Consider the following 70000-nt stretch of genomic DNA (forward strand, 5'->3'; position numbering starts at 1 on the left):
GAGGGAGAGAGAGAGAGAGAGAGAGAGGGAGAGAGAGAGCGAGACAGAGAGACAGAGCGAGAGAGAGAGAGAGAGAGAGGGAGAGAGAGAGACAGAGACAGAGCGAGAGAGAGAGAGGGAGACAGAGAGACAGAGAGACAGAGCGAGAGAGAGAGAGAGAGCGAGACAGAGAGACAGAGCGAGAGAAAGAGAGTGAAAAAAAGGAGCTCCACAGACAGAAGGACCAGTTCTCACATAGTAAACAAGTACACAAATACATGTGTTTTTCAGCAGACATTGACAACAACAGCACTATCTAGACATTAGCACCCCCCACGGCCGACCCGCCCCGCCTGGAGCCACACCCTTCACTGCAACCAACCACTGCTCACGTAGAGCCTGGAAGGCAGGGGAGACACGGCCGGGATTTCATGGCAACAGCACCCTAGGGCTGCCATGGCAGCTGCTGCCGCGGATGCCCCACGCCATATTACCGCACTGACGCCGGAGGACGAGGAAGGAAGAGCCGCTGCCAAGCTGTACGGAGGCACTACCCTGCCACGGACAGAGAGAGAGAGAGAACGAGAGAGGGAAGAGCGAGCCAGTGGGAACGAGTGTTTGGTGTGTGGGACTTGGTTTGGTTCCCAGGATAAACTTCGGCTTCACTCTTTCTGTCACACGGGAGAGAAACCATTCCACTGCTCCCAGCCACACTGCCCTAAGGCCTTCAGCTCCAAATATAAACTGTTCAGGTAAAACATCACTCCACCAAGAGTTTTTAAACTCTTAACATTTCCTCTAAAACACTTTCACAGACTAACTTCTATCATAATGTTACTCTCTCTCTCTCTCTTTCTCTCTCTCTCCTTCCTTCTCTCTCTCTCTTTGTTATCCAGGCATATGGCCACACACTCTCCGCAGAAAACTCACCAGTGCTCGTTCTGCGAGAAAATGTTTCACCGCAAAGATCACCTGAAGAACCACCTGCAGACCCATGACCCCAACAAAGAGGCCTTCAAGTGTGAGGAATGTGGCAAGCACTACAACACCAAGCTGGGCTACAAGCGTCATGTGGCCATGCATTCAGCCACAGCTGGGGACCTCACCTGTAAGGTGTGCCTGCAGAGCTACGAGAGTACCCCTGCCCTGATGGAGCATCTCAAGAGCCACTCGGGCAAGTCCTCCGGAGGTGCCAAGGAGAAGAAGCATCCGTGTGACCACTGTGACCGCCGCTTCTACACACGGAAGGACGTGCGTCGCCACATGGTGGTCCACACCGGCAGAAAGGACTTCCTGTGTCAGTACTGCGCCCAGCGCTTCGGCAGGAAGGACCACCTGACGCGGCATGTGAAGAAGAGCCACTCTCAGGAGCTGCTGAAGATAAAGACTGAGCCTCCGGACATGCTAGGCCTGCTGGGCTCTGGCTCCTCCCCTGCACTGTCAAAGAGGAGCTCAGCCCCATGATGTGCAGTATGGGTTCCAGCAAAGACCCTATGCTGGCCAAGCCGTTCCCCAGTGGCACCTCCTTCCCCATGGGCATGTACAACCCCCACCACCTCCAGGCCATGTCCAACCCTGGGGTGGGCCACCACCACTCTCTGATGCCTGGCTCCTTGTCCACTGCCATGGGGATGGGCTGCCACATGGAGCCCCCCCTCCATCACCCCCATCACCCGCATCACCACCACCACCACCACTACCATCACCACCACATCCAACACTCCCCCCCGCTGCCCCACCTGCAGCAGCCCCAACAGCACCAGCAGCAACAGCACGCCCAGCCTCCACCCAAGTACCAGCTGGGATCTACCTCATACCTGCTGGACAAGCCCCTCAAAGTGGAGATGGAGAGCTTTCTCATGGATCTGCAGAGTGGGCTGCCGGGCCACCACTCAGGTGATCATCATCACGCTGCTGCCTCGCCCCCCAAGGAGGGACTAGAGCACCCCTCAGGCCTGACAGACGAGCTGTGTGGTGACCCCCTCCTGTCCAAGAGCCCTGCTGTCATCGCTGAGGCTCTGTGCGCTGCTAACATGGACATCTCTCACCTACTGGGCTTCCTGCCCCTCAACCTGCCCCCCAACCTACCCCCCTACAACACCTCCATGAGCACAGCAGGGCTTGTCATGAGCTACACCTCGTCTACCCCTGGCTCCTCCTCTTCCTCCTCTTCGTCATCCTCATCCTTGCATGCTGCCGAGCCCCACGCCGTTGCCACGGCTGCAGCCGCACCTCTTACCTCTTTGCAACCTCAACCTCAGGAGCAGCATGGCTCCAGCGAGGGCCTGGGTCTAGGGCCCCTGCACCCTCTCCCGCCAGTGTTTAGCTCCAGCCTCAGCACGACCACCCTGCCTCGCTTTCACCAGGCCTTCCAATGAGGGGCCACCAGGTCACCATGAGGGGCCACCAGGTCCCTACGCCTTCATCCTCAGCTCACTGCCTGGGCGCCCAAGGTCCATGTGGCCTGCTGGCCGCAAGGGCAGTGATAAAAACACATGAACACTTAGAAGCCTTAATCGAATCACACAAAAGCTTTTGATTGAGCCCTAGAGAAAACTGAACCCTTTATTGAAACAAAAGGGAAAAGATGAGACGTTTTAAAACAAACTTTCTTTCTATCCTTTAGTTATAACCTCTCCCACCAACCTATCTCCCTGATCCATGATCCCCTCTCCCACCAACCTATCTCCCTGATCCATGATCCCCTCTCCCTTTATTATGTAGGTAGTAGGCAGTAGGCCTTCAGTAGGCCTTCAGTGGGTCTTCAGTAGCCTTCAGTAGGCCTTCAGTAGGCCTTCAGTAGGCCTTCAGTAGGCCTTCATTAGGCCTTCAGTAGGCCTTCAGTAGGCCTGAAGGTACCGCTACTTTATAAAGTAATAATATTAGGAAAAGAATCAAAGATGAATTTTAGAGAAGATGTTTTGAAGTGGATGAAATATAATTTTCTTGCTTTTCCAAATGTGACTGAACATGCTAGATTATCACTCCTATGAGTGTAAAGGTCTGAACCACCTTCCCAGAAACACACCCTGTCTGTCATCATCACTGTCAGGGGGAAAACACACCCTGTCTGTCATCATCACCGTCAGGGGGAAACACACCCTGTCTGTCATCATCACCATCAGGGGGAAAACACACCCTGTCTGTCATCATCACCATCAGGGGGAAAACACACCCTGTCTGTCATCATCACCGTCAGGGGGAAAACACACCCTGTCTGTCATCATCACCATCAGGGGGAAAACACACATTGTCTGTCATCATCACCATCAGGGGGAAAACACACCCTGTCTGTCATCATCACCATCAGGGAGAAAATACACCCTGTCTGTCATCATCACCGTCAGGGGGAAAACACACATTGTCTGTCATCATCACCATCAGGGGGAAAACACACCCTGTCTGTCATCACCACCATCAGGGGGAAACACACCCTGTCTGTCATCATCACCGTCAGGGGGAAAACACACCCTGTCTGTCATCATCACCATCAGGGGGAAAACACACCCTGTCTGTCATCATCACCGTCAGGGGGAAAACACACCCTGTCTGTCATCATCACCATCAGGGGGAAAACACACCCTGTCTGTCATCATCACCGTCAGGGGGAAAACACACCCTGTCTGTCATCACCACCATCAGGGGGAAAATACACCCTGTCTGTCATCATCACTGTCAGGGGGAAAACACACCCTGTCTGTCATCACCATCAGGAAGATTAATGAAGGAATGAAGTGATAATGCCCCGCAAACATTGCCCTCATCCAATAGGCCAACATTGCCCTCCTCCAATAGGCCAACATTGCCCTCATCCAATAGGCCAACATTGCCCTGCTCCAATAGGCCAACATTGCCCTCCTCCAATAGGCCAACATTGCCCTCTTCCAAAAGGCAAACATTGCCCTCCTCCAATAGGCCAACATTGCCCTCCTCCAATAGGCAAACATTGCCCTCATCCAATAGGCCAACATTGCCCTCCTCCAATAGGCCAACATTGCCCTCATCCAATAGGCCAACATTGCCCTCCTCCAATAGGCCAACATTGCCCTCCTCCAATAGGCCAACATTGCCCTCATCCAATAGGCCAACATTGCCCTCCTACAATAGGCCAACATTGCCCTCATCCAATAGGCCAACATTGCCCTCCTCCAATAGGCCAACATTGCCCTCCTCCAATAGGCCAACATTGCCCTCATCCAATAGGCCAACATTGCCTTCCTCCAATAGGCCAACATTGCCCTCATCCAATAGGCAAACATTGCCCTCCTCCAATAGGCCAACATTGCCCTCATCCAATAGGCCAACATTGCCCTCCTCCAATAGGCCAACATTGCCCTCATCCAATAGGCAAACATTGCCCTCATCCAATAGGCCAACATTGCCCTCCTCCAATAGGCCAACATTGCCCTCCTCCAATAGGCAAACATTGCCCTCATCCAATAGGCCAACATTGCCCTCCTCCAATAGGCCAACATTGCCCTCATCCAATAGGCCAACATTTCCCTCATCCAATAGGCCAACATTGCCCTCCTCCAATAGGCCAACATTGCCCTCATCCAATAGGCCAACATTGCCCTCCTCCAATAGGCCAACATTGCCCTCATCCAATAGGCCAACATTGCCCTCCTCCAATAGGCCAACATTGCCCTCATCCAATAGGCCAACATTGCCCTCCTCCAATAGGCCAACATTGCCCTCATCCAATAGGCCAACATTGCCCTCCTCCAATAGGCCAACATTGCCCTCATCCAATAGGCAAACATTGCCCTCATCCAATAGGCCAACATTGCCCTCCTCCAATAGGCCAACATTGCCCTCCTCCAATAGGCAAACATTGCCCTCATCCAATAAGCCAACATTGCCCTCCTCCAATAGGCCAACATTGCCCTCATCCAATAGGCCAACATTTCCCTCATCCAATAGGCCAACATTGCCCTCCTCCAATAGGCCAACATTGCCCTCATCCAATAGGCCAACATTGCCCTCCTCCAATAGGCCAACATTGCCCTCATCCAATAGGCCAACATTGCCCTCCTCCAATAGGCAAACATTGCCCTCCTCCAATAGGCAAACATTTCCCTCCTCCAATAGGCAAACATTGCCCCCATCCAATAGGCCAACATTGCCCTCCTCCAATAGGCTACAACCACACTAAAAATATCTCAGAGAAAGACTCGAACAACTGATTAATGTTATGACTCATAGAGGCAGATCATTTGTCCAGAAAGTATGATAACGAACGCTGCCAAACACAGCAACCAGTGGCGCCCACATATTTAATGACAAAGATATGTGAAAACATCTGAGTCGGTAGAAAACATGCCAAGTCATGCCGTTTTTATCTTGTTTTTCTAGAGAAGCATTTATTTTATTTTGGGGGGGCAGAAGGCTCTTCCCCTTTAAGATTCTCTTTGGCTAGCTCTCAGTGATGATGACCCTATATGGGGAAGGCTCTTCACCTTTAAGAATCCCTTTGGCTAGCTCTCAGTGATGATGACCCTATATGGGGAAGACTCTTCACCTTTAAGATTATCTTTGGCTAGCCCTCAGTGATGATGACCCTATATGGGGAAGGCTCTTCCCCTTTAAGAATCCCTTTGGCTAGCTCTCAGTGATGATGACCCTATATGGGGAAGGCTCTTCACCTTTAAGAATCCCTTTGGCTAGCTGTCAGTGATGATGACCCTATATGGGGAAGGCTCTTCCCCTTTAAGAAACCCTTTGGCTAGCTCTCAGTGATGATGACCCTATATGGGGAAGGCTCTTCCCCTTTAAGAAACCCTTTGGCTAGCTCTCAGTGATGATGACCCTATATGGGGAAGGTTCTTCACCTTTAAGAATCCCTTTGGCTAGCTCTCAGTGATGATGACCCTATATGGGGAAGACTCTTCACCTTTAAGATTCTCTTTGGCTAGCCCTCAGTGATGATGACCCTATATGGGGAAGGCTCTTTACCTTTAAGATTCTCTTTGGCTAGCCCTCAGTGATGATGACCCTATATGGGGAAGGCTCTTCCCCTTTAAGAAACCCTTTGGCTAGCTCTCAGTGATGATGACCCTATATGGGGAAGGCTCTTCACCTTTAAGATTCTCTTTGGCTAGCCCTCAGTGATGATGACCCTATATGGGGAAGGCTCTTCCCCTTTAAGAATCCCTTTGGCTAGCTCTCAGTGATGATGACCCTATATGGGGAAGGCTCTTCACCTTTAAGATTCTCTTTGGCTAGCCCTCAGTGATGAGGACCCTATATGGGGAAGGCTCTTCCCCTTTAAGAAACCCTTTGGCTAGCTCTCAGTGATGATGACCCTATATGGGGAAGGCTCTTCCCCTTTAAGAATCCCTTTGGCTAGCTCTCAGTGATGATGACCCTATATGGGGAAGGCTCTTCCCCTTTAAGAATCCCTTTGGCTAGCCCTCAGTGATGATGACCCTATATGGGGAAGGCTCTTCCCCTTTAAGAATCCCTTTGGCTAGCCCTCAGTGATGATGACCCTATATGGGGAAGGCTCTTCCCCTTTAAGAATCCCTTTGGCTAGCTCTCAGTGACGATGACCCTATATGGGGGAAAAACCCAACTTTAAAAGCTGCTCTTGAAAACAGGTCTTTGCCAGTATTTGACTCATGATGATTTTCCTTCCTTCAACTGTCTTCCTTCCAGTATTTGTTTTAAGAAGTCTCCATGGTAACAATATGCCACACATTACTGATATGTATTTTTGTTGTTGTTGTTGAAGAAAACAAATATATTTTCTCTCTGTTAGAGATGCATGGTAATAACCACCCTGACATATGTGAATAGCAAACAAAAATGACAACGACGACATTGAGGAAAACGTGTAAGAGAATGTTATTGCAGTGTACAAAATATCTCATCAAAAAATGAATATTATTATTGCTTTTATCTCAGTAAGGTGTACAAAGTGATGATGTTTAATGTCTGGCAGGTTTACATTTGTGTGTATCTGAAATTTTATTGCTCAAAAAAGGATGAATTATTAGCTTTGCCCTTTAGCTTTTCTCCTCTGTATTCATTATTGATCTTGAACTTTACCTTGATCTTGAACTTTACCTTTACCTACTTGAGTTAGTAGCAGAAACTTGGATTGTGGATTTTGACAAATGTTTTAGTAGGCTGTTAGTGGAATAATAATGAAATAGCAGTCAACATAGATAACATTGATAGACTCTCCAGTTTCAATTCATTCTCTACTTTCTCAGTATGAAACCCAACCTGACCCTAAGTAAACGAAGCGATCTGATTTTAGATGCCTTTTTTTTCTTCATATTCACTAGCCTTTTGAAAACTTAAGCCCAAAGTTATAAAACTATAACAGGTGCTCTTATTTGTGTCCCGTTGAGTTATGTTTGTAGGATGGACAACGTTAAAAGATAGATTCTGCCTGGAGAGTACAAGGACTAAACTTTACGGTATGAATATCATCCTCTTGGTTTGCAACTTGTCTCAAAACCCCTTGACTTTTGTCTGTTTGAGTACTGAGCCCAGTCCACAGGCATCTATTAGTGAATACGTAGTTTCAAGTATAAGTCAAGTAGAAATGTAAAAATAAAGAAATAAAACATACGGCTGCTTTTAGCTACGGTTGCCCAGCAACTGTAGAGCACTAGAACATTTTAGTAGTAGCGATTTGAAGTGTTTCCTTTCCTCTCCTGTACCTCACTCAGCTGCTTCCTAGATTCAAGACAAAAGGGTCTATCTAAAAAGGACAATATCCAGAACAGACAAGTCACCAGCCTGCTCTTTGACATTCAAAGCATGGGACGCCTGACTGGGATATTTCTTAGTCGTTTATTTTGTTGTTGTCATATGCTATATTTTTTTCTGTTTGCTAAAAACAGGACCTCGAAACAACACAACACATCACCTCATTTTATTTTTTATTTTTTCAATTTTTCTTACCAAAACCCAGAGAGAGGAAACTAAATCTTGCACAATTGCTCATTAAAATCCATGTTGTATCATTTGGATTTAAGTTAATGTTTGTTTGGTTGTTACAAATAGTGCCACTGCCAACTAATGCTTGTGAGGTAATAAGTGCAGGTGTGTTCAAGTTGACACTAACCAGTCTGTCTATTCCTGGAAAATCATCCTCTAGGCTGATACATTGTCTAAACTATGAACATGTACTGATTGATCATGATACATGCGATTCTTACATTTGAAAGAGTTTGACTGTTTCTTACAGAGGAAGTTGGATATAAATATTGGTATAAATGTAAAAAGAAAAGAAAAAGAAGAAGGTTATGTCTTAAACAATAACCTTTTTATATCAAGTATACATTTTAAAAGACCATGGCTTTATGTTCAATTCCAGACACAATTGTAGGATTCAAATGTAGCATTTATCTTTTTATTCATTTATTGATAAAACAAATGAAAAGTTATTAGTATTGAGTTTTATCCTCTCTGGGTTTCTGTGAGCTAATCTGAATTCTAGCACTTTCAACCTTTTAAAAAAGTTTTTTTTTTCTTTTAACATTTCAGCTTATATGTTGATATGTTTCTTTTCATTTGTATTTGATCCTGTATATGTATGTGCCATTAGTTTGATGTGTAGATTTGATCAACCTTTGTGTATTTTTCTCCAAAAGAATAACAGTATTTTTGCTAAGACTTTTCACTAATATCTTCTTTCATGTGTCCCCACTCCCCACTCCCCTCTCAGCCCGTTGGGTAACCAGCATTCATATGCCCCCACTCCCCTCTCAGCCCGTTGGGTAACCAGCGTTCATATGCCCCCACTCCCCTCTCAGCCCGTTGGGTAACCAGCGTTCATGTGCCCCCACTCCCCTCTCAGCCCGTTGGGTAACCAGCGTTCATATGCCCCCACTCCCCTCTCAGCCCGTTGGGTAACCAGCATTCATATGCCCCCACTCCCCTCTCAGCCCGTTGGGTAACCAGCGTTCATATGCCCCCACTCCCCTCTCAGCCCGTTGGGTAACCAGCGTTCATGTGCCCCCACTCCCCTCTCAGCCCTTTGGGTAACCAGCGTTCATGTGCCCCCACTCCCCTCTCAGCCCGTTGGGTAACCAGCGTTCATGTGCCCCCACTCCCCTCTCAGCCCGTTGGGTAACCAGCGTTCATATGCCCCCACTCCCCTCTCAGCCCGTTGGGTAACCAGCGTTCATATGCCCCCACTCCCCTCTCAGCCCGTTGGGTAACCAGCGTTCATATGCCCCCACTCCCCTCTCAGCCCGTTGGGTAACCAGCGTTCATGTGCCCCCACTCCCCCTCTCAGCCCTTTGGGTAACCAGCGTTCATGTGCCCCCACTCCCCTCTCAGCCCGTTGGGTAACCAGCGTTCATATGCCCCCACTCCCCTCTCAGCCCGTTGGGTAACCAGCGTTCATGTGCCCCCACTCCCCTCTCAGCCCGTTGGGTAACCAGCGTTCATATGCCCCCACTCCCCTCTCAGCCCGTTGGGTAACCAGCGTTCATGTGCCCCCACTCCCCTCTCAGCCCGTTGGGTAACCAGCGTTCATATGCCCCCACTCCCTCTCAGCCCGTTGGGTAACCAGCGTTCATGTGCCCCCACTCCCCTCTCAGCCCGTTGGGTAACCAGCGTTCATATGCCCCCACTCCCCTCTCAGCCCGTTGGGTAACCAGCGTTCATGTGCCCCCACTCCCCTCTCAGCCCGTTGGGTAACCAGCGTTGCCTTCTCTATCTAACCCAACAACAAATATATTCTACAACCAAGTATCTGTAACAGAGAGCATGGTGAACATTACACGTCGTCGTCCCTAGGACATTCACAATCTGGAATAGAAGGACTACCAGATCGACCTCTTCTTCAAGGTAAAAAAGAAAGAAAGAAAAGAGCAGGTCCTGTTCTCCGACAGATGTGACACAGTTCCATCCAACAGCACATTATCTGGGGAACCCAGTTCTAAAGCACTTTTATTCAGCCCCCATGTTCATAACAACTGACTGATGCATGACTGTAAAGGGTTGTACTACTGCCTAGTAGCTGGAAAACACATGTTGCTTCTAGACAGATTCAGGCAGTCTTGAAATGAATATTGTACAACACTCTATATTAACATGATGTGCCAAGACAGGGCAGGTCCTGTTCTAACAGAGAAGGACACAGTTCCTCCAACAGCACATTATCTGCCCCAGTTTACAGTAGACTTCAGCCCTCATGTTCACAACAGTTTACAGTAGACTTCACCTGTACACATAACAGTTTACAGAAAACACTTCACCTCACAGATTAACAGTTTAAAGAATAGACAACACTCTATATTCACACCAAGACAGGGCTTTACAGAGACTTCACCCCATCTGCCCCAGTTTACAGTAGACTTCACCTCACACAACAGTTTACAGTAGACTTCACCTCACACCTAACAGTTTACAGTAGACTTCACCTCACACATAACAGTTTACAGTAGACTTCACCTCACACCTAACAGTTTACAGTAGACTTCACCTCACACCTAACAGTTTACAGTAGACTTCACCTCACACCTAACAGTTTACAGTAGACTTCACCTCACACATAACAGTTTACAGTAGACTTCACCTCACACATAACAGTTTACAGTACACTTCACCTCACACATAACAGTTTACAGTAGACTTCACCTCACACCTAACAGTTTACAGTAGACTTCACCTCACACATAACAGTTTACAGTAGACTTCACCTCACACATAACAGTTTACAGTAGACTTCACCTCACACATAACAGTTTACAGTAGACTTCACCTCACACATAACAGTTTACAGTAGACTTCACCTCACACATAACAGTTTACAGTAGACTTCACCTCCCACATAACAGTTTACAGTAGACTTCACCTCACACATAACAATTTACAGTAGACTTCACCTCACACATAACAGTTTACAGTAGACTTCACCTCACACCTAACAGTTTACAGTAGACTTCACCTCACACATAACAGTTTACAGTAGACTTCACACTTCACACATAACAGTTTACAGTAGACTTCACCTCACACATAACAGTTTACAGTACACTTCACCTCACACATAACAGTTTACAGTAGACTTCACCTCACACATAACAGTTTACAGTACACTTCACCTCGCACCTAACAGTTTACAGTAGACTTCACCTCACACATAACAGTTTACAGTAGACTTCACCCCACACATAACATTTTACAGTAGACTTCACCCCACACATAACAGTTTACAGTAGACTTCACCCCGCACATAACAGTTTACAGTAGACTTCACCTCACACATAACAGTTTACAGTAGACTTCACCTCACACATAACAGTTTACAGTAGACTTCACCCCACACATAACAGTTTACAGTAGACTTCACCCCACACATAACAGTTTACAGTAGACTTCACCTCACACCTAACAGTTTACAGTAGACTTCACCCCACACATAACAGTTTACAGTAGACTTCACCTCACACATAACAGTTTACAGTAGACTTCACCCCACACATAACAGTTTACAGTAGACTTCACCTCACACCTAACAGTTTACAGTAGACTTCACCTCACACATAACAGTTTACAGTAGACATCACCCTCCACCTAACAGTTTACAGTAGACTTCACCCCACACATAACAGTTTACAGTAGACTTCACCTCACACCTAACAGTTTACAGTAGACTTCACCCCACACATAACAGTTTACAGTAGACTTCACCTCACACATAACAGTTTACAGTAGACTTCACCCCCACACATAACAGTTTACAGTAGACTTCACCTCACACCTAACAGTTTACAGTAGACTTCACCTCACACATAACAGTTTACAGTAGACATCACCCTCCACCTAACAGTTTACAGTAGACTTCACCCCACACATAACAGTTTACAGTAGACTTCACCTCACACATAACAGTTTACAGTAGACATCACCCTCCACCTAACAGTTTACAGTAGACTTCACCTCACACATAACAGTTTACAGTAGACTACACATAACCGTTTACAGTAGACTTCACCTCACACATAACCGTTTACAGTAGAGGTGATAGAAATGCTAATAATTCATTGGCAAAAGAAAACTAAAACTAAAGTACTTGTTGGAGGCAGCTTTAAATGCTACGTTTTGCAGAGCTAACCTTGGGAAGTGGCCTTTTCAGGAGTATTTTTAGCAGTACTTCAGTATCATCAGGATGACCTAATCATGAGTCCATCCCACTCGTTTTTGGAGCGATACCCCTGAGAAGGCCTACCTCTGACAGTGGTGTTGTGATTCAAAGCATCAGATAGGTCTTTGGCATTGTTAATGAAAGGTTGTGGAAGTAATATCTCGTCTTCAGTACTGACTGAGTGCGGAGCGGATGTTTTCGCTACAATGCCCTGTTGGCTCATTACCTCGCCTGCACCTACTAGAGATGCACTTGTCCTCACCGTTCCTCTGTTAGTAGGTGAACAACACAGAATTTAAGGGAATTATTTGATAAATTTTAAGTCAGAAAACCGATTGGATTTCATGAATGCTTTTTTTTTCTTTCTTCCTAGTGAGAAACGGGGTACTGTCTGGTGAAAAGACAGAATCCACATGTAGTTTTATATATATTTCTAGCTTAATGTAAGTCTTGCATTCTAAGCTTTTTGTGTATCTTGTTTAGTGACATAGACATTTATTTTTAGTACTTGCTTATTACAGCCAACTCTGGAAAAGAAAGGTGAACAAAACAAAAATGGAATATTTACTTTCATCCTCATCTTTTTCACACTATTTTACATTTTATCAACTATATTCTTCAGAGAAAAAAAAAACATAGTTTTTTTTTTGTTTGTTTGTTACATATCTCACATGCGATCAGTTGCTGCAATGTAAAGTGACAGATTTGTATATTGGTTGATCCAAAGAGATGACATAAACAGCAAACCTCTTTTACTTATTGTACAGTACATTGTATCTTTGACTTGTCATGTGTTATGTTGAAATTATTAAAAGACAAATTCACGGTTTCATACTTTGGCTGCGTTTTTGATTTGATTTGACTCCTTTTGAAAGGTTAGAACACAGAAAAGTAGGAAATGGACTTAAACAGACTGGAAAAGGAAGTGTACATGGCACCTTCAGAAAGTATTCACACCCCTTGACTTTTTTTTTTTACACATTTTGTTGTGTTACAGCCTGAATTTAAAATAGATTTTTGTGCCTACACAATTCAAATCAAATGTATTTATACAGCCCTTTGTACATCAGCTGATATCTCAAAGTGCTGTACAGAAACCCAGCCTAAAACCCCAAACAGCAAGCAATGCAGGTGTAGAAGCACGGTGGCTAGGAAAAACTCCCTAGAAAGGCCAAAACCTAGGAAGAAACCTAGAGAGAGGAACCACACATAATACCAATAATGTCAAAGCGGAATTATATCTTTTAGAATGTTTTTTTTTTTACAGATGAATTCAAAAAGGAAAGTCATAATGTGACTTCGTAAAGCACATTTTTACTCCTGAACTAATTTAGGCCATTACACAGGGGTTGAATACTTATGGCACTCAAGACATTTCACAATTCAATTCATTTGTAAAAAAAAAAATGCATATGTGCAATAATAGGATTTAACATTATTTTTTAAATTTGATTTATTATGGATCGTCATTACATTACTCTTCCTGGGGTTTATTATGGATCGCTACTCTTCCTGGGGTTTATTATGGATCGCCATTAGCTGCTGACAAGTCAAGCAGCTACTCTTCCTGGGGTTTATTATGGATCGCCATTAGCTGCTGACAAGTCAAGCAGCTACTCTTCCTGGGGTTTATTATGGATCGCCATTAGCTGCTGACAAGTCAAGCAGCTACTCTTCCTGGGGTTTATTATGGATCGCCATTAGCTGCTGACAAGTCAAGCAGCTACTCTTCCCGGGGTCCAGCAAAATTAAGGCAGTTATACAATTTAAAAACATTACAATACATTCATAACAGATTTCACAACACAAAGGGTGTGCCCTCAGGGCCCTACTCAACTATCACATATCTACAACACAAAATCTGTGTGTGTGTGTGTGTGTGTATAAGGTGTAGTTTTACCTGCTTTGCAAATCTGATTATACTGCTTGTATCAGTTACCTGATGTGGAATAGAGTTCCATGTAGTCATGGCACTATGTAGTACTGTGCACCTTCCATAGTCTGTTCTGGACTTGGGGACTGTGTAGAGACCTCTGGTGGCATGTCTTGTGGGGTATATATGGGTGTCTGAGCCGCTCATAAATACAAGTAGTGATGAAGTCAATCTCTCCTCTACTAGCCGGGAGAGATTTACATGCATATTATTATTGTTAGCTCTCTGTGTACATCCAAGGGCCAGCCGTGCTGCCTTGTTCTGAGCCTATTGCAAAAGTCCCTCTTTGTGACACCTGACCATATGCGACAAAACTAGAGCCTGTAGGACCTGTCTTGTTGCTGTTAAGAAGGTAGAGCAGCGCTTTATTATAGACAGACTTCTAGCTACTGTTGTATCAATATGTGTTGACCATGACAGTTTACAATCCAGGGTTACTCAAAGCAGTTTAGTCACCTCAACTTGCTCAATTTCCACATGATTTATTACAAGATTTAGTTGAGGTTTAGTGAATGATTTGTCCCAAATACAATGTTTTTTGTTTTTGAAATATTTTGGTCTAACTTATTCCTTGCCACCCCCCCCATTATGAAACTAACTGCGGCTCTTTGTTAGGCGTTGCAGTAGTAACTGAATGACTACCTCATCTCTGTACCCCACACATACAATTGTCTGTAAGGTCCCTCAGTCGAGCAGTGAATTTCAAACACAGATTCAACCACAAAGACCAGAGTGGTTTTCCAATGCCTCGCAAAGAAGGGCACCTATTGGTAGATGGGTAAAAATAAAAAAGCAGACATTGAACATCCCTGTGAGCATGGTGAAGTTATTAATTACACTTTGGATGGTGTATCAATACACCCAGTCACTACAAAAATACAGGTGTCCTTCCTAACTCAGTTGCCGGAAAGGAAGGAAACCTCTCAGGGATTTCACCATGAGGCCAATGGTGACTTTAAAACAGTTAAGAGTTTAATGGCTGTGATAGAAAACTGAGGAATACTAACCTAAATGACAGAGTAAAAAGAAGGAAGCCTGTACAGAATACAAATATTCAAACAAATATTGTTTGCAACAAGGCACTAAAGTAAACCTGCAAAAAATGTGGCAAAGAAATGAACAATATTCTGAATACAAAGCGTTATGTTTGTGGCAAATCCGAACACAACACGCCACTGAGTACCACTCTTCATATTTTCAAGTATGGTGGTGGCTGCATCATGTTATGAGTTTGCTTGTCACCGTCAAGGACTCTCTCTTTTTAGGGTAAAAAGAAAAGGAATAGAGCTAAGCACAGGCAAAATCCCAGAGGAAAACCTGGTTCAGTCTGCTTTCCAACAGACACTGGGAGACAAATTCAGCTTTCAGCAGGACAATAACATAAAATACATGGCCAAATATACACTGGAGTTGCTTACCAAGATGACATTGAGTGGGGTAGTTTGTTTTTGACTTAAATTGTCTTGAAAATCTATTGCAAGACTTCAAAATGGCTGTCTAGCAATGATCTACAACCAACTCGACAAAACTTTAAAGAATTTTTTCAAGAATAATGTGCAAATATTGTACAATCCATGTGTGCAAAGCTCTTGGAGACTTACCCAGAAAGACTCACAGCTGTAATCACTGGCAAAGGTGCTTCTACAAGCTATTGACTCAGGAGTGTGAATACTTATGTAAATTAGATATTTCTGTATTTACATTTGCAAACATTTCTAAATACATGTTTTCAGTTTGTCATTATGGGGTATATTGAGAAAAAATATATTTGATCAATTTTCAATTCAGGCTGTGACACAGCAAAATGTGGAATAATGGGTGTGAATACTTTCTGAAGGCATTGTACATTCCTAGAGATCACTACACCACACTGCTCTACACAGATGATTTGACAGACTGGACACCGCTAAGGGTCTTGTTACTTGAGTTAAGCCATTGAACACCCTAATTACAGTATGATGTCATACAGGTATGTGCAGCTAACCTACATGTTAACTCAGCAAAAAAAGAAACAGACCTTTTTTCAGGACCCTGTCTTTCAAAGATAATTTGTAAAAATCCAAATAACTTCAAAAGATCTTCATTGTAAAGGGTTTAAACACTGTTTTTCATGCTTGTTCAATGAACCATAAACAATGAATGAACATGCACCTGTGGAACGGTCAATAAGACACTAACAGCTTACAGACGGTAGGCAATTAAAGTCACAGTTATGAAAACTTAGGACACTAAAGAGGCCTTTCTACTGACTCTGAAAAACACCAAAAGAAAGATGCCCAGGGTCCCTGCCTGCTCATCTGTGTGAATGTGCCTTAGGTATGCTGCAAGGAGGCATGAGGACTGCAGATGTGGCTAGGGCAATAAATGCAATGTACATACTGTGAGATGCCTAAGACAGCGCTACAGGGAGACAGGACGGACAGCTGAAAGAATGAGCGTTCCACCGAGGCCTGTACTCTGGAGCGGGATCGATTTGGAGGTGGAGGGTCTGTCATGGTCTGGGCGGTCTGAGGCGGTGTGTCACAGCATCATTGGACTGAGCTTGTTGTCATTGCAGGCAATCTCAACGCTGTGTGTTACAGGGAAGACATACTCCTCCCTCCCTTCCTGCAGGCATGAGCACTGCAGATGTGGTCAGGGCAATAAATTGCAATGCCCATACTGTGAGACGCCTAGGACAGCTCTACAGGGAGACAGGACGGACAGCTGATCGTCCTCGCAGTGGCAGACCACGTTTAACAACACCTGCACAGGATCGGTACATCCGAACATCAGGTACAGGTACAGGATGGCAACAACAACTGCCTGAGTTACACCAGGAACGCACAATCCCTCCATCAGTGCTCAGACTGTCCGCAATAGGCTGAGAGAGGCTGGACTGAGGGCTTGTAGGCCTGTAAGGCAGGTCCTCACCAAACATCACCGGCAACAACGTCGCCTATGGGCACAAACCCACCGTCGCTGGACCAGACAAGACTGGCAAAAAGTGCTCTTCATTGATGAGTTGCGGTTTTGTCTCACCAGGGGTGATGGTCGGATTCACGTTTATTGTCGAAGGGACGAGCGTTACACTGAGGCCTATACTTGGAGTGGGATCGATTTGGAGGTGGGGGGTCTGTCATGGTGTGGGGCAGTGTGTCACAGCATTATGGCACTGAGCTTGTTGTCATTGCAGGCAATCTCAACGGTGTGCGTCACAGGGAAGACATCCTCCTCCCTCATGTGGTACCCTTCCTGCAGGCTCATCCTGACATGAACCTCCAGCATGACAATGCCACCAGTCATACTGCTCGTTCTGTGTGTGATTTCCTGCTAGACAGGAATGTCAGTGTTCTGCCATGGCCAGCGAAGACTCCGGATCTCAATCCCATTGAGCACGTCTGGGACCTGTTGGATTGGAGGGTGTGGGCTAGGGCCATTCCCCCCCCCAGAAATGTCCGGAAACTTGCAGGTGCCTTGGTGGAAGTGTGGGGTAACATCTCACAGCAAGAACCGGCAAATCTGGTGCAGTCCATGAGGAGGTGCACTGCAGTACTTAATGCAGCTGGTGGCCACACCAGATACGGACTGTTACTTTTGATTATGACCCCCTCTTTGTTCAGGGACACATTTCTGTTAGTCACATGTCTGTGGGACTTGTTCAGTTTATGTCCCAGTTGTTGAATCTGATGTTCATATTTACACATGTTAAGTTAGCTGAAAATAAAACGCAGTTGACAGTGAGATGACATTTGTTTTTGCTGAGTTTATGTATACCTACACTAATAGGAACACTCTCTCCTACATTTACAGGATACAGACTGCTATAGGTTAAAAAAAATTAAAAAGAAGTTAACTCAAAAATGGTTTTAATACACAATGTGTAATCTGATGCCAACCCTTAAGACACACAGCATAGAGACAACACGGCAATGGCACTTCAGCATTACTCTGGCTTCATCTAGTGAATGTAAAATGAACACGCACAAAATCCCAGCAGACAAACCATTTATGGCATAAATGAATAGATAAAAGGAGACTTATTCAAATTCCAACGAATCAGCACTTTAATTGTTTCATACATTATATAACTGGACATTCTGTAAAGAAAACGTGGGAAAAAAAAGAAATAAAGTTTCTTAAAAACCATGCTTTTGGCTAAAACAATGACATGATCTTTATACATACAGTCAGAGCCCCACAACAGGAGAAAAAAAAAAACAATACAACGCTTTGCATTTACATACATAGTAGACTGTCATTCACACACATACACAGCTCATGTCAATCAAAAGAACATCTGTAGAAATTCTCTCCTGAAATTTTGTTTGTTGGGCCCAGGTGAGGAAGTCTGTCTGTGGATCAGGAACACTTTCAGACACTGGCAGAGGGGAGGAAAAGGCTGATGGGATAATGTAGAGGTGAATGTGAGAGAGATGGCTGATGGGATAATGTAGAGGTGAATGTGAGAGAGAGAGATGGCTGATGGGATAATGTAGCGGTGAATGTGAGAGAGAGAGATGGCTGATGGGATAATGTAGAGGTGAATGTGAGAGATGGCCGATGGGATAATGTAGAGGTGAATGTGAGAGAGAGAGATGGCTGATGGGATAATGTAGAGGTGAATGTGAGAGAGAGAGATGAGAGAGAGATGGCTGATGGGATAATGTAGAGGTGAATGTGAGAGAGAGAGAGATGGCTGATGGGATAATGTAGCGGTGAATGTGAGAGAGATGGCTGATGGGATAATGTAGCGGTGAATGTGAGAGAGATGGCTGATGGGATAATGTAGCGGTGAATGTGAGAGAGAGAGATGGCTGATGGGATAATGTAGCGGTGAATGTGAGAGATGGCTGATGGGATAATGTAGCGGTGAATGTGAGAGAGAGATGGCCGATGGGATAATGTAGCAGTGAATGTGAGAGAGAGAGAGATGGCTGATGGGATAATGTAGAGGTGAATGTGAGAGAGAGAGATGGCTGATGGGATAATGTAGCGGTGAATGTGAGAGATGGCCGATGGGATAATGTAGAGGTGAATGTGAGAGAGATGGCTGATGGGATAATGTAGCGGTGAATGTGAGAGAGAGAGAGATGGCTGATGGGATAATGTAGAGGTGAATGTGAGAGAGAGAGAGATGGCTGATGGGATAATGTAGAGGTGAATGTGAGAGAGATGGCTGATGGGATAATGTAGAGGTGAATGTGAGAGAGAGATGGCCGATGGGATAATGTAGCAGTGAATGTGAGAGAGAGATGGCTGATGGGATAATGTAGCAGTGAATGTGAGAGAGAGAGAGATGGCTGATGGGATAATGTAGAGGTGAATGTGAGAGAGATGCAGAGATAAGCTGTTAAGGGAGAGTGGAGGCAGAGAGGTATGATTCATTCAGTGGTTCACTGTATTATCATTCACCCAGAATGGAGTAATTCCCTCTCAGCCCCGGTTCCCTCCCTTTCTCTCTCAGCTCCGGTTCCCTCCCTTTCTCTCTCAGCACCGGTTCTCTCCTTTTCCCCCTCAGCCCCGGTTCCCTCCCTTTCTCTCTCAGCACCGGTTCTCTCCTTTTCCCCCTCAGCCCCGGTTCCCTCCCTTTCTCTCTCAGCTCCGGTTCCCTCCCTTTCTCTCTCAGCACCGGTTCTCTCCTTTTCCCCCTCAGCCCCGGTTCCCTCCCTTTCTCTCTCAGCACCGGTTCTCTCCTTTTCCCCCTCAGCCCCGGTTCCCTCCCTTTCCCTCTCAGCCCCGGTTCCATCCCTTTCTCTCAGCACCGGTTCTCTCCTTTTCCCCCTCAGCACCGGTTCCCTCCCTTTCCCTCTCAGCACCGGTTCCCTCCCTTTCTCTCTCAGCACCGGTTCTCTCCTTTTCCCCCTCAGCACCGGTTCCTCCCTTTCCCCCTCAGCACCGGTTCCCTCCCTTTCCCCCTCAGCACCGGTTCCCTCCCTTTCCCTCTCAGCACCGGTTCCCTCCTTTTCCCCCTCAGCACCGGTTCCCTCCTTTTCCCCCTCAGCACCGGTTCCCTCCCTTTCTCTCTCAGCACCGGTTCCCTCCTTTTCCCCCTCAGCACCGGTTCCCTCCCTTTCTCTCTCAGCAACGGTTCCCTCCCTTTCTCTCTCAGCAACGGTTCCCTCCTTTTCCCCCTCAGCACCGGTTCCCTCCCTTTCTCTTCCAGTGCAGTTCTATCCCAACACCCTCTGCTGTGCGAAAATCACACCTCTACCAGACTGTTTCTATGCTCTTTAATCAACAACAAAAAAACAGGTGAAGAATCTAGTGGGGTAATAATGTTGACCTGAAGGTTATGTTCCTGAAAGCTCAGCTCTCAATTTTATTTAAACCTTTTCCTGGACTTAAAAAGGTCCATGGATCATCATTTTTGTTGTAGGTCTTGGCTTAATCTGGGCCTGGGAAACTGGCACTGAGAATAATGTTTTATAGCCTTCGTTTACACAGGCAGCTCAATTCTGATATATTTTTCTTCTTCTCTTTTGACCAATCAGATCATCTTAGATTTTTAAAAAAAGAATTGGGCTGCCGGTGTAATCAGAGACATAGAGTAAAATATACCCAAGATAGAAAGGTCTTTAATGTTTTTAGTCCCCAACACCCCAAAAGGAACATTCTATCTGTTGCGTCGGGCCAGTGTTTCAACATGCAGAATGTTCAGCATTTCGGTCTCAACCTTCAGAGGAACTCCAGCTACAAGACGGTGTGAAGCCCCGGTGGGAAACTCTAACTCTGGGTAACAGAGCCGGTGTTTACACAGGCAGGCCAATTCAGCTCTTTTGCCAATAATTGGTATTTTGACCAATCAGATCAGCTCCTTTGCCAATAATTGGCATTTTGACCAATCAGATCAGCTCTTTTGCCAATAATTGGCATTTGACCAATCAGATCAGCTCTTTTGCCAATAATTGGCATTTGACCAATCAGATAGGCTCTTTTGACAATAATTGGGGAAAAGTGGGCTACTTGTGTAAAGACAGCCAGATAGAGTAAACCCAGTGAAGGACCAGCTCAATTCCTATCCACTGAATCTAAAACACATTGTCAACCTTGTACAGCACTGATTGGGCCTGTTGTTTATGGGAAGCACAACAGTCCTTAATGTAGAGGTTGTTTATGGGAAACACAACAGTCCTTAATGTAGAGGTTGTTTATGGGAAACACAACAGTCCTTAATGTAGAGGTTGTTTATGGGAAACACAACAGTCCTTAATGTAGAGGTTGTTTATGGGAAACAACTGTGCTCCATTCAGAGGCTCATTGACAGAACTGTGTTGCTAAGACGATCCTAGTAGAGACATTGATGCTCAGGGATAACAGACACCGATAACTTCTGTTAGAATAGTAGGTGTCTCTCACTGAACTAGGTGTTCAAAACAAAAGATCAATCTCACCCCCCAAAAAATGCATAGTTCAGTGAGACCATGGAGCGGTTTACATTGACTCGTAATGTAATGGTGTCCAACCGTTTTAAAACAAGTCGTTTTTCCGCTAGGCTAAAGGTCATAAACTAGAAAAGGTGATTTGAAGATGAGAAATACTACTTTTCCATCAAGATTGACTTTTTTTTGTTCCATAACATTTAATATTTCAACCACCTTAAGCCTCGACTTCCCTAGCAACATCAGATTAATTGAGCACGGAGGAGAATGTCATTTTACACAATCTGTTACCTCAATGTGAGAGATGTATTTTCTCTCCTGGAAAAACATTTAGATTCTGATTTTTAGTTGTGGTTGAAATGGTCACATCAGGACATGGAAACCGCAATAAAAACAGAATATTGTAATATCCTTGTTCCAATGTTAGATTTCCATTTCCAAGCTAAACAAAATCATTTTTAGTGCCATTACCACCATGTGACCTCCCAACCATCTGGAATAAAGATTATAAACTCAAATAAACTAACCTTATTAACTAACACACAGACAGAGAGACACACACAAAGAGACCGACAGACACAGACAGACCGAAAGACAGAGAGAGCGAGAAAGAAACCGAGACAAAGGTCAGACTAAAACATCTTTACAGAGAACTGATTTTAAAACAAAGTGAAGTTCTGAACCAATGCACTTCATTGATTTTCCAACTTCCCCAAAAAGCAGACACTAAAACACAGAGACTCAATTCAATTGACATGCTTTGGCCCATGTTGTGTCCAAGGTGAACCACAGGAAAAACATGGACTGTCCCAGAGGAACTCTGTCTCTGTGGACACCAATAACGGAGGGGGGGGGGGGGGAGCGTCGACCTAGCAGGCAGCGTCCTCTTGCTGTTCTCTCCCTATGCCTGTGGGTGGCACTGTTCCACAAAACCCACCTCATGCTTCCTTCCATACACAGAAGTCAGTGTTTGCTGGACACGAAGAAGACAAAAAATTTAAACCGAACAAGAAAATGTGGCAAAAAAAAAAAAAAAAAAAAAAGCAGCAGAAACAAACTCAGTCGATTTTGACGGCAGCGTAGATCTTCCGTATGAACATGTACGCTGCATAAAAACCGATTGTCCCTGTAAGGAGCCAGAAGGACAGGACCATGAGAGCCGTGTAGCCAAAGTACAACAGGGAAGGAATAAACTCCACGATGTCCAGCTGGAAGAGAAACACAACGTCAACTTGTTGTTAGACAGCTACCAGCCATTCTAAGCAGCCAGCAGCCATTCTAAGCAGCCAGCAGCCATTCTAAGCAGCCAGCAGCCATTCTAAGCAGCTACCAGACAATCTAAGCAGCTACCAGACAATCTAAGCAGCTACCAGACAATCTAAGCAGCCACCAGACAATCTAAGCAGCTACCAGACAATCTAAGCAGCCACCAGACAATCTAAGCAGCTACCAGACAATCTAAGCAGCCACCAGACAATCTAAGCAGCTACCAGACAATCTAAGCAGCTACCAATCTAAGCAGCCACCAGACAATCTAAGCAGCTACCAATCTAAGCAGCCACCAGACAATCTAAGCAGCCACCAGACAATCTAAGCAGCTACCAGACAATCTAAGCAGCTACCAGACAATCTAAGCAGCTACCAGACAATCTAAGCAGCTACCAGACAATCTAAGCAGCTACCAGACAATCTAAGCAGCTACCAGACAATCTAAGCATGCTTTAAAAAAAAAAAAAAAATCGCTTTCAAACCTCATCTCATTATGTCTTTGACGTTTACCTTGTTGACAAAGTAGAAAATGGCGTAAACAAGAACGTAGAAGGCCGAGCCCCCTGATACCAGGAAGGTCCTCCACCACCACCGGTAGTCCTGCAGGAGACAGACAGACAGACAAGACAGACAAGACAGTTGGCAACTCTGTGAAGTCACAACTAGTGGAGCGACCCACTCATCATACTACTATACCACCCGTCTTCTCTATCCAGTTCCACTGTCTCTGAACTTCTCTTCACACACACACACAACACACCATGTTTTTACTATGCAAAAGCCCCATCTATACACCCACACAGCAGGGCCCAGTCTCACCTCCGCACAGAGCTGGAAGTAAACCATGACGATACTAATCTGGGAGCAGGACACCACCAGGATGATGAACACCAGGAAGAGGAAACCAAACAGGTAGTAGAACTGGTTCTCCCAGATGGCCTGCAGAGGGAGAACAGATTACAGTCAGACAAACACCTCGTAGACCAGGGCCACGTACAGCAGAGACAACATGGGTTAGACCAGGGCCACGTACAGCAGAGACAACATGGGTTAGACCAGGGCCACGTACAGCAGAGACAACATGGGTTAGACCAGGGCCACGTACAGCAGAGACAACATGGGTTAGACCAGGGCCACGTACAGCAGAGACAACATGGGTTAGACCAGGGCCACGTACAGCAGAGACAACATGAGTTAGACCAGGGCCACGTACAGATCTGATTTGATTGGTTATTCTTCTGCTGCGGCCCATCAATGTGGATGGAGGTGTTTCCTGTGGTCCACGATGATCAACTCCTTGGTCTTTCTTGCTAAAGGGAGAGGTTGTTGTCCTGGCACTACACTGCCAAGTCTCCAACCTCTTCCCTATAGGCTGTCTCATCGCCGTTGGTGATCAGGCCTACCACGTCAGTATAGTTGGGAGTTGGAGTGATGCTTGGCCACCAAGGGAGGAGGGGGCTAAGCACAAACCCCGCGAAGGGCCCACGTGTTGATGGTCAGTGTGGCAGAAGTGTCGTTGCCTACTTTCACCACCTGGCCCATGACGAAGTCCAGGATCCAGGTGTAGAGGGAGGTGCTCAGTCCCTGGGTCTTGAGCTTAGTGATGAACTTGAGAAGGCATTATGGTGTTAATTAAACGCTGAGCTGTAGTCGATGAACAGCATTCTCACATAGGTGTTCCTTTTGCCCAGGTAGTAGAGCGCAGTGGATGGCAATTGAGATGGCATCATCGGTTGGGTCTAGGGTGGCTGGAGTTGATGTGCCATAACCCGCCTCTTAATTAACCTCATAGTCCTCTAGGGGCATTATTTAATTTTTGGATAAAAAGACGTGCCCGTTTTAAGCCCAATATTTCTTGTCACGAAAAGATGCTCGACTATGCATGGAATTGATAGCTTTGGAAAGAAAACACTCTGACGTTTCCAGAACTGCAAAGATTTTCACTGTGAGTGCCCTAGAACAAAACCTTCAGGCAAAACCAAGATGTTTCAGCAACCAGGAAATGAACAGGATTTCCGAAGCTACGTTTTCCATGATCTCCTTATATGGCTGTGAATGCGACAGGAATGAACGGACCCTTTCTATCGTTTCCCCAAGGGGTCTGGAGCATTGTGACGTATTTGCAGGCATATCATTGGAAGATTGACCATAAGAGACTACAATTGCCAAGTGTCCGCACGGTGTCCTGCGTGGAAATTGGTGCGCAAAACTCAGCTACTGGTATTTTTCCATGCGATTCTGAGAACAAAGCATGCTTCCAGGGACGGCATTTCAATGAAGAGATATATGACAAAACACCTTGAGGATTGATTCAAACAACGTTTACCATGTTTCAGTCGATATTATGGAGTTAATTCGGAAAAAAGTTCGACGTGTAGGTGACTGAATTTTCGGTTAGTTTCGGTAGACAAATGCATAGTAACAAAACGGAGCGATTTGTCCTACACAAAGAATCTTTCAGGAAAAACTGGACATCTGCTATGTAACTGAGAGTCTCCTCATTGAAACATCTGAAGTTCTTCAAAGGTAAATTATTTTATTTGATTCCTTTGCTGGTTTTTGTGAATATGTTGCGTGCTAAATGCTAACGCTAAATGCTAAGCTAGCTATCAACACTCTTACACAAATGATTGATTTTCTCTGGTTCAAAAGCATATTTTGAAAATCTGAGATGACAGTATTGTTAAGAAAAGGATAAGCTTGAGAGCAGGCATATTTATTTCATTTCATTTGCGATTTTTAGAAATCGCTAACGTTGCGTTATGGTAATGAGCTTGAGGCTGTAGTCACGATCCCGCATACGGGATGGGGAGGACTATGAACTTCATGATTACAGAGGAGTGCTACAGGGTAGCAGACAATGTCACCCAGAGGGATTTACAGGAGCAATTAGGGTTATGTGCTTTGCTCAAGGGCATCTGATGCTCCAGATACTAGTCCAAAGAAGGCCAATTTTATTGCTTCTTCAAAATCAGAACAACAGTTTTCAGCTTTGCTAACATACTTGCAAAAGGGTTTTCTAATGATCAGTTAGCCTTTTGAAATGATAAACTTGGATTAGCTAACACAACGTGCCATTGGAACTTGGGATGGCTGGAGCCTTTGACATTTTTTAGGGCCTTCCTCTTACACCGCCTGGTACAGAGCTCCTGGATGGCAGGGAGCTAAGCCCCAGTGATGGACTGCGCCGTACGCACTACCCTCTGTAGCGCCTTGCAGACTAACGCCAAGCAGTTGCCGTACCAAGCGGCGATGCGGCCAGTCGAGATGCTCTCGATGGTGCAGCTGTAGAACACACCGTTGTTGAAGAGACTTCCCCTCTGGATTCCGAGGAATCCAATCTCCTGTTCTCGGGAATCCAATCTCCTGTTCTCGGGAATCCAATCTCCTGTTCTCGGGAATCCAATCTCCTGTTCTCGGGAACTGCTCGGTGAATGGAGAACCCATCGACTTGGATACCCCTCCAGGGCTATCTTCAGAAAAACATATTGCTGTTGTGAGAGTCCTGTTGTTAGCAAATCCGCGATCGGAGGTCATCCGTTTTATTTATCAAGTGACTGAACACAGCGGTGGCCTGTTTTCGTTCTCCTTAAGTCTCAACAGCACACCCCTCTCATGCCTTTTCCCCCACCCATTTCTCCTCTTGGGTGGCTCTTGGGCCAGCGGTACACAAAGAACCCTGGGCAGATGAGTCAAAGCCGGAATTGAGGTTAGGAATTGCTGACGTGATGTTCAAAAGTTATTGTCGGTCTTAAGAAATGATAGAAACAAAATGCATCTTCTACAGCTAAAACGGCTCGGAGCCATTCACCATACAGTGACGCCTTTATATAATAAACTGCAATGATTTCTGATTGACTCTCTTGTTTGTTCACCTGGAAATTCCTATTCCAACAAGCTAATAGGAGAGGACTTCTACTCACACTGAAAATGAAGAAGAGTTCAATGAACATGGCACCAAACGGTAGAATCCCAGCCATCAGAATTCTTCGGGAAGGGAAAAGAGAAAATGTGGTAAAAATTTTTTAACCCACCGTTCATCCAAACGACTGTGTTTAATGAACTTCTATGACTGAATATAAGAGGACGTTCTACACGAAAAGACGAGTATACATGGATTGCTGCAGAGCAGTAGGCAGGCTTGACAAGGACACTCACCCCACAAACTTGTTCATGTACCAGCGCTGCTCAGGCACCTGGCGAGGGATCTGATTGGTGCGGACGGGGTTATCGTACGGCTGCTTGCGGAAGCCAAAGTAGTAGCCCAAGTAGACCAGCGGCATGGAGATACCGAACCACATGCAGAGTAGAGCCAGCATGGTGGTGAAGGGGACCTGAGGAGGGAAGACGACGTCACAGGTTGATATGGTCCACAACACCTGTCCTTGCTCTGAGGGCGGTAGACTGAATGTGTTGATGATATTCAGGGAACACGTGTATTCCGGCTCATTGTGGAGAATTGTAAAGCATGTGGATTTGACATTATCTATGTCTCATGTGAAAAACCAATGGCCCTCTCTGGGTCAAATACAGTGGTCCTATAGACAGTGGTCCTATAGACAGTGAATGTGTTGATAGACAGTGGTCCTATAGACAGTGAATGTGTTGATAGACAGTGGTCCTATAGACAGTGAATGTGTTGATAGACAGCGGTCCTATAGACAGCGGTCCTATAGACAGCGGTCCTATAGACAGTGAATGTGTTGATAGACAGCGGTCCTATAGACAGTGGTCCTATAGACAGTGGTCCTATAGACAGTCAATGTGTTGATAGACAGTGGTCCTATAGACAGTCAATGTGTTGATAGACAGCGGTCCTATAGACAGCGGTCCTATAGACAGCGGTCCTATAGACAGCGGTCCTATAGACAGCGGTCCTATAGACAGTGAATGTGTTGATAGACAGTGGTCCTATAGACAGTGAATGTGTTGATAGACAGCGGTCCTATAGACAGCGGTCCTATAGACAGTGAATGTGTTGATAGACAGTGGGCCTGTATATAGGAGACTAGCTAGCTCACAGCTCCAGACGAGTGCTCTCCCCAGATGAAACAGTTGAGGACGAAGCAGATGGAGAAGACCACAGCCGGGTACAGAGTGGCCGTCTGCAGGCAGAGCAGAAACACGCAGTCACACATGAATAGTAGGCAACCGGACACTAAGTTTGATTATAAATAATATGTCATTAGTCATTGATAGTGTTCATTTGAAATACTCACACAGAAAGCACCCTTCTTCCACCGATGACCTTTCAACGTGCGGTAGAGTCTGCCAGCAAAGTACCCACCGAACACTCTGGAAGCAAAAACAGTCATATTGATGCCTCTCCCATTGTATAGACAGCAGACAGAGCACAGCCAGAGGCCCAATCCCAAACAGAGAGAGTCACCCTCCTTACGTCTCAGGCCCAATCCCAAACAGAGAGAGTCACCCTCCTTACGTCTCAGGCCCAATCCCAAACAGAGAGAGTCACCCTCCTTACGTCTCAGGCCCAATCCCAAACAGAGAGAGTCACCCTCCTTACGTCTCAGGCCCAATCCCAAACAGAGAGAGTCACCCTCCTTACGTCTCAGGCCCAATCCCAAACAGAGAGAGTCACCCTCCTTACGTCTCAGGCCCAATCCCAAACAGAGAGAGTCACCCTCCTTATGTCTCAGGCCCAATCCCAAAATGGACCCCTATGCACTTGTGAAGATTTGATTGGTATAAGTAATATGGTGAAACTTCCAACTAGCCTATCAGAGATGCGGCATGGTTGAGCGATTTACCGTATCGCTTACACCCAACACATCCTCTCAGATCTCCACAAGTGCATAGGGGTCCATTTTGGGATTGGGCCTGAGACATAAGGAGGGCGACTCTCTCTCGTCTTACCCCATGAACATGAACAGAAAGCAGGAAGTGGTCATCAGGGCCCCTCTACTGGAAGGAGACAGCATCCCCAACATGGCCACGACTACAGGACAGATAAAACACAACAGCTCCACGTCAAAGAGACACACAGGCGACCAGGCTTTCATCTCCAGCTGTAGTGGCTGGACCAAATCCAGAGATTACAATTCCTTGGTGAAAACAGCTGTTGGTAGATAAGAGTGCTTTTGAAACGAGGTTCTAGAAGTCTGTTTACAGATCACACTCACAGATGACGATGAGAATCATGCAGAAGAGCTGTATGCCTGAGCCCAGCAGAGAGCTGAGGATCATGGGATACTGTGGAGGTCTGAACACGTCACCATGGACATTCTTCCAGCCCGACTCCTCCATGGTGTCCTCCTATCGAAGATAGGCATTGGTCAAGATATCTTAGAGACACACTACCCACAACAGGAAGTAAATACTCATCTCGAGAGGGTGGACATATGGCACATTTTAAATCCTAATCTCTTCAGTCTCACAATTATTTAACTGAGACTCTCCCTGCAGCTGCAACCACACACGCACAAAGTGCTGTCAAATGCCAAAGCCATGTCATGTTTAGCAGAGTGAGGTCTCTTACTATGTCATCCTCTCTGTTGTAGTTGGCGATGTCCTTCCTCAGGGTCCTGATGATGATCATACTGAGGATCCCAGAGAGGAAGAAGACCACCACCACTGAGTTGACGATGGAGAACCAGTGGATCTGCACGTCGCTCATGGTCAGGTAGGTGTCCCAGCGAGATGCCCACTTCACCTGGCTCTCCTACAGGGGAGGAGGGAGAGACAAACAGGGGGTCAAGTCAGGCCATTGATAATTATTTAGGCAGAGTCCCAACGAGACCAAGGGATCTTTGTCTAGAGAACCTTCCATTAGAAGACAAGCAATTACATAATCAAGGCAGGAGCCTAGAAAACACAAAAGAACCATCATAAATAAGCACATTCCCCAGTGAAGAGGACCCAACAATGTAGCTAGCCAAGTCAAGTCCCATTTTATTTCAAGTGTATCCCAACATCTCAACACTTTACAGATTCCAATTCTAAATCTTTACTGTTAATCAGACTCTGGGACCTAAAGAAGGGCCACACAGAGAAGGGCCACACAGAGAAAGAGAAGGGCCACACAGAGAAGGGCCACACAGAGAAGGGCCACACAGAGAAGGGCCGTGCCACTTACCTCCCAGCGGACAGAGTAGGTGAAGAGAACCTCATTCTCCTTGGAGGGGTCAATCTCCTGAGGAGCTGAGTTAGTGGCCTCAGGCAGGGTACACAACCCCTTATCGGCCTTCAGGTCTGCAGAAGGATCCAGACAGAGACAATTAACACATAGGAAGGGAAGGGTAGAAACACAGGCTGTATTATCTAACGCTTGTCTCTGTGTTTAATGGGCTGGAATAAACCGTTCGTACCTCAGACAGGACAGGGTGCTGTGTAACTTCACCTTTACACTGGGGAGAACCAGCTCAACTTACCCTCCACCTTGACACTCTGGGGAACCACCTCAAAACGTACAACTCTGTAGTTGTGCTCTTCCTCCTCCTCCAGCTTCTCCTTGTGGTAGTAGATGATGAAAGACAGGTGGTTGTGAAGGTAGAACTATAGTAGAGAGAACAGAATGAAGGACAAGTGGTTACAGGTGAAGTCGGGAAGTTTACATATACCTTAGCCAAAAACATTTAAACTCAGTTTTTCTCAATTCCTGATATATAATCCTAATAAAAATTCCTTGTTTTAGGTCAGTTAGGATCACCACTTTATTTTAAGAATGTGAAATGTCAGAATAATAGTAGAGAAAATGATTTCAGCTTTTATTTCTTTCATCACATTCCCAGTGGGTCAGAAGTTTACATATACTAATTGTATGTAATTAGTGTTCGGTAGCATTGTCTTTAAATTGTTTAACTTGGGTCAAACGCTTTGGCTAGCCTTCCACAAGTTTACCACAATAAGTCGGGTGAATCTTGGCCCATTCCTCCTGACAGAGCTGGTCTAACTGAGTCAGGTGTGTAGGCCTCCTTGCTCAAACAAGCTTTTTCAGTTCTGCCCACAACTTTTCTATAGGGGTGAGGTCAGGGCTTTGTGATTACAGGGGCTATTACAGGGGCTGGGTCACTGGCTTACTGGGGCTCTCTCATGCCGTCCCTGGAGGGGGTGCGTCACCTGAGTGGGTTGATTCACTGTTGTGGTCATCCTGTCTGGGTTGGCGCCCCCCCCTTGGGTTGTGCCGTGGCGGAGATCTTTGTGGGCTATACTCAGCCTTGTCTCAGGATGGTAAGTTGGTGGTTGAAGATATCCCTCTAGTGGTGTGGGGGCTGTGCTTTGGCAAAGTGGGTGGGGTTATATCCTTCCTGTTTGGCCCTGTCCGGGGGTGTCCTCGGATGGGGCCACAGTGTCTCCTGACCCCTCCTGTCTCAGCCTCCAGTATTTATGCTGCAGTAGTTTATGTGTCGGGGGGCTAGGGTCAGTTTGTTATATCTGGAGTACTTCTCCTGTCCTAGTCGGTGTCCTGTGTGAATCTAAGTGTGCGTTCTCTAATTCTCTCCTTCTCTCTTTCTTTCTCTCTCTCTCTCGGAGGACCTGAGCCCTAGGACCATGCCCCAGGACTACCTGACATGATGACTCCTTGCTGTCCCCAGTCCACCTGGCCATGCTGCTGCTCCAGTTTCAACTGACCTGAGCCCTAGGACCATGTCCCAGGACTACCTGACATGATGACTCCTTGCTGTCCCCAGTCCACCTGGCCATGCTGCTGCTCCAGTTTCAACTGTTCTGCCTTACTATTATTCGACCATGCTGGTCACTTATGAACATTTTGGCCATGTTCTGTTATAATCTCCACCTGGCACAGCCAGAAGAGGACTGGCCACCCCACATATGCTCTCTCTAATTCTCTCTTTCTTTCTCTCTCTCTGAGAACCTGAGCCCTAGGACCGTGCCCCAGGACTACCTGACATGATGACTCCTTGCTGTCCCCAGTCCACCTGACTGTGCTGCTGCTCCAGTTTCAACTATTCTGCCTTATTATTATTCGACCATGCTGGTCATTTATGAACATTTGAACATCTTGGCCATGTTCTGTTATAATCTCCACCCGGCACAGCCAGAAGAGGACTGGCCACCCCACATAGCCTGGTTCCTCTCTAGGTTTCTTCCTAAGTTTTGGCCTTTCTAGGGAGTTTTTCCTAGCCACCGTGCTTCTACACCTGCATTGCTTGCTGTTTGGGGTTTTAGGCTGGGTTTCTGTACAGCACTTTGAGATATCAGCTGATGTACGAAGGGCTATATAAATACATTTGATTTGATTTGTGATGGCCACTCCAATACCTGTTGTCCTTAAGCCATTTTGCCACAACTTTATACCTAGGATAGGATAAAGTAATCCTTCTCACCCCCCTTAAAACCTGTTGCTTCTACTCGGGACGCTTGCGTCCCAACTAGAGCTCTGGAAATGCAAATGCGCTACGCTAAATGCTAATAGTATTAGTTAAAACTCAAAAGTTCATTAAAATACACATGCAGGGTATCGAATTAAAGCTACACTCGTTGTGAATCCAGGCAACAAGTCAGATTTTTAAAATGCTTTTCGGCGAAAGCATGAGAAGCTATTATCTGATAGCATGCAACACCCCAAAAGACCCACAGGGGACGTAAACAAAATAATTAGCATTTCGGCGTTACACAAACCGCACAATAAAATAGAAAACATTCATTACCTTTCACCATCTTCTTTGTTGGCACTCCTAGATGTCCCATAAACACTATTTGGGTCTTTATTTCGATTAAATCGGTCCATATAAAGCCTAGATATCGTTATATGTAGACTGTGTGATAAACGAAAAAAACGTTTCAAAACGTAACGTCATTTTTTAAAATTCAAAAAGTCGACGATAAACTTTCACAAAACACTTCGAAATACGTTTGTAATGCAACTTTAGGTATTAGTAAACGTTAATAAGCGATAAAATTCATCAGGGCGATGTAAAGATCATTAGCTGTCCGTCTGGAAAAATGTCCGGCTAGAAACTCAACGAAAATATCCGGTCCTAGACCGGAGGAGATACGGTGTCCTGTATGTGTTTGACCAAGAAAAAACTCGAAGGGAAATGACAAGACTCTAGACACCGTGTGGAAGCTGTAGGTACTGCAACCTCAGTCAATTAATTGTGGTTCACCTTTATCAATGGGATCAAGTAGCGCATGGATATATTTTCCCATTTTCAGTGATCAGTTTTTCCTGTGCTTTTCGATGTAAATGCCGTTCTGGTAAAGCCACAGCAGTGATTTAACCAGTTTTTTAAACGTCTGAGTGTTTTCTATCCACACAGACTAAGCAAATGCATATACTATATTCCTGGCATGAGTAGCAGGGCGCTGAAATGTTGCGCGATTTTTAACAGAATGTTCAAAAAAGTAGAGGGTCGACTGAAGAGGTTAAAAGATTTAGATGCACTATTGTAAAGTGGCTGTTCCACTGGATGTCTTAAGGTGAACGCACCAATTTGTAAGTCGCTCTGGATAAGAGCGTCTGCTAAATGACTTAAATGTAAACTTTGGAAGTAGGCTTGGGGTCATTGTCCATTTGAAAGACCCATTTGCAACCAAGCTTTAACTTCCTGACTGATATATGATAGATGGTGCTTCAATATATCCACATAATTTCCCTCCCTCATGATGCCATCTATTTTGTAAATTGCACCAGTCCCTCCTGCAGCAAAGCACCCCCACAACATGATGCTGCCACCCCCGTGCTTCACGGTTGGGATGGTTTTCTTCGGCTTGCAAGCCTCCCCCTTTTTCCTCCAAACATAATGATGGTCATTATGGCCAAACAGTTCCATTTTTGTTTCATCAGACCAGTGGACATTTCTCCAAAAAGTACGATCTTTGTCCCCAAGTGCAGTTGCAAACCGTAGTCTGGCTTTTTTTAATGGCGGTTTTGGAGCAGCGGCTTCTTCCTTGCTGAGCCTTTCAGTTTATGTCGATATAGGACTCGTTTTACTGTGGATATAGATACTTTTGTACATGTTTCCTCCAGCATCTTCACAAGGTCCTTTGCTGTTGTTCTGGGATTGATTTGCACTTTTCACACCACAATACGTTCATCTCTAGGAGACAGAAGTCATCTCCTTCCTGAGCGGTATGACGGCTCTGTGATCCCATGGTGTTTATACTTGCGTACTATTGTTTGTACAGATGAACGTGGTACCTTCAGGCGTTTGGAAATTGCTCCCAAGGATGAACCAGACTTGTGGAGGTCTACAATTTTTGTGGAGGTCTTGGCTGATTTATTTTGATTTTCCCATGAGGTCAAGCAATGAGGCACTGAGTTTGAAGGTAGGCCCTGAAATACATCCACAGGTACACCTCCAATTGACTCAAATGATGTCAATTAGCCTATCAGAAGCTTCTAAAGCCATGACATCATTTTCTGGAATTCTCCACGCTGTTTAAAGGCACAAACAACTTAGTGTATGTAAACTTCTGACCCACTGGAATTGTGATACAGTGAATGATAAGTGAAATAATCTGTAAACAATTGTTGGAAAAATAACTTGTCATGCACAAAGTAAATGTCCTAACCGACTTGCCAAAACTATAGTTTGTTAACAAGAACTATGTGGAGTGGTTGAAAAACAAGTTACTGAGTCTGACCTAAGTGTTTGTAAACTTCCGACTTCAACTGTATGTAGGTAGAACTATAGTAGAGAGACTACAGAACGCAAAGGTTTATACACTAAACATAACTACTGGACAACAAGAGCTGTTCTGTAATAGACAAGCAAAATTCAGAGTTCCCACTCCCCTAATCTCATACGGATGTGTCCATACTCTCTCTCCATGCTTTAACTAGCAAGGAGGTTCTGTACCTTGCTGCTCTCAGTGAAGCCCAGTCTGTAGCCGTGTTCAAACTGAACATCCTTCACCACGTCCTTCTCCTCCTCTGCCTCTTTGTTGGGGTAGAACTCCAGTCGAGTGGCCACTGGGAGGTTGTCTGCGATGCTGAGTTTATAGACAGGATTAACATGGAGCCTACAGCAGCATCTTACTTACTTACAGTCACCTGACTACTGGACAGAGTAATGAGGAAGGAAGGGTACTCACAGGTGAACATAGTATTCTTCCTGGATGCGCTCAGCCACCAGCTTGCTCTGCTGCACGTTGAGTTTCAGCTTGGCACAAACCACCTTACACTTCCTGTCCTGGGTCATGAGTACCGAGTAGGGGGTGTTCACAATACGATCCCCGCGTAACACCTCCCCTGTGCACGCACACACACAAACAAACACACAGTTAGCAGGAGCTCATGGTGTGGGTATTTATGCGTAACAGATTATTCTGAATCCCATACAAAGACAACAGAAATCAATGCTTTAGAACACTGTACACAACACAGTAAACATTCCAAACGATGACACGATGCATAGAACAACACTTCTACATGTGAGGAGAACAGAGAGAGCTGCTTACTTACCCAGGTTCTCTGCTTTGTAGACCACTTTATCAGGCTGACAGAAGGGCAGGGAGTAGTATTCATAGGGAAGCTGAGTCCGGGAGCTGGTCAGCTTCACGGCCTGGGGGGGGAATCAGTGGGCCACATTCAATTGAGTGACTGACTGCGTGACCTGCCAAACACATGCCAATAGGCTACAGAACCAATACTAGTATCTACCCCAGTCTGCCTTGGAGATAACAAGCTTTAGTCCATCTATCAAGCTTAGACAATAACACAGTTCATCATACCTAGAAAACCCCCCCAAAAAACTATGCTAACTAACTTAGTGAAACCACAACAAGCCAAGGCAGAATAGAGTACTATATACCCGATGAAGCATAAGAGGGCTAGAACTAGGCTAAAAAGGTTTGGTTGTTTAACTTACCTTAATCTCCACAGCACTGTTCTGGTGGAAGTTCATAGGAGCAACTCCAGGCACGTAAAAGGGCTGGACTCCTCCAGGCAACATGAACAGCAGCAGGGCCAACCACGTCTCCTTCAACACAACAAACAGTCAATGGACTAGTTGGTCAATCTATACAAACAAGCTTTTGATTAGAACTAAAATGTTTGCCCCTGGCAGAAGGAGACTTTTTTTGGACCTGAATACCAAAACACTCAGTAGATTGCTCAGAGTTGACACATTTGAATTGATATTGAACAACCCTGTTGCCACATAGCTGCTTTAGACATTAAGAAATCAATGGAATGGAGATGCCTTTGGGATATGTAAAGGTGGGACTAATGTTTCACACACACAGAGACAGAGGCCGTGATCTTAATCAAATCCAAATTGACTAGCCTTCTGGGCACACACACACAGTACAATCCAAGATGGCTTGATGACAGACACAACTTTGAGACTGTACTTTACATAGGACTACATCTAAACAGTCACAAATGAAAGACTACGTCTACACATCCCAATGATTGTATAGGAACACTACTAATGTTTGAACAGGATCTTCTGGTTTACTTACAGTAACACAACCGCATGTCAAATATTAGTACAGAGTGAGAGATGGATATCACCCTTTCACTTAACTAATATCACACCAGTCAAGCCTGATATTCCTTTCCTGTGTGGAGTGCTTGTTTACACAGCCATGAATGTATGACCAAAACCATACATATTACACTGGTCTGGGAGGGGTGAGGATTGTTTTTTAATGTAACTTTTATTTAACTAGACAAGTCAGTTAAGAACAAATTATTATTTACAATGACGGCCTACACCGGCCAAACCGGGACGACGCTGGGCCAATTGTGGACTCCCAATCACAGCCGGTTGTGATACAGCCTGGATTCGAACCAGAGTGTCTGTAGTGACACGTCTCTTAATTTTTGTTTATTTAACTAGGCAAGTCAGGTAAGAACAACATCTTATTTATAATGACGGCCTACCGGGGAACAGTGGGTTAACTGCCTTGTTCAGGGGCAGAATGACAGATTTCTACCTTGTCAGCTCAGGGATTTGATCTGGCAACCTTTTGGTTACTAGTCCAACTCTCTAACCACTAGGCTACCTGCCGCCTAACACATATGCAGTGCCTTAGACCGCTGCGCCACTCGGCAGTCCGTTGATGATGAAAACAATAACAAAACAAACTTAAAAACCCAATGCATCATATCAATCGCGTCTCAAATGAATAATGAGTAAAATACCTCTGTTTACGAATGGGTGCATGAAAACATCTCCACACTGATAATAGCTAGCATTTATATAAAATATATGGTTGAGACATGTCGACTAAGCAACAGCAGCTAGATAGTTACTCTAAGAAAGGACATACTCTTTGGTTAAGCTTATAGAATACATAAATCAACCCGGAAATGCATAGCTAACTAGTTGCCAGCCACATACTAGTTAGCATTAACCATCTAACATTACCTACTTAAACTGCCCCCTTTTGTCTGGGCTCTGGTCCTCGAACTAACTAGCTGCCACATAAAAACTAACTAGCAAGCTACCTATGTTTCACATTTCAGTACAACTTTTAGCAAGCGTTTACGTAGCTAGGCAAGTTAGAGAACGATGGTTGTGTTGTTGGCAAAGCCAGCTAACGTTAGCCTAGCTACGCCAAAGGGCTACTAACGCTGTCACAACGAGATTATTAACGAACTGTGTCTAACTGCAATTGAAATACATGTCATGTTTGTTCCATATACAAAGTACGAACTAGGTAACTAGCTAGTTAGGTACATTGTATGTTTTGGGCTGAGCTGACATTAACTAGTTAGCAGTAGCTGACAAGTTGTCTTGGCTGGCTAGCGTCGTCAACATCCCCTGCTTGCTGCACCGTTGACAAATCAATGTAGAAAGACAGCTCATATAAATGTCGTTAAATCATGACTCTAAATTTCACGTGGTAAAAAGTACAGTCGCATATTAACACAACCACATGCTTATATTTGAAGGTAGATAGCGGAACAGATGTTGGAAGAACAATATATATATATTTTTCCTGTTCACTTACCATCGCCGCGGCCGCCATCTTGAATACACGTGTCATTCGTGACGTCACGTGATCCCCATTAGCAGCAAAATGTGTTGATAGTGCTAGCTAGTTAGCTAGTGTCACCTAGTGACAGCAATTTATACTGAACAAAATATAAACAAATCATACAACAATTTCAAATATTTTACTGAGTTACAGTTCATAAATGGAAATAAGTTAATTGAAATACATTCATTAGGCACTAATCTATGTGTTTCACATATGACTGGGAATACAGATATGCATCTGTTGGTCACAGATACCTTTATTTTAAAAAAAGGTAGGGGATTGGATCAGAAAACCAGTCAGTACCTGGTGTGACCACCATTTGCCTCATGCAGCACGACACATCTCCTTCCCATTGAGTAGATCAGACTGGTTACTGGCCAAATGATCTAACCATTAGGCTACCTGCCACCTCTAACCACTCGGCTACAATGGGCCTCAGGATCTTGTCACAGTATCTCTGTGCATTCAAATTGCCATTGTTAAAATGTAATTGTGTTCGCTTTCTGTAGCGTATGCCTGCTCATACCATTATATTGTTAAAGGAGAAATGCTCACTAACAGGGATGTAAACACATTTTTATTTTTTTATTTTAGAGAAATAAGCTTTTTGTGCATATGGAACATTTCTGGGATCTTTTATTTCAGCTCATGAAACATGGGACCAACACTTCACATGTTGTGTTTATATTTATGTTCAGTGTACATCTGATTTTTTTGTAAAAAAATAAATAATAATTTCAGTCATTGCTTGTTTGACTTCAAGCAGGTTGTTAAAAAAACAGATACAATCTCCTTCATATCGTCATTCATACATTGAAAAATCTGATCAAATCTCCTTCATATCGTCATTCATACATTGAAAAATCTGATCAAATCTCCTTCATATCATCATTCATACAGTGAAAAATCTGATCAAATCTCCTTCATATCATCATTCATACATTGAAAAATCTGACATATTTTGTCTTTACTCTTACAAGAAATTGCAGATCATCATGTTAAATTTGATGTAGGCTAGAATGACAACATGTTACGCACAATATGATTTTATTCATTCATTTTATTCAACACAACCTTTCAGTCATTGCACTTACAAGCATCTATAAGAAAATATCAAAAAAAGCATTTGGTTAAGAAATGCATTATTCATATGAAAACATATATCCTGTATTCAACATTCAATGTCTGTGCAGTCAACTGTTACCTCAGTGCACAAAATTATTCAGCCATGTTAGACAAATGATGACAGTGGCCTACATAGAAGAAAAAACCCCACAAAAAAACATGCAAGCAACATCTAATTTTACTTGTGTAAAAATGTCACATCACATCGCATTATTCCCTTGTGTTGCCTACATATAGATATAGTATAGAGGATTGACAAACAAGTACGCTACTCTCCGATAAAATAAATTAAGACCCTTACCACATAGGCAAAAAATAGTTTTATAAGTGAATTATTCTAGATTATACTGTTGCACTCCAGTGCTTATTCAGTGAAGTATAGTTTCAATCGTCTATGGCAGAATATAAATGGCCTTTTCCAATATATGAACTGGGCATAGACATAGGAAATTCACAATAAAAAAGGCTAAACTTTGGCTAGTTTTTATTTATTTCTGGCCATTCATATATTTAAATAAAGTAAAATTCTGAAACCCATATCACAGTCAGCCATGTCATGAATCACTGTAATTAATTTGTTAGGTCATCATTCATAAAGCTACAGTAAAATGCCATATTTCATAAGGAACCATCTAAAAACATGTTTTTCTCTGTAGGTTAGTCTGTAGGCTACTCTATACAGGTACATGGAAGTATGAGAGGATGCTATGTATCTGCCTGGATCTTTCTGATTGGCTCAAGGCTGTTGCTGGTACTGGCTCTCTGTTGCAGTGTAGAAATCCTCCAGGACGCTCTGAAGATACTCAAAGGTGGGCCGGTCCTCGGGCTTGTTCTTCCAGCACTCCAACATGACGTCATAGAGCTCCTGGGGACAGCTGTCGGTGCGCTGCATTCGGTAGCCTCTCTCCAGGGAGCGGATCACTTCTGGGTTCGTCATCCCTAGATGACAGAGCCAGCACAGAAGCACACATCATTATAGGGTAGAGACTGTGAACTTTACACTTTATTCATTTCATTCATCATTCAATGAACATACAGTACAGTGCAAGTACAAGTACAGCAGAGGGCATGTTCTCATTCAGGTCCTCAGACCTGGATATGGTGTGCGTCCATAGCTGATGATCTCTGTCAGTAGGATGCCAAAGGACCAGACGTCTGATTTGATGGTGAAGGAGCCGTAGTTGATTGCCTCTGGGGCCGTCCACTTGATGGGGAACTTTGCTCCTGTTAGGGAACAACATTAGTGCTTTCTTACTGTACCTCTGCTGCCCCCTGCCGTCACTGAAAAGATATTACAGCAGCTTGTCTCAACATTGTGTTTTCTATTCAAACCATGTCACTCATTCACACTTCCCTCTGACACAATGATATCTGTCCCTCTGATACAGCATTCCACAGTTCCTTGTTCCAACTCTGACTTCCCTCGTTCTCTAATTCTAATTCCAAACCACTGTACTCTACCGTACTATTGGTTAACTCGGCTGTCATGTCACAGTCAGTTCAATCCCCCTTTATGTGACACGGATACTTGTTCACCAAGGGGATACTGCTAGATGCTGATCTTACCCTCCCTGGCTGTGTACTCATTGTCCTCAATGATTCGGGCGAGGCCAAAGTCAGCAATCTTGCACACCAGAGCCTTGGACACCAGTATGTTGGCGGCTCGCAGGTCCCGGTGGATATAGTTCCTCTGCTCAATGTAGGCCATACCTTCTGCAATCTGTGGACAAAGACATGGTTGGATGTCCTCAGACAATAGGAAAGCAGAAGCAGGAGAATGGGTGCTTCAAGTAATTCATGTCCCAAGTGCTCTCAATGGTTTATTGTGAAATATATCTATCGTTTTCAAGTATAGTTTCTAAAGACTCCCTTTAGGTTCTGCTATGGGACAATAAAATAATCAGTAATTAAAACTTAAAATAATGATAATGATAGCTATAGTAATAAAGATAAAGGACTTTTTGATAAAGGAAATTTGCCAATCGTGTCATTTACGACCACTGATTACTCTGATATCAACTCAACTGGGACAATATTTCCCTTCCATACTGGGACCATCTGGGCCCATTTGAAACTTACAACTACCATCAGGCTTTACTTTTCACCTCTCATCCCCTCTCTCTCTCTCTCTCTCTCTGCCCCCCCCTCTCTCTCTCTCTGCCCCCTCTCTCTCTCTCTTTGCCCCCCTCTCTCTCAAACTGACTGATGTATTCAATCCACATCGCTAAAGTTCATCTCTATAAAGCAATTGAAATTTAAAGGCAATGTTTTGGCATTCATGGAGACTGCATTCACGGTAAACACTGGATATATGTCAGCTCAATCTCAAATGACCTTTACATTTCTATCGCAACTAGATAAGCCTTATCTGTGTACCAATCTCAGTGGAATAATTGAACATAACTAAATCTCTCATAGTAGATTTAAATCTGAGCAGACCAATCTGTCTTCCTGTTCCCTTCTCTTTTAATGATCCTCTCTCTCTCTTTTTGTAATTCGACTCCTCATATTCCATTTCAATACCTTTTCATTTAGTTTCATTCTCACACCTCACCTCACCTCACTACATACAGCAGATGGCATAAACATGCCCATGCGTTCACAAGTTCTGCTTTTCTGTTCACAACTTCCTCATTGCCTCTCGATATCTGTAGCAACAGGTGTACAACTGGAAATACTGTATGATCAGGTTTCAAACCGAAATGTTCGATTGTGTTGCGTCTTAATACTGTCAAAATAATTTCACATCACAATATTGTAGAACAGCAAACATTGGCGTGAAGAATTTGGTTTACAAACACATTCTGCCACACACCTTCTTCTGCCAAGCTAAAGACAGGATTTGAATATTGAAATGCTGCCCACAATAGGAAAAACATGTACTCCAGAACAAAGGCATGAAACAGAAGAGTATTCAAATTAGTGGCTTGATATTGTCAGTAACTGGGTATAACAAGATCAAAGCATCCTCCCTTTTCTTTGGTTCTCTTTTCCCTTCTACCACAGTAGAAGACTGGGAGAATATAAAACCATTACAATTTCGGAGAGAAAAAAATCCAGACTGATAGTTTAAGTTTGACATAACTGAATCTCACCTGCGCTGAGAAATCAATGAGTTTGGGGAGCTGAACACGGTTCCCTTCATCACTCTTCAAGAAGTCCAGCAAACTACCTAAACACACACACACACGCGCGCACACACGCGCACAAACACACACACAAACACAGAAATCCACGCACAAAAAACAGTCAGTGACAGAACTACACTGACGTGTGGTTATGTAAATGTAAACAAAATGTCAAACTGTGGTGTACACACACCCTTTTCCATGTACTCTGTGATGATGTAGATTGGTTCCTCTTTGGTAACCACAGCGTTCAGACGGACCAGCTTGTCGTGCTGCAGGGCCTTCATCAGGTTGGCCTCGTCCAGGAAAGCCTCCACCGACATGGTGCCAGGCTTCATAGTCTTCACTGCCACCTTGGTGTGCTTGTTGTATGTAGCTACAGCAAAAGACACACAGACAAACCACATTACCTATGTTACCTCAGTTCAATGCTCCACAAAGCAAGAATGTTTTCAGACTACATATACAACTCCTGAGTGGCACAGTGGTCTAGGGCACTGCACCTCCGTGCAAGAGGTGTCACTACAGTCCCTGGTTTGAATCCAGGCTGTATCACATCTGGCTGTGATTGGGAGTCCACAATTGGCCCAGCGTTGTCCCGGGTAGGCCGTCATTGTAAATAAGAATTTCTTCTTAACTGACTTGCATAGTTTTAAAAGGTTTTTAAAAAACAACATAAAAACTCATACTGATCTCCCAGTATTAGTCCAAACATAACCTTCTCAGAATGACAGAATAGAAGCTTTAAATGACATGGAGCTCACCCATCCAGACTTCTCCGAACTGGCCAGCCCCGAGCCTCCTGTCCAGTTTGAGAGACTCCCGAGGAATCTCCCAGGCATCCTTCTCCCAGGGCTTCTGGGGCTTGGGACTGAGACAGGGGCTGGTCAAGGCCTGGCACAGACCATCTCCCAGCTCTGTTGTGATAACAAACACATCCAGTATGACATCCACACACAAAGCTCTGAATCATACAGGACATGAAATACATTCAGTATTATTGAACTGTACATAACACACATGAATAAACCCATAGGAAGTCAGTACTGCTGGAGGCCAAATACACAATGTGTCCATATTCAGAACAGGCAGCCAGCAGAGGGGGCTGTTATCTCCAACATCCACTATCAACTTTAGTAGGAGTTGACACTAGTGCCTTTAAATTCAAGTCTGGACCTCAGAGCAGGTTTCACTCTTCTGCCTCTAATCGGAGACTGATTTAGACCTGGGAGACCAGGTGCAAGTAATGATTCATGTAGAGCAGAAAACCAGCAGTACTCCGGACCTCGTAGGGCAGTGTTTATTCATCAGGGTCCTGGGGACCTCAAGGGGTGAACCTTTTGGGCGTTTTCCCTAGCACTACACGCCCGGTTCAAATAATCAAAGCTTGATGATTAGTTGATTATTTGAATCAGCTGTGTAGTGCTAGGGCAAAAACTAAAATGTGCACACCTTGGGGTCCCCAGGACCAGGATTGGGAAACACTGTCTTAGGTTAATAAGATTGAAATAGCCCTTCTCTAGTGTGTTGTGGAAGGCCGTGACACTCACTTTTATAGTGGCTGACCAGTTCCTGCAGAGTGGTGAAGGTGATGCGTGGGGAGATGTAGAAGCCACCGTTGTCCAGCGTACGGATCTTGTAATGCTTGACTGTGTCTCCTGATTGGGAATCACTGTCCCTCACGGATAGGGAGTAACTGCCTATAGCAGGAAGGAGACACGGCTTGCTAAAGTCTAAAAGGGCGCTTGTATAATGTACATGTATAAGAGCTTTTGAACTTGCTCACCCTTGGTGGTCTCACTGTCACGGATCATAAACGATCCCATTTTGTTTCCTGAGGCCAGCAGCTGCCTCTCTGCATCTTTCCTGCTCACTCCTTTAAAGAACCACCTGAAGGAGGGGAAAGTCATATCAGACTGGTTCCTTTGAGCAGCACTACTCACAAACTACTCACACAGTACTCACACACTACTCACACACTACTCACACAGTACTCACACACTACTCACACACTACTCACACAGTACTCACACACTACTCACACACTACTCACAAACTACTCACACAGTACTCACACACTACTCACACACTACTCACACCCTACTCACACACTACTCACACACTACTCACACAGTACTCACACAGTACTCACACACTACTCACAAACTACTCACACACTACTCACACAGTACTCACACACTACTCACACACTACTCACACACTACTCACACACTACTCACACACTACTCACACACTACTCACACACTACTCACACAGGACACTGGAGAACATTTTATGTGCCCCCTACCGATTGTGTTTTTATTGTTTGTTTATTTGCGTTGTTTGTAACTTATTTTTTTCGACTTATTTTGTACATAATGTTGCCGCTCTCTTATGACTGAAAATAACTTCTGGACATCAGGACCGTGATAACTCTCCACGGACTAGCAGAGTCCATTTTTTCCTTTAACGAGTCTGATGAGGCAGACCCGAACGATATACTGCTTTCTCAGGAACAGGCCCAGATCCCTGTGATTTGTGTGAAGAGAATTAGTAGGCGATCAAATAAACCCCCACTTTCTTCCATTCTGCTAGCAAACGTGCAATCTTTGGACAATAAAATAGATGACCTACACGGTAGATTAAACTACCAACGGGACATTAAAAACTGTAACATCTTATGCTTCACGGAGTCGTGGCTGAACGACGACACTGTCAACATACAGCTGGCTGGTTACACGCTGTACCGGCAGGATAGAACAGCGGTGTCTGGAAAGACAAGGGGTGGCGGACTCTGTCTTTTTGTAAATCACAGCTGGTGCATGATATCTAAGGAAATGTTGAGCTATTGCTCGCCTGAGGTAGAGTATCTCATGATAAGCTGTAGACCACACCATCTACCTAGAGAGTTTTCATATGTATTTTTAGCTCTTTTACGTGGCAGTCAGAGGCTGGCACTAAGACAGCATTGAATGAGCTGTATTCTGCCAAAAACAAACAAGAAAACGCTCACCGAGAGGCGGCGCTCCTAGTAGCCAGGGACTTTAATGCAGGGAAACTTAAATCTGTTTTACCAAATTTCTATCAGCATGTTAAATGTGAAACCAGAGGGGAAAAAACTCTAGACCACCTTTGCTCCTCACACAGAGATGCTTACAAAGCTCTCCCTCGCCCTCCATTTGGCAAATCTGACCATAATTCTATCCTCCCAATTCCTGCGTACAAGCAAAAATTAAAGCAAGAAGCACCAGTGACTCGCTCAATACGAAAGTAGTCAGATGAACCAGATGCTAAGCTGCAGGACTGTTTTGCTAGCACAGGAATATGTTCCAGGATTCCTCTGATGGCATTGAGGAGTACACCACATCAGTCATTGGTTTCATCAATAAGTGCATTGTTGACGTCATCTCCACAGTGACCGTACGTACATACCCCAACCAGAAGCCATGGATAACAGGAAACATCCACACTAAAGGAGCGGCACTCTAACCCGGAAGCTTATAAGAATTCCCGCTATGCCCTCGGACAAACCATCAAACAGGCAAAGCATCAATACAGGACTAAGATCATATCGTAATACACCGGCTCTGACACTCGTCGGATGTGGCAGGGCTTGCAAACCCTTACAGACTACAAAGGGAAGCACCGCCGAGAGCTGCCCAGTGACACAAGCCTACCAGATGAGCTAAACTACTTCTATGCTCGCTTCGAGGCAAATAAAACTGAAACATGCATGAGAGCACCAGCTATTCTGGAAGACTGCATGATCAAGCTATCCGCTGCCGATGTGAATAAGACCTTTAAACAGGTCAACATTCACAAGGCCGCAGGGCCAGATGGATAACCAGGATGTGTACTGCGAGCATTTGCTGACCAACTGGCAAGTGTCTTCACTGACATTTTCAACCTCTCCCTGTCTGAGTCTGTAATACCAACATTTTTTAAGCAGACCACCATATTGCCTGTGCCCATGAACACTAAGGTAACGTGCCTAAATGACTACCGACCCATAGCACTCACATCTGTAGCCATGAAATGCTTCGAAAGGCTGGTCATGGCTCACATCAACACCATTATCCCACAAACCGCCCCAACACATCCACAGATGATGAAATTTCTATTGCACTATATTGCATGCCCTTTCCCACCTGGACAAAAGGAACACCTATGTGAGAATGTTATTCATTGACTACAGCTCAGAGTTCAACACAATAGTGCTCTCAAAGCTCATCACTAAGCTAAGGACCCTGGGACTAAACACCTCCCTGTGCAACTGGATCCTGGACTTCCTGACGTGCCGCCCCCAGTTGGTAAGGGTAGGTAACAACACATCCGCCACACTGATACTCATGACTACACGGCCAGGCACTACTCCAACACCATCATTAAGTTTGCAGATGAGACAACAGTGGTGGGCCTGATCACCGACAACGATGAGACAGCCTATAGGAGGAGGTCAGAGACCTGGTCGTGTGGTGCTAGGACAACAACCTCTCCCTCAACTGGTGCCAGGACAACAACCTCTCCCTCAACGTGATCAAGACAAAGGAGATGATTGTGGACGACAGGAAAAAGAGGACCAAGCACGTCCCCATTCTCATCGATGGGGCTGCAGTGGAGCAGGTTGAGAGCTTCAAGTTCCTTGGTGTCCACATCACCAAAGCACTAACATGGTCCAAGCACACCAGGACAGTTGTGAAGAGGGCACGACAAAACCTATTCCCCCTCAGGAGAATAGGTTTTGGCATGGGTCCTCAGATCCTCAAAAGGTTCTACAGCTGCACCATCGAGAGCATCCTGACTGGTTGCATCACTGCCTGGTATGGCAACTGCTCGGCCTCTGACCGCAAGGCGCTACAGAGGGTAGTGCGACCGGCCCAGTACATCACTGGGGCCAAGCTTCCTGCCTTCCAGGACCTCTATACCAGGCGGTGTCAGAGAAAGGCCCTAAAAATGGGCAAAGACTCCAGCCACCCTAGCAATAGACTGTTCTCTCTGCTACCGCACGGCAAGCAGTACGGGAGCGCCGTCTAGGTCCAAGAGGCTTCTAAACAGCTTCTACCCCCAAGCCATAAGACTCCTGAACACCTTGTCAAATGGCTACCCAGACTATTTGCGTGACCCCCCCCCCCCCACTCCTCTTTTACACTGCTACTACTCTCTTCTGTTATCATCATCTGCATAGTCACTTTAATAACTCTACCTACATGTACATATCACCTCAACTAACCGGTGCCACTGCACATTGACTCTGTAAATAGTCTCGCTATTGTTATTTTACTGCCGCTCTTTAATTACTTTTATATATTTTTCTCATTAAGGGCTTGTTCGTAAGTAAGCATTTCACTGTAAGGTCTACACCTGCTGTATTCGGCGCATTGTGAAGTTTGATTTAATTTGCTTGATTTGAACATACTTACTCTTCGGTTTCAAGGCTGTCTATGGCTACATAGTTACTGGGGATGAAGCCTTCCTGGCCTGTGCTGATTGACTGGGCTCTCCACCATTCTCCAGACCTACAGAAAGAGAGAGAGAGACGAGAGAGAGATAGAGGGAGAGACAGACAGACAGACAGACAGACAGACAGACAGACAGACAGACAGACAGACAGACAGACAGACAGACAGACAGACATACAGACAGACAGATTGTGAGAGGTGGGGAAATATGTATTATATGTATTGTATACAGTGCTCTGTATGGGGTATGAATGCTTCATGTTTATGTATAATTGTCAGAGACACTCACTCCTGTAAGATTTTAAGCTTGTCTCCCTTCTTGAAGCCCAGGTCTCCATCATTTATACCCTCATAGTCATACAGTGCGATAGCAATGCTCTCAGGACCTGGAGGGGGAGGGGCAGAGAATGTAAGCGTGTGTGTGTGTGTGTGTGTGTGTGTATAAAAATACAAATAAATTAAATGCATGCACACATATGACAAAGAGAGACTTTGTGTTTGTGGGTGCCATCAAGTGCAATTCTTACATGTTTAAAAACAACAATAGGTCACTTCCTGTCTGGCTGCTTTACTGGTATAGCAGTGGAGAGATCATCTGCTGTCTCGTGTGGTGAAACTCTGAGTGGGGGCTATCTCAAACTACACGCTCTCCCCCTCTTTCACTTTCATATGTGGCCTCAGCCATAAGTCTAGAACTACATGACAACAAACAGTTTGCCGGTTTACGCTGACAGTATGTAGTGTCACTGCTGGACATACGGTGTGATAAGCTGAGCACTGGGATAGTTCCTACATCACAAATTCAAGTGAGCAACTGTAACGTTGCTGTGTCGTACTCACCATCAGAGGGGACTGTAGGGCCAGTGGAGATGGTTCTATTCTGTGAATGACAGAAAGAGATTGAAGTCGAGGAGAACCATAGGAAATGTAGTTGGGAGAAAGTGAACAAAACGGAGAAGAAAATGACTGGTCAAATGACAGATGAAGTAAAAGTGAGATAGAACGGACAGAAAACAGAAAGAGAGGAGAGACACATTCCCCTGAAAATATTTTAATAATATTTTAAAACAACATCCTTGCCTTTGTTGCACTAACGCTCACACTGGTCTTTTCTCACTGACTTTGCTGAGAGTTGCTTTATTGAGGAAAACATTTCCTTACTATGACCTGTGATATGTGGTTGTCCTCACCTAGCTATGGACGCATTAACCAGTAAGTCGCTCTGGATCAGAGGGACTCTGAAAATGACTAAAATGTACATGCAAATTCAATGTCTTGTTCAAACAATGATCACAAAATGAATTTCTGCATTCATTGGATGTTACTTCCCCTTCCTCATTCAGAATTTCAGCGCTTACAGTCGCTTTACTGTAAACACACAGGAAGTGTTGACCACCCTAGACACTCAAGGAAACCGACTTACAGATCAGTCACTTACTAGTTAGAACATGAGTTATATGGGTAATGCACCTCACATATCAATACTCTGTGCATAGTCATATTGCAGGGAGGCTAACACGTTACTTTTCACTATGTTGTCTCAGTGACAATGATAAATATAACTCATTAGAATTTCCCTTTTCAATGACCATGTCCCCTACTGATCTTTCATCGATTTCTCATCACCATCCTTATCGTCATCGTCACCATCACCACCATATCACCATCACCACCATCATCATCATCACCATCATCACCACCATCATCATCATCATCATCATCACCACCATATCACCATCATCATCATCATCACAATCATCATCATCATCACCACCATCATCATCACCACCATCATCATCACCACCATCATCATCACCACCATCATCATCATCACCATCATCACGCCCAGGTTTTCACTCACAGCCTTGGTCCCAGTGGTGGGGTCTTTGACATAGTGGGCTGGCTGAGTCCGGCTCAGAGTGTCATCATTCACTCCTTTGCTGCTGGGATCCTGCTGCTCCTTGGACCCCACGCAGCCCATGGTGGAAGAACCTAACAATTTGTTATTTCAGAAAATATCAGTCAGAATACAATGTCATTTACTGTAAGCTACTGTTTACATCCTAAGAGCAACTGTTTTCCCACACAAGTATACATGTTACACAGCTTTTTGGAAACAAAACAATTCTAGAAGTCTTCCGAATCACCAGAGCGACACCAAACTAGCAACACCCAGCCACGCCTTTGGGACAGCAGAGGTGGCATGAAGAACTCTTTGTTTTTCAAATAAAACAGTAACTTAGTAGCATTGTAGGGGGAGTCAATATGGTCTGTGGGTGGAGTCAATATGGTCTGTGGGTGGAGTCAATATGGTCTGTGGGTGGAGTCAATATGGTATGTGGGTGGAGTCAATATGGTCTGTGGGTGGAGTCAATATGGTATGTGGGTGGAGTCAATATGGTCTGTGGGTGGAGTCAATATGGTCTGTGTAAAATATTTTAAAAAGGGACATTAGAGAGAGGGGGAATTATTCTGATTGAACAGAGCTTTGTCTGTGTGAGAGATACAGGACTGTCATTTTCTGGTTCATCTGTGTTAACATAAACAGAGGAACTGGAGTATTCAAAGAGTGAGAGTAGGAGAGAGAGGCAGAGAGATTGAGAGCTAGAGAGACCTTTAAGTTACAGTGGGAATAGATCTTCACCACAGCGTGAGTGTAACCGGTGAGAAAAGGCTAGCTACTATAGTTAGTGGTGGGCGCTAGTAGCGTTTCAATCCGTGATGTCAATCACTCTAAGACCTTGAAGTAGCTTGAGGCTTTCGTGGAGCGATAGGTAGCGATGCTAAGTGGGAGGCAGTTATTGATGTGTTTTGAGGGTTGCTGGTTCGATCCCAGGTTTGGGCAAGGAGAGGGATGGAAACAACACTGTGATATTAGCATGGATGAGTGAGTGTATGTTGTTGACACCTTATAGGATAGATCTGGCATCAATTACTTCACTCTGACTAAGGCAAACTACTAACACAAACGTTCATAGAACACTTTCAAAATTCTACTTCTAAAACTGATGAGAGAAGGAAGTGATGTTTATCAGAGAGAGAGAGAGAGAGAGAGAGAGAGAAAGCATCTGAGAGCTATTACTGTAACCTAACAGAAGAAAATGTGACTGAAGTCATCATAGAGGTTATTTTCTCGTAGAGAGCTGATCTAGGATCATGTCTCCCCATGTCCATATATTCATATTCATTATGATCTAAAAGGGAAAACTGACCCTAGATCAGTACTCTGAGACACTTTGTGAATATGGGCTCTGAACACATTTTACTGCACTCAGTCTTTTAGGATGTGGAGGATTGCTGCTGGATGACAGCCATATATCTCATGACATAGTCATTGAGAATGTTTCTCTTTAAACAGTTACACAAAGCTACCAATTGGCTAATTCATCCGCCTCTCCTCTCCCTTGGTAACTATTCCTCAGGTTGTTGGCTGTAAATGAGCACGTGTTCTTCGTCAACTTAACTGGTCAAATACACATGGCTGTATCTATCTGCATACAACCACTTGATCAAAAATAATGGTGTAAATATTCACTTCCCTTTTCCATTTAAATGGTGTTCCTCTTCGCTTGATCTGTTAGCTTTTACAGGGAGGATAAGTTCAAGTTGAACTTCCACCTGTTTATGTTTACACAGTTTTAATTTCCACAGTTCATAGGCAGATAATGCAAATCCCCCAAAACTGATTCGTGAAGATGCTGGAGACAAAATGAAAACATTGATTTCCTATTCTCAAAAATGTTTCACTTACATAGTACACTCAAACACCACCACCACAAAAAAAAATATATATATATATTTTTAAATAAAACACAGAATGTGGATGGTTATTGTGAATGGAAAAGGTTCAGATGATCCCTATGCCAATGTTCCCAAATTACAGGTAGCCTATAGGAAGCCACACCCCTGAATCTCAGGAGAAGACATTTCTTCTTGAGTGTCAGCCCGCCCAGTAGTCCAAGGATTCTCATCCGTTTACAAACCTCCTCAAACTCATATCGATCAATTCGTCCTCCATTAATCTAATAAAGCCATGACATACATGGCATGCACTTCCTGTACATAGGAAGTTACCTGGAGGTGAAGCCCAGACCGTACAAGCTTATCCTTGTCCTCCTAATAGCACCTCCAACCATCCTCCTCAGGTCTCTGGGAGTGTCTGTCTGTTTGCCTGTCTGTCTCCAACACCCCATATTGCCCACGGATGTAAATCTAGTGAGCTATGGAAGCCCTGCATCATGTGTGCCTCTGGCCCTAACTGCTATCATGGCATCTGACGCAGGGCAGGCGGCGGGCGTTTGAAACTGGGACTGGACACCATGTGAAAAGGAAAAACTGCACTGCTAAACCTCCCCTGCTCACCTCGCACGCACACACACTGCAATGCCATGTCCCCAAGCACCATACACACAGGACGCTTTGCATTGGGAGGATTTGTCTCTGCAATTAGGAGAGTGGCAGTATGGCAAGAAGTTCTCTGATAGGCTTCTCCAACATGAAGTATTGACTTCCTGTTTCCTGAAGTAGAAACTAGAGACACACTTGACCTGATGAAACACTGATAGAACTATAGGAACTATTGTCAGCATAAATGTGAGGAAATGTGAGGCTTTCCAGCACAAGTTGATGCAATCATAATGTGCTATAAATCAAATTGGGTCTTAAATATAGAGTAGATTGACTCATCAGATATCCATGCAAGATTAGCATTGATACAAAATAGTAGGTTAATCAATTATTATGGTGTTTACTTAGTAAAAAAAAAAAAGCACCATTACTACACTCTTAGAATAAAATATCCTAAAGGGGTTCTTCCGCTGTTCCCATAGGAGAACCCTTTGAGGAACCCCTTTAGGTTCCAAGTAAAACCGTTTTGTTTCCAGGTAGAAACTTTTTTGAGTTCCATGTAGAACCCTTTACACAAAGGGTTCTACATGGAAACAAAAAGAGTTCTACCTGGAACCAAAAAGAGTTCTACCTGGAACCAAAAAGAGTTATACCTGGAACCAAAAAGGGTTCTCCTATGGGGGAGAGCCGAATAACCCTTTTCAAACCCATTTTTTCTAAGATTGAGTTTTCCCTCAATAAATAGATTTACAAGCCATGGATAGGTGTTGCATCTGTGAATATACAATTTGAATATCGTATTCGGTGTTGAGTCCGTAGGATAAGAAATAACTTTTGGTTCCTCTTTACATTAGCCTAGGCAAAAAGAAGCGAAAGACAGAGGGCTCAGCAAAATGGAAAATAAATAAACTACGTCTCAACATTTCTGAGCTAAAATGGACAGACAGTAAAGACTTATATGTACATATTTATTTTTTTAAATTAAGAAACAGTTCAAATACATTTCACCTTTACCACCATTTATGTGAACATCATAATTCTGTAGTTTCTCAACTATCATCAGTGTAGGAATTACATACATAAACCAATAGCAAACACCGTAATATAGTCTACATAATAACACGGTCATAAATCCCTTTAATGCGCAATTTTCATAATACCATTGAATGACCCAGATGGGAACCGTTTAAGAAAACATCCATCTGTTCGTCGTCTTATGCATATTGTCTATGAAAATATCAGTGAATAGGTTATACATATTCACCTTCGTGGTCTAGAAGAAAAAAATGAGAGGGAATTACCTCGTTCCAACCAGTTGTATAATCCTTGGCCGCTATATGGCCAAATGGTCTTCTAACCTTGAATTACTTGTATTCTTTAGAAAGCACTTATTTGTATTTAATTTTATGTCCGCTCCTCCATCCCGACTCGTGATAACAATTCCGATAGAAAGTCCCGTTTTAGTTGTATACGAGGAAGTTAGTGCGTCGGCTCGCATCTAACTGTAGATGAGGAACTTCCTCTCTGACTCTTGGCACTGGCACTGTCACATCAATGAAGACACGGATATCTTTGAGGGCAGTTTTTTTTTTTTTTTTTACTCTTCCGGAAAGTAGCGGAGTAAGTAAGCCTAGAGATGGTCTGAATATGCACAGTTAAAAATACAAATACACACATCTTTCTTGAAAATAAATTAAATTAAAATATACTGTAGCCTATAGCTTATCTCTGTATATGAAACTATTTATGTGCTTTGAATTGTAAAAGTTGTATTGATTATTAAAGTGACTCATACATTACTGCAGCTTGTTTTGGCACGCGCTGTAAGAAAGTGGACATAAACTGCTGTATCAATTCTCAATAACCTTAATCTTTGTAAACAAACAAAAAAAGGGTTATATATGCTGAAATGAGATCCCGAATTATATGTAGACAGTGTTTTATTAGCCTTTAGCCCTAACAGCATGCTTAACTGGAGTCTCACAGACAACATCCCACAGTCATTGAGGGCATGGATGGAGCAGGGTGGTGTGGGCCCATCCGGCTAGGTCAGGATATTTAAAAAAAAAAATCCTCAGGCTCTTGAACTAATCCTTAATCAAATGTCAGGATTAAAGACCAATGTCCTCTGATCCACAGCTTGATAAAGAGAGGGAAAATGAGGGTCTTAGATGGGGCTCTGGCCTCAGAAATGTACGAGTGAATGCTCATACTCATCTGATCATCTCCATCAACACTTCCTGCAGTCTCAATGCTATCAGATCTGCTTCAACTCCCTGATCACACACCATCTCTTCCACGACCCTTTAATGTACGAACTGTTGTTCTTTATACTTTATACAATAAAACAGCTTTATACAGCTTTTAGCTGACAAAATACAACTAAACCTTAACTAAATGTTGGCATTGCTAGCGGCCTGGTTGTTCTGCTTGAGTAAGTCTGGTCAATGTTTAAACAATATCCCTTTCTAACCTGACAAAGACCTACACTACTGACTGTTCTCCCTTCACTTTTATCTCAAAGACCTACACTACTGACTGTTCTCACTTCACTTTTATCTCAAAGACCTACACTACTGACTGTTCTCACTTCACTTTTATCTCAAAGACCTACACTACTGACTGTTCTGTTCTCACTTCACTTTTATCTCAAAGACCTACACTACTGACTGTTCTCACTTCACTTTTATCTCAAAGACCTACACTACTGACTGTTCTCCCTTCACTTTTATCTCAAAGACCTACACTACTGACTGTTCTCACTTCACTTTTATCTCAAAGACCTACACTACTGACTGTTCTCACTTCACTTTTATCTCAAAGACCTACACTACTGACTGTTCTCACTTCACTTTTATCTCAAAGACCTACACTACTGACTGTTCTCACTTCACTTTTATCTCAAAGACCTACACTACTGACTGTTCTCACTTCACTTTTATCTCAAAGACCTACACTACTGACTGTTCTGTTCTCACTTCACTTTTATCTCAAAGACCTACACTACTAACTGTTCTCCCTTCACTTTTATCTCAAAGACCTACACTACTGTTCTGTTCTCACTTCACTTTTATCTCAAAGACCTACACTACTGACTGTTCTCCCTTCACTTTTATCTCAAATACCTACACTACTGACTGTTCTCACTTCACTTTTATCTCAAAGACCTACACTACTGACTGTTCTGTTCTCACTTCACTTTTATCTCAAAGACCTACACTACTGACTGTTCTCACTTCACTTTTATCTCAAAGACCTACACTACTGACTGTTCTCCCTTCACTTTTATCTCAAAGACCTACACTACTGACTGTTCTCACTTCACTTTTATCTCAAAGACCTACACTACTGACTGTTCTCACTTCACTTTTATCTCAAAGACCTACACTACTGACTGTTCTGTTCTCACTTCACTTTTATCTCAAAGACCTACACTACTGACTGTTCTCCCTTCACTTTTATCTCAAAGACCTACACTACTGACTGTTCTCACTTCACTTTTATCTCAAAGACCTACACTACTGACTGTTCTGTTCTCACTTCACTTTTATCTCAAAGACCTACACTACTGACTGTTCTCCCTTCACTTTTATCTCAAAGACCTACACTACTGACTGTTCTCACTTCACTTTTATCTCAAAGACCTACACTACTGACTGTTCTCCCTTCACTTTTATCTCAAAGACCTACACTACTAACTGTTCTCCCTTCACTTTTATCTCAAAGACCTACACTACTGTTCTGTTCTCACTTCACTTTTATCTCAAAGACCTACACTACTGACTGTTCTCCCTTCACTTTTATCTCAAATACCTACACTACTGACTGTTCTCACTTCACTTTTATCTCAAAGACCTACACTACTGACTGTTCTGTTCTCACTTCACTTTTATCTCAAAGACCTACACTACTGACTGTTCTCACTTCACTTTTATCTCAAAGACTACACTACTGACTGTTCTCCTTCACTTTTATCTCAAAGACCTACACTACTGACTGTTCTCACTTCACTTTTATCTCAAAGACCTACACTACTGACTGTTCTCACTTCACTTTTATCTCAAAGACCTACACTACTGACTGTTCTGTTCGCACTTCACTTTTATCTCAAAGACCTACACTACTGACTGTTCTCCCTTCACTTTTATCTCAAAGACCTACACTACTGACTGTTCTCACTTCACTTTTATCTCAAAGACCTACACTACTGACTGTTCTGTTCTCACTTCACTTTTATCTCAAAGACCTACACTACTGACTGTTCTGTTCTCACTTCACTTTTATCTCAAAGACCTACACTACTAACTGTTCTCCCTTCACTTTTATCTCAAAGACCTACACTACTGTTCTGTTCTCACTTCACTTTTATCTCAAAGACCTACACTACTGACTGTTCTCCCTTCACTTTTATCTCAAATACCTACACTACTGACTGTTCTCACTTCACTTTTATCTCAAAGACCTACACTACTGACTGTTCTGTTCTCACTTCACTTTTATCTCAAAGACCTACACTACTGACTGTTCTCACTTCACTTTTATCTCAAAGACCTACACTACTGACTGTTCTCCCTTCACTTTTATCTCAAAGACCTACACTACTGACTGTTCTCACTTCACTTTTATCTCAAAGACCTACACTACTGACTGTTCTCACTTCACTTTTATCTCAAAGACCTACACTACTGACTGTTCTGTTCTCACTTCACTTTTATCTCAAAGACCTACACTACTGACTGTTCTCCCTTCACTTTTATCTCAAAGACCTACACTACTGACTGTTCTACTTCACTTTTATCTCAAAGACCTACACTGACTGTTCTGTTCTCACTTCACTTTTATCTCAAAGACCTACACTACTGACTGTTCTCCCTTCACTTTTATCTCAAAGACCTACACTACTGACTGTTCTCACTTCACTTTTATCTCAAAGACCTACACTACTGACTGTTCTCCCTTCACTTTTCTCAAAGACCTACACTACTAACTGTTCTCACTTTTATCTCAAAGACCTACACTACTGTTCTGTTCTCACTTCACTTTTATCTCAAAGACCTACACTACTGACTGTTCTCCCTTCACTTTTATCTCAAATAAAGACCTTCACTTTTATCTCAAAGACCTACACTACTGACTGTTCTGTTCTCACTTCACTTTTATCTCAAAGACCTACACTACTGACTGTTCTCACTTCACTTTTATCTCAAAGACCTACACTACTGACTGTTCTCCCTTCACTTTTATCTCAAAGACCTACACTACTGACTGTTCTCACTTCACTTTTATCTCAAAGACCTACACTACTGACTGTTCTCACTTCACTTTTATCTCAAAGACCTACACTACTGACTGTTCTGTTCTCACTTCACTTTTATCTCAAAGACCTACACTACTGACTGTTCTCCCTTCACTTTTATCTCAAAGACCTACACTACTGACTGTTCTCACTTCACTTTTATCTCAAAGACCTACACTACTGACTGTTCTGTTCTCACTTCACTTTTATCTCAAAGACCTACACTACTGACTGTTCTCCCTTCACTTTTATCTCAAAGACCTACACTACTGACTGTTCTCACTTCACTTTTATCTCAAAGACCTACACTACTGACTGTTCTCACTTCACTTTTATCTCAAAGACCTACACTACTGACTGTTCTGTTCTCACTTCACTTTTATCTCAAAGACCTACACTACTGACTGTTCTCCCTTCACTTTTATCTCTTCTATCTTTCACTCACATCAAATCAAATGTTATTTGTCACATGCGTCCGAATACAACAGGTTGTAGACCTTACAGTGAAATGCTGAATACAACAGGTTGTAGACCTTACCGTGAAATGCTGAATACAACAGGTTGTAGACCTTACCGTGAAATGCTGAATACAACAGGTTGTAGACCTTACCGTGAAATGCTGAATACAACAGGTTGTAGACCTTACCGTGAAATGCTGAATACAACAGGTTGTAGACCTTACCGTGAAATGCTGAATACAACAGGTTGTAGACCTTACCGTGAAATGCTGAATACAACAGGTTGTAGACCTTACCGTGAAATGCTTACTTACAAGCCCTTAAACAACAATGCAGTTCAAGAAATAGAGTTAAGAAAATATTGACTAAATAAACTAAGGTAAAAAAAAAACTTTAAAAAAGTAACACAATAAAATAACAAGGCTATATACAGGGGGTACTTGTCCCCAGTCAGTGTTCGGGGGTACAGTAATTTGTACATATAGGAAGGGATAAAGTGACAATGCATAGATAACAACGAGTAGCAGCAGTGTAAAAACAAGAGGGGGGGGGGGACATTCGATTAATCGTTCGGGTGGCCATTTGATTCATTGTTCAGCAGTCTTATGGCTTGGGGGTAGAAGCTGTTGAGGAGTCTTTGAACTCAGACTTGGTGCTCCGGTACCGCTTGCCGTGCGGTAGCAGAGAGAACAGTCTATGACTTGGGTAAGTGGAGTCTTTGACAATTTGGGCCTTCCTCTGACACCGCCTAGTATATAGGTCCTGGATGGCAGGAAGCTTGGCCCCTGTCATGTACTCTGTCGTTCCCACTACCCTCTGTAGTGCCTTGCGGTCGGATTCCAAGCAGTTGCAGCCGGTCAGGATGCTCTCAATGGTGCAGCTGTAGAACTGTTTGAGGATCTGGGAACCCATGCCAAATAATGTTAGAGCCAAGACAGTCAACACTGTCTTGGTGTGTTTGGACCATGATGTGTGTGATATGTGTAGGTGATGTGGACACCAAGGAACTTGAAACTCTCAACCCGTTCCACTACAACCCTGTCTATGTGAATGTGGGTGTGTTCGTCCCTCCTTTTCCTGTAGTCCACGATCAGCTCCTTTGTCTTGCTCACTGCCAGGTCTCTGATCTCGTTCAGCCACGACTCGGTGAAACATAAAATATTATAGTTCTTAATCTCCAGTTGGTAGGATAGTCTCGGACGGAGATCATCCAGTTTATTCTCCAGTGATTGCACATTGGCCAATAGTACGGATGGTAGAGGTGTGTTACCCACTCACCGACGAATTCTCACAAGGCACCCTGATCTCCACCCCTGTATTTCCGTCTTTTGGGATTTATGCCTGGTCTCAGAGAATGATGGGGATTTGGGCCTGGTCTCAGAGAAGCAGTATATCCTTCGCGCCAGACTCCTTAAAGAAAAATCTTCATCCAGTTTGAGGTGAGCGATCACTGTTCTGATGTCCAGAAGCTCTTTCCGGTCATAAGAGACGGTAGCAGCAACATTATGTACAAAACAAGTTACAAACAATACGAAAAAACACTTTCTCTCTCCTATAGCTTTCTCTTCTTGATCTTCATCTCCTTCCCCCTTCCTCTTGACTCTTTATAGTCTCACTATAACACATCGACTTACAGACATTCCTGCTAGGATGAGGATGGTAACAGAGAGATTTAAAACAGGTCAGTACTGTCCACGTGATAGTAAGACAACGGCTCTGCACTGTCCACTTGACAGTAACACAATGACTCTTTTCTTCCAATACAGAAGCTGCTAGCCAGCGTGGGCCCTCCATATGCAAATCAGACTGGAGAACGAGGAACTTCACCTGTGTGATACAGATATACCTTTAATAGTTACTCACGCAATTATGCGTGCGGCTGCCTGTATACAAATCAAGTAACGCCAAAGGTGAACTTTGGGATCACAGAGGAGGGAACGTGGGCTGGTTGAGAAACACCAGGGGTAATCTTGGATGACTATGATCTCTGATCTCCTTGTTTATGGGGTATAGTAAAGCCCTACAGTTGTGTATCTATAATTCTACAGTAGCAGTCAAAGGTTTGGACACACCTACTCATTAAAGGGTTTTTCTTTATTTTTACTATTTTCTACATTGTAGAATAATAGTGAAGATGTCAAAACTATGAAATAACACATATGGAATCATGTAGTAACCAAAAAAGTGTTAAACAAAGTAGCCTTAGCCTTGATGACAGTTTTTCACACATTCTCTCAACCAGCTTCATGAGGAAGTCACCTGGAAGTTTGGACACAATTAACAGGTGTGTCTTGTTAAAAGTGAATTTGTGGAATTTCTTTCCTTCTTAATGCATTTGAGCCAATCAGTTGTGTTGTGACGAGGTAGGGGTGGTGTATAGAAGATGAGTCCAAATGTTTGATTTTTGGTTCTAACCGCCATGTCTATGTGAGACGCAAAGTAGGTGAACGGATGATCTCTGCATGTGTGGTTCCTACCGTGAAGCATGGAGGTGTGATGGTGCTTTGCTGGTGACAGTGTTGGTGATTTATTCAGATCTCAAGGCATGGCAATATGCCATCCCATCTGGTTTGCGCTTAGTGGGAGAATCATTTGTTGTTCAGCTGGACAATGACCCAACACACCTCCAGGCTGTGTAATGGCTATATGACCAAGAAGGAGAATGATGGAGTGCTGCGTCAGATGACCTGGCCTCCACAATCACCTGACCTCAACCCAATTGAGATTGTTATTTTGACCTTTATTTAACTAGGCAAGTCAGTTAAGAACAAATTCTTATTTTCAATGACGGCCTAGGAACAGTGGTTTTTCTGCCTGTTCAGGGGCAGAACGACTTGTACCTTGTCAGCTCAGGGGTTTGAACTTGCAACGTTCCGGTTACTAGTCCAACACTCTAACCACTAGGCTACCCTGCCGCCCCGGCAGGTCCACAGTTAACAGTGGATGTCAGAGCAAAAACCAAGCTATGAGGTTGAAGGAATTGTCCGTAGAGCTCCGAGACAGGATTGTGTCGAGGCACAGATCTGGGGAAGGGTACCAAAGAATGTCTGCAGCATTGAAGGTCCCCAAGAACACAGAGGCCTCCACCATTCTTAAATGTAAGAAGTTTGGAACCACCAAGACTCTTTCTAGAGCCGCCCAGCCAAACTGAGCAATCGGGGGAGAAGGGTCTTGGTCAGGGAGGTGACCAAGAACCAGATGGTCACTCTGATAGAACTCCAGAGTTCCTCTGTGGAGATGGGAGAACATTCCAGAAGGACAACCATCTCTGTAGCACTCATCCAATCAGGCCTTTATGGTAGAGTGACTAGACGGAAGCCACTCCTCAGTAAAAGGCACATGACAGCCCTCTTGGAGTTTGCCAAAAGGCACCTAAAGACTCTCAGACCCCAAAAAACAAGATTCTCTAGACTGATGAAACATAGATTTAACTATTTGGCCTGTATGCCAAGCGTCACATCTGGAGGAAACCTGGCACCATCCCTACGGTGAAGTATGGTGATGGCAGCATTATGCTGTGGGGATGTTGTTCAGCTGGCAGGAAGACTGGTAGACTAGTCAGGATCGACGCAAAGATGAATGGAGCAAAGTACAGAGAGATCTTTGACGAAAATCTGCTCCAGAGCACTCAGGGCCTCCAACGGGGGCGAAGGTTCACCTTCCAACAGGAACCTAAGCACACAAATCAAACCAAATCAATTTATATTGGTCACATACACATGGTTAGCAGATGTTAATGTGAGTGTAGCAAAATGCTTGTGCTTCTAGTTCCGACCGTGCAGTAATATTTAACAAGTAATCTTGACAAATTCACAACAACTACCTTATACACACAAGTGTAAAGGAATGAATAAGAATATGTACATGTAAATATATGGATGAGCGATGGCCGAAGGGCATAGGCAAGATGCAGTAGATGGTATAGAGTACAGTATATACATATGAGATGAGTAATGTAGGGTGTGTAAACATTATATAAAGTGACATTGTTTAAAGTGACTAGTGATACATTTATTAGATTAAACGTTTAATTATTAAAGTGGCTAGAGATTTGAGTCAGTATGTTGGCAGCAGCCACTCAATGTTAGTGATCGCTGTTTAACAGTCTGATGGCCTTGAGATAGAAGCTGTTTTTCAGTCTCTCGGTCCCTGCTTTGATGCACCTGTACTGACCTCGCCTTCTGGATGATAGCGGGGTGAACAGGCAGTGGCTCGGGTGGTTGTTGTCAACCACCCAGAGCCAAGACAACGCAGGAGTGGCTTTGGGACAAGTCTCTGAATGTCCTTGAGTGTTCCAGCCAGAACCCGGACTTGAACCCGATCGAACATCTCTGGAGAGACGTGAAAATAGCTGTGCAGCAACGCTCCCCATCCAACCTGACAGAGCTTGAGAGGATCTGCAGAGAAGAATGGGAGAAACTCCCCAAATACAGGTGTGCCAAGCTTGTAGCGTCATACCCAAGATGAATTGAGGCTGTAATCGCTGCCAAGGTGCTTCAACAAGGTATTGAGTCAAGCCTCTGAATACTATCTGCCAAGGTGCTTCAACAAGGTATTGAGGCTCTGAATACTATCTGCCAAGGTGCATCAACAAGGTATTGAGTCAAGGCTCTGAATACTATCTGCCAAGGTGCTTCAACAAGGTATTGAGATTCTGAATACTATCTGCCAAGGTGCTTCAACAAGGCTCTGTTAAGGCTCTGAAGTCAAGGCTCTGAATACTATCTGCCAAGGTGCTTCAACAAGGTATTGAGTCAAGGCTCTGAATAATATCTGCCAAGGTGCTTCAACACGGTATTGAGTCAAGGCTCTGAATACTATCTGCCAAGGTTCTTCAACAAGGTATTGAGGCTCTGAATACTATCTGCCAAGGTGCTTCAAGAAGGTATTGAGTCAAGGCTCTGAATACTATCTGCCAAGGTGCTTCAACAAGGTATTGAGGCTCTAAATACTATCTGCCAAGGTGCTTCAACACGGTATTGAGTCAAGGCTCTGAATACTATCTGCCAAGGTTCTTCAACAAGGTATTGAGGCTCTGAATACTATCTGCCAAGGTGCTTCAACAAGGTATTGAGGCTCTGAATACTATCTGCCAAGGTGCTTCAACAAGGTATTGAGGCTCTGAATACTATCTGCCAAGGTGCTTCAACAAGGTATTGAGGCTCTGAATACTATCTGCCAAGGTGCTTCAACAAGGCTCTGAAGTCAAGGCTCTGAATACTATCTGCCAAGGTGCTTCAACAAGGTATTGAGTCAAGGCTCTGAATACTATCTGCCAAGGTGCTTCAACAAGGTATTAAGTCAAGGCTCTGAATACTATCTGCCAAGGTGCTTCAACAAGGCTCTGTTAAGGCTCTGAAGTCAAGGCTCTGAATACTATCTGCCAAGGTGCTTCAACAAGGTATTGAGTCAAGGCTCTGAATACTATCTGCCAAGGTGCTTCAACAAGGTATTGAGTCAAGGCTCTGAATACTATCTGCCAAGGTGCTTCAACAAGGTATTGAGGCTCTGAATACTATCTGCCAAGGTGCTTCAACAAGGTATTGAGTCAAGGCTCTGAATACTATCTGCCAAGGTGCTTCAACAAGGTATTGAGGCTCTGAATACTATCTGCCAAGGTTCTTCAACAAGGTATTGAGGCTCTGAATACTATCTGCCAAGGTCCTTCAACAAGGTATTGAGTCAAGGCTCTGAATACTATCTGCCAAGGTGCTTCAACAAGGTATTGAGGCTCTAAATACTATCTGCCAAGGTGCTTCAACAAGGTATTGAGTCAAGGCTCTGAATACTATCTGCCAAGGTGCTTCAACAAGGTATTGAGTCAAGCCTCTGAATACTATCTGCCAAGGTGCTTCAACAAGGTATTGAGTCAAGGCTCTGAATACGATCTGCCAAGGTGCTTCAACAAGGTATTGAGGCTCTGAATACTATCTGCCAAGGTGCTTCAACAAGGTATTGAGGCTCTGAATACTATCTGCCAAGGTGCTTCAACAAGGTATTGAGTCAAGGCTCTGAATACTATCTGCCAAGGTGCTTCAACAAGGTATTGAGGCTCTGAATACGATCTGCCAAGGTGCTTCAACAAGGTATTGAGGCTCTGAATACTATCTGCCAAGGTGCTTCAACAAGGTATTGAGTCAAGGCTCTGAATACTATCTGCCAAGGTGCTTCAACAAGGTATTGAGGCTCTGAATACTATCTGCCAAGTTGCTTCAACAAGGTATTGAGGCTCTGAATACTATCTGCCAAGGTGCTTCAACAAGGTATTGAGGCTCTGAATACTATCTGCCAAGGTGCTTCAACAAGGTATTGAGGCTCTGAATACTATCTGCCAAGGTGCTTCAACAAGGTATTGAGGCTCTGAATACTATCTGCCAAGGTGCTTCAACAAGGTATTGAGGCTCTGAATACTATCTGCCAAGGTGCTTCAACAAGGTATTGAGGGTCTAAATACTATCTGCCAAGGTGCTTCAACAAGGCTCTGTTAAGGCTCTGAAGTCAAGGCTCTGAATACTATCTGCCAAGGTGCTTCAACAAGGTATTGAGGCTCTAAATACTATCTGCCAAGGTGCTTCAACAAGGCTCTGTTAAGGCTCTGAAGTCAAGGCTCTGAATACTATCTGCCAAGGTGCTTCAACAAGGTATTGAGGCTCTAAATACTATCTGCCAAGGTGCTTCAAGAAAGTATTGAGTCAAGTCTCTGAATACTATCTGCCAAGGTGCTTCAACAAGGTATTGAGGCTCTAAATACTATCTGCCAAGGTGCTTCAACAAGGTATTGAGTCAAGGCTCTGAATACTATCTGCCAAGGTGCTTCAACAAGGTATTGAGGCTGAATACTATCTGCCAAGGTGCTTCAACGAGGTATTGAGTCAAGGATCTGAATACTATCTGCCAAGGTGCTTCAACAAGCTATTGAGGCTCTGAATACTATCTGCCAAGGTGCTTCAACAAGGTATTGAGTCAAGGCTCTGAATACTATCTGCCAAGGTGCTTCAACAAGGTATTGAATCAAGGCTCTGAATACGATCTGCCAAGGTGCTTCAACAAGGTATTGAGGCTCTGAATACTATCTGCCAAGGTGCTTCAACAAGGTATTGAGGCTCTGAATACTATCTGCCAAGGTGCTTCAACAAGGCTCTGTTAAGGCTCTGAAGTCAAGGCTCTGAATACTATCTGCCAAGGTGCTTCAACAAGGTATTGAGTCAAGGCTCTGAATACTATCTGCCAAGGTGCTTCAACAAGGTATTGAGTCAAGGCTCTGAATACTATCTGCCAAGGTGCTTCAACAAGGTATTGAGGCTCTGAATACTATCTGCCAAGGTGCTTCAACTGAATACTATCTGCCAAGGTGCTTCAACAAGGTATTGAGGCTCTGAATACTATCTGCCAAGGTTCTTCAACAAGGTATTGAGGCTCTGAATACTATCTGCCAAGGTGGTTCAACAAGGTATTGAGGCTCTGAATACGATCTGCCAAGGTGCTTCAACAAGGTATTGAGGCTCTGAATACGATCTGCCAAGGTGCTTCAACAAGGTATTGAGGCTCTGAATACGATCTGCCAAGGTGCTTCAACAAGGTATTGAGGCTCTGAATACGATCTGCCAAGGTGCTTCAACAAGGTATTGAGGCTCTGAATACTATCTGCCAAGGTGCTTCAACAAGGTATTGAGGCTCTGAATACTATCTGCCAAGGTTCTTCAACAAGGTATTGAGGCTCTGAATACTATCATACATTTACATTTAAGTCATTTAGCAGACGCTCTTATCCAGAGCGACTTACAAATTGGTGCGTTCACCTTATGACATCCAGTGGAACAGCCACTTTACAATAGTGCATCTAAATATTTTAAGGGGGGGGTGAGAAGGATTACTTTATCCTATCCTAGGTATTCCTTAAAGAGGTGGGATTTCAGGTGTCTCCGGAAGGTGGTGATTGACTCCGCTGTCCTGGCGTCGTGAGGGAGTTTGTTCCACCATTGGGGGGCCAGAGCAGCGAACAGTTTTGACTGGGCTGAGCGGGAACTGTACTTCCTCAGTGGTAGGGAGGCGAGCAGGCCAGAGGTGGATGAGCGCAGTGCCCTTGTTTGGGTGTAGGGCCTGATCAGAGCCTGGAGGTACTGAGGTGCCGTTCCCCTCACAGCTCCGTAGGCAAGCACCATGGTCTTGTAGCGGATGCGAGCTTCAACTGGAAGCCAGTGGAGGGAGCGGAGGAGCGGGGTGACGTGAGAGAACTTGGGAAGGTTGAACACCAGACGGGCTGCGGCGTTCTGGATGAGTTGTAGGGGTTTAATGGCACAGGCAGGAGCCCAGCCAACAGCGAGTTGCAGTAATCCAGACGGGAGATGACAAGTGCCTGGATTAGGACCTGCGCCGCTTCCTGTGTGAGGCAGGGCCGTACTCTGCGGATGTTGTAGAGCATGAACCTACAGGAACGGGCCACCGCCTTGATGTTAGTTGAGAACGACAGGGTGTTGTCCAGGATCACGCCAAGGTTCTTAGCGCTCTGGGAGGAGGACACAATGGAGTTGTCAACCGTGATGGCGAGATCATGGAACGGGCAGTCCTTCCCCGGGAGGAAGAGCAGCTCCGTCTTGCCGAGGTTCAGCTTGAGGTGGTGATCCGTCATCCACACTGATATGTCTGCCAGACATGCAGAGATGCGATTCGCCACCTGGTCATCAGAAGGGGGAAAGGAGAAGATTAACTGTGTGTCGTCTGCATAGCAATGATAGGAGAGACCATGTGAGGTTATGACAGAGCCAAGTGACTTGGTGTATAGCGAGAATAGGAGAGGGCCTAGAACAGAGCCCTGGGGGACGCCAGTGGTGAGAGCGCGTGGTGAGGAGACAGATTCTCGCCACGCCACCTGGTAGGAGCGACCTGTCAGGTAGGACGCAATCCAGCGTGGGCCGCGCCGGAGATGCCCAACTCGGAGAGGGTGGAGAGGAGGATCTGATGGTTCACAGTATCGAAGGCAGCCGATAGGTCTAGAAGGATGAGAGCAGAGGAGAGAGAGTTAGCTTTAGCAGTGCGGAGCGCCTCCGTGATACAGAGAAGAGCAGTCTCAGTTGAATGACTAGTCTTGAAACCTGACTGATTTGGATCAAGAAGGTCATTCTGAGAGAGATAGCGGGAGAGCTGGCCAAGGACGCCACGTTCAAGAGTTTTGGAGAGAAAAGAAAGAAGGGATACTGGTCTGTAGTTGTTGACATCGGAGGGATCGAGTGTAGGTTTTTTCAGAAGGGGTGCAACTCTCGCTCTCTTGAAGACGGAAGGGACATAGCCAGCGGTCAGGGATGAGTTGATGAGCGAGGTGAGGTAAGGGAGAAGGTCTCCGGAAATGGTCTGGAGAAGAGAGGAGGGGATAGGGTCAAGCGGGCAGGTTGTTGGGCGGCTGGCCGTCACAAGACGCGAGATTTCATCTGGAGAGAGAGGGGAGAAAGAGGTCAGAGCACAGGGTAGGGCAGTGTGAGCAGAACCAGCGGTGTCGTTTAACTTAGCAAACGAGGATCGGATGTCGTCGACCTTCTTTTCAAAATGGTTGACGAAGTCATCTGCAGAGAGGGAGGAGGGGGAGGGGGAGGAGGATTCAGGAGGGAGGAGAAGGTGGCAAAGAGCTTCCTAGGGTTAGAGGCAGATGCTTGGAATTTAGAGTGGAAGAAAGTGGCTTTAGCAGCAGAGACAGAAGAGGAAAATGTAGAGAGGAGGGAGTGAAAGGATGCCAGGTCCGCAGGGAGGCGAGTTTTCCTCCATTTCCGCTCGGCTGCCCGGAGCCTTGTTCTGTGAGCTCGCAATGAGTCGTCGAGCCATGGAGCGGGAGGGGAGGACCGAGCCGGCCTGGAGGATAGGGGACATAGAGAGTCAAAGGATGCAGAAAGGGAGAGAGGAGGGTTGAGGAGGCAGAATCAGGAGATAGGTTGGATAAGGTTTGAGCAGAGGGAAGAGATGATAGGATGGAAGAGGAGAGAGTAGCGGGGGAGAGAGCGAAGGTTGGGACGGCGCGATACCATCCGAGTAGGGGCAGTGTGGGAAGTGTTGGATGAGAGCGAGAGGGAAAAGGATACAAGGTAGTGGTCGGAGACTTGGAGGGGAGTTGCAATGAGGTTAGTGGAAGAACAGCATCTAGTAAAGATGAGGTCGAGCGTATTGCCTGCCTTGTGAGTAGGGGGAAGGTGAGAGGGTGAGGTCAAAAGAGGAGAGGAGTGGAAAGAAGGAGGCAGAGAGGAATGAGTCAAAGGTAGACGTGGGGAGGTTAAAGTCGCCCAGAACTGTGAGAGGTGAGCCGTCCTCAGGAAAGGAGCTTATCAAGGCATCAAGCTCATTGATGAACTCTCTGAGGGAACCTGGAGGGCGATAAATGATAAGGATGTTAAGCTTGAAAGGGCTGGTAACTGTGACAGCATGGAATTCAAAGGAGGCGATAGACAGATGGGTAAGGGGAGAAAGAGAGAATGACCACTTGGGAGAGATGAGGATCCCGGTGCCACCACCCCGCTGACCAGAAGCTCTCGGGGTGTGCGAGAACACGTGGGCGGACGAAGAGAGAGCAGTAGCAGTGTTATCTGTGGTAAGCCATGTTTCCGTCAGTGCCAAGAAGTCGAGGGACTGGAGGGAGTATTAGGCTAAGATGAACTCTGCCTTGTTGGTCGCAGATCGGCAGTTCCAGAGGCTACCGGAGACCTGGAACTCCACGTGGGTCGTGCGCACTGGGACCACCAGATTAGGGTGGCCGCGGCCACGCGGTGTGGAGCGTTTGTATGGTCTGTGCAGAGCGGAGAGAACAGGGATAGACAGACACATAGTTGACAGGCTACAGAAGAGGCTACGCTAATGCAAAGGAGATTGGAATGACAAGTGGACTACACGTCTCGAATGTTCAGAAAGTTAAGCTTACGTAGCAAGAATCTTATTGACTAAAATGATTAAAATGATACAGTACTGCTGAAGTAGGCTAGCTGGCAGTGGCTGCGTTGTTGACTTTGTAGGCTAGCTGGCAGTGGCTGCGTTGTTGACACTACACTAATCAAGTCGTTCCGTTGAGTGTGATAGTTTCTACAGTGCTGCTATTCGGGGGCTAGCTGGCTAGCTAGCAGTGTTGATTACGTTACGTTGCGTTAAAAGAACGACAATAGCTGGCTAGCTAACCTAGAAAATCGCTCTAGACTACACAATTATCTTTGATACAAAGATGGCTATGTAGCTAGCTATGTAGCTAGCTACGATCAAACAAATCAAACCGTTGTACTGTAATGAAATGAAATGAAAATGTGATACTACCTGTGGAGCGAAGCGGAATGTGACCGGGTTGTTGAGTGAGGAAGTTCTATTCGGTAGACGTTGGCTAGCTGTTGGCTAGCTAGCAGTGTCTCCTACGTTAAGGACGACAAATAGCTGGCTAGGTAACCTCGGTAAATTAAGATAATCACTCTAAGACTACACACTCTAAACTACACAATTATCTTGGATACGAAGACAGCAAAGACAACTATGTAGCTAGCTAACACTACACTAATCAAGTCGTTCAGTTGAGTGTAATAGTTTTTACAGTGCTGCTATTAGGTAGACTGTGGACGTTAGCTAGGTGGCTAGCTGGCTAGCTGCTGGGCAGATAGCAGTGTAGACTACGTTAGGACGACGAAATACGATAATTACGCAATTATCTTTGATACAAAGACGGCTATGTAGCTAGCTAAGAAGAAATTGCTAAGATTAGACAAATCAAACCGTTGTGCTATAGTGAAATGTAATGAAATGTAATGAAAAGTTATACTACCTGCGGGCCGAAGTGCGAATGCGACCGCTCGCTCCAACCCTATCTGCCAAGGTGCTTCAACAAGGCTATGTTAAGGCTCTGAAGTCAAGGCTCTGAATACTATCTGCCAAGGTGCTTCAACAAGGTATTGAGTCAAGGCTCTGAATACTATCTGCCAAGGTGCTTCAACAAGGTATTGAGTCAAGGCTCTGAATACTATCTGCCAAGGTGCTTCAACAAGGTATTGAGTCAAGGCTCTGAATACTATCTGCCAAGGTGCTTCAACAAGGTATTGAGTCAAGGCTCTGAATACTATCTGCCAAGGTGCTTCAACAAGGTATTGAATCAAGGCTCTGAATACGATCTGCCAAGGTGCTTCAACAAGGTATTGAGGCTCTGAATACTATCTGCCAAGGTGCTTCAACAAGGTATTGAATCAAGGCTCTGAATACTATCTGCCAAGGTGCTTCAACAAGGTATTGAGGCTCTGAATACTATCTAAGGGCTCAACTGTAAGTCAAGGCTCTGAATACTATCTGCCAAGGTGCTTCAACAAGGTATTGAGGCTCTGAATACTATCTGCCAAGGTTCTTCAACAAGGTATTGAGGCTCTGAATACTATCTGCCAAGGTGCTTCAACAAGGTATTGAGGCTCTGAATACTATCTGCCAAGGTGCTTCAACAAGGTATTGAGGCTCTAAATACTATCTGCCAAGGTGTCAAGGCTCTGAAGTCAAGGCTCTGAATACTATCTGCCAAGGTGCTTCAACAAGGTATTGAGGCTCTAAATACTATCTGCCAAGGTGCTTCAACAAGGTATTGAGTCAAGTCTCTGAATACTATCTGCCAAGGTGCTTCA

At 44.5% G+C, this 70000-nt stretch overlaps 3 protein-coding genes across 3 annotated transcripts in view; 1 reads left to right on the forward strand and 2 right to left on the reverse strand.

Annotated features, from left to right (window-relative positions):
• LOC115122633 (zinc finger protein PLAGL2-like) overlaps positions 1–7237 on the forward strand; it is a 64692-nt gene extending 57455 nt beyond the window's left edge. The window contains 3 exon segments of the mRNA XM_065005196.1: positions 1–731; positions 876–1410; positions 1413–7237. The exon segment at positions 1–731 is cut by the window's left edge and continues 214 nt beyond it. Coding sequence (XP_064861268.1) covers positions 436–731; positions 876–1410; positions 1413–2357 — 1776 coding nt within the window. The 5' untranslated portion in view covers positions 1–435 and the 3' untranslated portion in view covers positions 2358–7237.
• A 10809-nt stretch (positions 7238–18046) lies between these two features.
• LOC115122632 (transmembrane 9 superfamily member 4) lies at positions 18047–37621 on the reverse strand. Its single transcript, XM_065005197.1, has 17 exons — positions 37544–37621; positions 35452–35562; positions 35046–35145; positions 34676–34832; positions 34441–34573; positions 30046–30169; positions 29751–29866; positions 29154–29336; positions 28798–28930; positions 28532–28613; positions 27877–27952; positions 27679–27762; positions 26816–26991; positions 26581–26644; positions 23477–23596; positions 23168–23257; positions 18047–22596 (listed from the first exon to the last, which is right to left on the reverse strand). Exons 1-17 carry the CDS (start codon positions 37577–37579, stop codon positions 22447–22449), a joined length of 1935 nt encoding a protein of 644 aa, XP_064861269.1. The 5' UTR covers positions 37580–37621; the 3' UTR covers positions 18047–22446.
• Positions 37622–38615: 994 nt separating this feature from the next.
• LOC115122634 (tyrosine-protein kinase HCK-like) lies at positions 38616–53179 on the reverse strand. The gene is made up of 13 exons (XM_029651857.2): positions 52934–53179; positions 49147–49277; positions 48126–48165; positions 47575–47671; positions 47247–47342; positions 43613–43716; positions 43377–43526; positions 42591–42743; positions 42020–42202; positions 41794–41870; positions 40265–40418; positions 39791–39922; positions 38616–39637 (listed from the first exon to the last, which is right to left on the reverse strand). The coding sequence occupies exons 2-13, from the start codon at positions 49264–49266 to the stop codon at positions 39435–39437; spliced, it is 1509 nt and encodes a 502-aa protein (XP_029507717.2). The 5' UTR covers positions 49267–49277; positions 52934–53179; the 3' UTR covers positions 38616–39434.
• Positions 53180–70000: the final 16821 nt, after the last annotated feature.

The sequence above is a fragment of the Oncorhynchus nerka genome, linkage group LG20 (assembly GCF_034236695.1).
Source record: "Oncorhynchus nerka isolate Pitt River linkage group LG20, Oner_Uvic_2.0, whole genome shotgun sequence".
Taxonomy (NCBI): Eukaryota; Metazoa; Chordata; class Actinopteri; order Salmoniformes; family Salmonidae; genus Oncorhynchus; species Oncorhynchus nerka.

Excerpts from the sequence above, each read along its gene's own strand:
- LOC115122634 (XM_029651857.2), bottom strand. The coding sequence starts at position 49,266 with ATGGGCTGCGTGGGGTCCAAGGAGCAGCAGGATCCCAGCAGCAAAGGA. Across the intron at positions 47,343-47,574 it reads AAGCTTAAAATCTTACAGGA|GTCTGGAGAATGGTGGAGAG; the intron begins GTGAGTGTCTCT and ends CTCTTTCTGTAG. Across the intron at positions 41,871-42,019 it reads CACAGAGTACATGGAAAAGG|GTAGTTTGCTGGACTTCTTG; the intron begins GTGTGTGTACAC and ends GTGTGTGTTTAG.
- LOC115122632 (XM_065005197.1), bottom strand. The coding sequence starts at position 37,579 with ATGACACGTGTATTCAAGATGGCGGCCGCGGCGATG. Across the intron at positions 35,563-37,543 it reads AGATGGCGGCCGCGGCGATG|GAGACGTGGTTGGCCCTGCT; the intron begins GTAAGTGAACAG and ends GTTGTGTTGAAG. Across the intron at positions 29,867-30,045 it reads CCAGAGTGTCAAGGTGGAGG|ACCTGAAGGCCGATAAGGGG; the intron begins GTAAGTTGAGCT and ends ATCCTTCTGCAG.